This window comes from Lolium rigidum, chromosome 6, assembly GCF_022539505.1.
Source record: "Lolium rigidum isolate FL_2022 chromosome 6, APGP_CSIRO_Lrig_0.1, whole genome shotgun sequence".
In the NCBI taxonomy this organism is placed as follows: domain Eukaryota; kingdom Viridiplantae; phylum Streptophyta; class Magnoliopsida; order Poales; family Poaceae; genus Lolium; species Lolium rigidum.
The window spans coordinates 61,953,976-62,026,064 of NC_061513.1; the positions used below are offsets into that span (position 1 = coordinate 61,953,976).

Genomic DNA, 72,089 nt, shown 5'->3' on the forward strand with positions numbered 1-72,089 from the left:
TTCTCCCAATATGATGAACAAGCCATCTATGATATGAATGGTGCCTGACAAGGCTAGCCTCATCCATCTATGTTTCTACCCACACCAAATATGGTGTGGGAAGCACCTCTATCAGAGTTCATCCTGAATAGGGTTTGTGAGCTAGTAAAGAGGGGGTTGACTGTACACATGACTTGAAACAACATATGCAGAGAGTGTGCAATGATGTTCTTGACTTCATAGGCATTACAGTCACCACTACTGTGGTGTACAACCACATGATGAAGTGGATACTTAGGTGGACAATGGTGTGCAAGGTAAAAAATGTTCCACGAGTGTCATTTTTCAGAGAGATTTGTACCATAATGATTGAGAATGAGAAACTGAAGTCACACCTCATGGTGCGCTTTGCATATCACTTCTTTGTTAAACATGTTTATTTTGTTAATTATGATGAACTCAAATAACGAAATGTCTTCTTATTCTTAGCAATCCCCTAAGCACCAAAATTTGTTGAATACGCCCAACTAAAACTACCAGCACATAATGACAATATTTGATCAACCCTATGTGCGACCTCTTATCTCCGTGCAACCTCATGGCAGCGATCAACTCCCTTGCGGACAACAAGACCGATGGTACCAACTATGCTGACATGATATTACATGTTGCTTTTTTGTTGTGTCTAATGGTGGTCCAGATCTGTTAAGGTCATGCAGATTTGGGGGGCTCGCCTAATATCCATTCCGCTAGCTAGCAACTGATAAAAACTCCATTTCTGGACTGTAATATTTTTTAAGTAACTCCATTTATGGACTGTAATATATACTTGAAAGAACATCTCTCACATTATGTTTTGTGTGTTTGATGTCAATATATGTGATACACTAATGTTTGTTTAAGTGGTACAGGGATTACATAGACATTTATTCATGTGTGTTGGATTTGATCGTCTGTCAAAAGAAATCAGAAAAAGTTGGCCAGGCCGGATAATCCGGGCCGGATATTGTTGAAATATCCGGCCCCCTGTTTTTGGCTAAGTCTCTGAGGAAAAGCAGCGCAGTATAGGGGCCGGATTTTTGCCCGGATATTGTCCCGGTATTGTACCAGGGCCGGAATATCCGGGCCGGATATTTTGGAAATATCCGGGCCCCTCGATTTTGGCTAAGGACTGGAAGAAAAGCAAGTCTGGCATTGGGCCGGACATTTGGCCGGATAAAGTCACAGTTTTGTCCCGAAGGCCGGATTATCCGGGGGGCGGATTATCCGGCCCTTACTTGGGCCGGAATATATACCCCCCTTCTTCTACCTTGGTTGGTTGCTCAATCATTACACAAGAAATCTGCCAAGCCACCTCCATTAGAGCCACCTCAAGAAACTCAAGATTTGCAAGATCTCCTTCCTCCCCCAACCAAAGCTCTTGATCTTTGGAGATTCGAAGGAGAAGACACCGATCTACATCCTCACCGAACTGTTCTTCATTTCCCCCTCTCTTGTTTGAGGGATCTCATGCTAGTGTTCCTATTTGGTTCCCTAGTTGATTTGTTGTTGATGTGTTGTTGTTGATTGTTGTATTGTTACAGATTTGGGAGCCTCCAATTTGGTTGTGGATGTGTGCCCCAAGAACTTTGTAAAGGCCCGGTTTCCGCCTCGGGGAAATCCCTTAGTGGAAGTGGGCTAGGCCTTCGTGGCGTTGCTCACAGGAGATCTGAGTGAAGCCTTCGTGGTTGTTGGTTTGGCTTGCATAGCAACCACACTCCTCCAAACGTAGACGTACCTTCTTGCAAAGGAAGGGAACTACGGGAATCATCTCCGTGTCATCGCGTGCTCCACTCTCGGTTACCTCTATCCCACTCTATCTCCTATTGCGTAGCTATATCTTGCTTAGTTGATATCCTTGTCATATAGGTATATTCACTTAGTTGCATATCTAGAGAATTTACCTTTGTGTCAAGCCTAAGTTGAAAAAGAACTAAAAATTGGTTAGCACCTATTCACCCCCCCTCTAGGTGCGGCATACGATCCTTTCAATTGGTATCAGAGCCTCGGCTCTTATTTCGGGCTTAACCGCCTAAGAGTATGCCGAACGAGGATCCCACGGAAGAGGCCACCAAGACGGTCTCCATGGAAGACTTCAATTCGTTGAAGTCCTCCATGGAAGCCCAAATGGAAAGCATGAAAAAGATGATTGCCGAGCTTTTGGCTCCGGCCCTCCCCAAGGCTCCTAGTGTAGAGGTAAAAGACACGGGTGCGTTAGATGAGGGAGAGGCTTCGGACTTACCCTCATCTACCAAACCCGTGGAAGGTGATAACTTAAACACTATCACATCTCCTAGGGGAACTAGTGGAGGTGAAAGCTACAATCGAGTAGCTCCACCTTTCCTATCTCCCGATATACCGGTTCCCCATCCCCATTTGAACATTCGGGGCGACCCACCTAAGTTTTCTATTGATAATTTCGATACTTGGCAATTTGAGTTCCGCTCTCATGTTTGTAGTGCCTCCAATGAACTATGGAGAATCATCTTGGAGGGCTTCAAGCCATACAACCCCGACAAGTTGACTAGAAGAGAAGCGATTGATAGTCAACTCAACAACACCGCCTTACACATGATTCAAATTAGTGTGGGGACACCAGAATTGCATCGTGTCCGGAACTACACCACCGCCAAGGAAGCTTGGGATGGCTTAGCCGCTAGTTGCATTGGAAGTGAGAGCACAAGGAGGAACAAGTATAATGCTCTTAAGAATAAAGCCGAAGGGTTCATGAGGCTACCGGATGAAGATCATGAAGTCATGTATGGAAGACTTCTCACCGTTGCCGATGCCTTCCGGATTATTGGTGCCACCCACATCAATGACACTTGGATCAAGGAGAAGTACATTGAATGCATGATGCCATTTGTACCCATTGATGTCAAGACTCTTGTGGGAAGGGAATGCTATTCCTCTCTCACCTCTCAACAAGTCGTGCACGAGATGCAAGCTCTCAAGGTGCTTGAGGAAACCTCTCATGATTCTCGCAATCGTGCTCTTGGGATGACAAAAGGTTCCAACCTTGCCTTGGCGGTCAACTCCGTTGAAGAAGTGATTCCTCAAGAATCTTATAGGGCATCTTGGAGTATGTCCTATCCGGAAGATTTACAATGCCACTACCATGATCACATGGCCTTCCATGCAAAATCCTTTTGGGTTGATCCCTCCAAGGCCAAGGAAGACAACATCAAGAGGAACAACAAAAGTGGGTTCACTAGCTTTGGTCCAAAGACAAGATCATGCTACAATTGTGATGACAAGTGTCACTTCATTGCCGAATGCCCCTATGAGAATAGAGAGCTTCATAATGGGAGGCTCACTCCCAAGGACAAGAGCAAAGACACAAAGGGCAAATATTCAAAAGCCCCCAACAAGAAGTTCTACAACAACAAGACCAAGAAGGGCAAGAGGCCCTCAAGAGTTGTGCTAGTAACAAGGGAAGAATATTCATCCGATGAAGTTGAAAGTTCTAGTGGTGATGAAGATGAAGAAAGCTCAAAGGAATTGGCCGCCATCGTCACCACCAACATACCCTCTTCATCTCTCTTTGAATCTCCCAATGAGAACCCTCATATCAAGAATGCACATTGCTTCATGGCAAGGTCCTCCTTGGACACACCTATTGTGCTATCAACTCAAGAAGAGTATACCTCCGGAGATGATGATGTTGATGATGAAGAAGATGCAACCTCTAATGGCTTGGTCGCTCTTGCCTCCCTCTCCACTAACTCTTCATCACCAAGTGAATCCCCCAATGAGGTCATTCTTGTGGAGGAAGAAAGTTGCCTCATGGCTAAATCCTCCGAGGTATCATCTCCTAGCCCCTCTATGCCTAACATATCTAGTGATCTAGGGGTTGATGATGCTAGTCTAAAAGTGAAACAAGAAATGCTAGACTTTGATGATTTCATTCTCAACCTACAAGGTAACACTAAAAAGCATGTTTCAAACCTCATGGTTCGTATAGCTCAACAAAGTGATATGCTTGAGAAAAAGGGTCAAATAGAGAGAGAAGACTCTCTTGAAATCCATGCTCTTAAAAATGCTCTTGAGGAAAGTCAAGAAACTATAGCTTCTCTTGAGGAGAGGCTAGAAACTCTTGAAGAGCCTCAAGATAAAATTAACAAGCTCACAAAAGCTAGAGATCTTGCTAGGGCTAAGTCTAAAGTGCTTAAAAAGGAAAAGGCCCAATTTGAGGTTGATCATGAGAAACTTGTGAAGGATCTAGATGAACTAGACAAAGCTCACAAAGCTTTGAAGAGTGAATTCACTCTCCTATCCAAATCCTACGAGCAACTTCAAATTAGGCTTGCTTCATATGATGTGCCTAGTTCCTCTACTCCTCTATGTGATCATGCAAATATTGTTGAGGAAAATGCTAGGTTGAAGGATGAACTTACTAAGGCCTCCTCTTCCCAAAGTAAACTTTCATTGGATGATCTTTTGAGTAAGCAAAGATCAAACAATGGGAAGGAGGGCCTTGGTTATAATGCCAAGGCAAAGAAGGCAAACAAGCAAAAGGCCAAGCCCGCACAAGAGAAGAAGAAAGACGTGGAAGGTGGGAGCTTGTTGGTTGGCGGGCGTGCCAGAAGCTCGGGTGCTGGCCAGTGTCCACGGCCGTGAGGGCGGCGTGGTGCCGGCGAGCAGCGTGGTGCGGTGGTGGGTTGACCTGCTGGTTGGCCCAATCTGTAGATGGTGGAGGGATTTTGCCGAGGGGAAACCCTTGCCCGCTTGGGCCACGACGGCGACGTCCGCGGACGCCGTGACCTTCCTGAAGGCGTCGATTGGGGCTTCTCTCTATCCATCTACAGGCTCCGGGTGAAAACCCTAGATCCTCGGATCGGGCGGTGGCGGCACTCCGGTGTCGTTCTCTTCTTGAAGACATCGTCTTGGAGTCCACAACACGAGGCTCTCCGATGGTTGTGACGGTGGTGGTTCTCCGGCGATCATCGGCAAGGCTTGCTCCGTGCCCTCCCCTGGTCGAGCCTCCTTGGTGCTACCTCTCGGTCTGTGAGCAATGCGGGTCGGTCCCCGGTGGTGGTCGGCTTCCGGTGGCGCTTCTGCGACGAAGGAGTGTTGTTGAGGCGCGCGTGAAAATGGCTCGCTCTCGGGTGAGCTCCGGCCCGACACTATAGACTCCAGCTCTTCTTCAAGTCCTCGTAGGCGCTTTGGCTGAGCTTCTTGGTCGCGCTTCCGGTTGTAGCCTCTTCGGTAGTTCGTGTGGGTGTGTGGTGTCGTTTTGTAAGCTGGGTTCAGCACTATGTATCTTTCTCGCCGTTGTTGGCTTTGTTAATTCAAAGTCGGGCACTTCAGTGCCTTTTATCTAAAAAACTAATGGTGAAGCCTCCAAGGGCAAAACCATGAATGATGATGATGCGGGAATTGCTAACCCTCACTATGTTTTATTTAAAGATTATTATGGTGATGTTTATGCTAAATATGTTGGCCCATATGATGGTTATGTTGCTTGGTCTATTTGGGTCCCAAAGACCCTTGTTGCTAACAAAAGAGGACCCATTGCGAAATGGGTACCTAAATCCAAGAATTGATCTCATGTAGGACTATGCCGCCGGAGGTTCAAAATGGGTACTTGATAGTGGATGTACAAGTCATATGACCGGCGGCAAGAACCTCGTCAAGGAGTTGAGGCCTAACATTAATGATATCACCGTCTCCTTTGGCGATAATTCTACATCCGAGGTATTGGGTTTTGGCAAGGTTGTGGTTGCACACAACATTACTCTTGTGGATGTCATGCTTGTCAAAACCCTTGGTTACAATTTGCTTTCCGTTTCCGCCCTTGGCAAGATGGGTTTCGCCGTCTTTATTGATAATGATATTGTGGTCCTCTTGTGGAGCAAGACTCTAAAAGTCGCTTTCGTTGGGTATCGCGAACACAACTTGTATGTGGTGGACTTTTCGGGGACCACCACGACAAGTGCGATGTGCCTATTCGGAAAGGCGGACGTGGGTTGGTTGTGGCATCGCCGCCTAGCCCATGTCAACATGAGAACTTTGCAGAGTCTTCACAAGGGGAACCATATTGTGGGACTAATGGAAAATGTGTCTTTTGCCAAAGATCGTGTTTGTAGGGCTTGTGTTGAAGGCAAAATGCATGACTCTCCGCATCCAAGCAAGACCATTATCTCTTCCAAGAGGATCTTGGAGCTCCTTCATGTGGATCTCTTTGGTCCCGTTACTCATGCAAGTCTTGGTGCGAAGAAACATTGCTTGGTGATTGTCGATGACTACTCAAGATACACTTGGGTCTACTTTCTCAAGACGAAAGATGAGACTCAACAAATATTCATTGACTTTGCTACCGAGGTGCAACGCCAACACAACCTCCTCATTATGGCAATAAGAAGTGACAACGGCTCCGAGTTCAAGAACTACACACTCAATGATTTTCTTAGTGATGAGGGGATTCGTCATCAATATTCCGCTGCTTACACCCCTCAACAAAATGGTGTTGCGGAGAGGAAGAACCGGGCTCTTATGGATATGGCAAGGTCTATGATGGCGGAGTATAAATCCCGCTATAACTTTTGGGCCGAAGCCATCTCCACCGCTTGTCACTCCTCCAACCGGCTCTATCTCCGCAAGGGCTTGAACAAGACTCCATATGAAATACTCACCAGGAACAAGCCTAATATTTCATACTTCAAGGTGTTCGGGTGTAAGTGTTTCTACAAAATCAAAGGAGTTCGTTTATCTAAATTCGCTCCTAAAGCTTTGGAGGGTATATTTGTTGGTTACGGTGCCGAGTCTCACACTTATAGAATCTTTGATATAGCCTCCGGGATTATCATTGAATCTTGTAGTGTGAGGTTTGAAGAAAATGATGGCTCCCAAGTGGGGCAAGTTGATGTTTGTGCAGGTGATGAAATACCTCAAGATGCCATAGTAAGAATGGGTGTGGGATTTTTCCGCCCCATTGAGGGACACGGTGTGGCGTCTCGGGAAGAACTATGCTCTACCACGGTGGAGCCCTCATCTTCTCAACATCAACAAACCCTACCTAGTGAAGCAAATGACGCACCAACCCAAGAACAAGAACAAGACCCTCCCTCTTATGTGCAAGATCAAGGACAAGATCAAGGTCAAGATCAACCAATCATTCATAATGGCTCCAATGAGGATCCAATCAACTCTTGCCCTTCTCCGAATAGTGTTCAAGATCAAGCACATGAGATTGAGCAACCCCAAGCAATTGAGGAAGCTCAAGTTCAAGGTCAAGACGGGGACCCAAATGATCAAGTTGATCAAGTGACACCTCCAAGGCCTAGAAAGACCAAGGAGGAGATCGAGGCCCGTCGTCTAGCAAGAAGAGAAAGGAACCTCGAACTTCGTGGACACACTCATGACAAGGTTCTTGGTGATGTAAGGGCAAAGGTTTCCACAAGAAGGCAATTGGCAAACTTTAGCCATCATCATGCTTATATCTCCTTAGTGGAACCCAAGAAAGTATTTGAAGCCCTTCAAGATTCGGATTGGTTGGAAGCTATGCATGAAGAACTCAATAACTTCAAGCGCAACAAAGTATGGACTTTAGTTAAGAAGCCAAAGGAGTGCCGCAATGTTATAGGCACTAAATGGATTTTCAAGAACAAGCAAGATGAGTTTGGAAATGTTGTGAGGAACAAGGCAAGATTGGTGGCTCAAGGGTTCTCTCAAGTTGAGGGAATTGACTTTGGAGAAACCTATGCTCCCGTGGCTCGCCTTGAGTCCATCCGTATCCTTCTTGCTTATGCTTCGCATCATAACTTTAAGTTACAACAAATGGATGCGAAAAGTGCTTTTCTTAATGGTCCTTTGCATGAAGAGGTTTATGTTAAGCAACCCCGGGGTTCGAGGATCTCAACTTTCCTAACCATGTCTACAAGCTTGATAAAGCACTTTATGGTCTCAAACAAGCTCCTAGAGCTTGGTACGAGCACCTTAAGGAATTGTTGGTAGACCGTGGGTTTGATGTTGGGCTAATCGACCCCACTCTTTTTACTAAGAGGGTCAATGGGGAGCTTTTCGTTTGCCAATTATATGTTGATGATATTATATTTGGGTCTACTAACAAAGCTTTCAATGATGAATTCTCAAAGCTTATGACCGATAGGTTTGAGATGTCTATGATGGGAGAGATGAAGTTCTTCCTTGGTTTTGAGATCAAGCAATTGAGGGAAGGAACCTTCATCAACCAAGCAAAATATCTCCAAGACATGCTCAAGAGGTTCAAGATGACCGAGATGAAGGGTGTGGACACTCCTATGGTTACCAAATGTCATCTTGCACTAGATCCCAATGGTAAAGAGGTGGATCAAAAGGTATATCGCTCCATGATTGGATCCTTGCTTTACCTTTGTGCATCTAGACCGGACATAGTGTTGAGTGTTGGTGTGTGTGCAATGTATCAAGCTTCTCCTAAGGAGAGCCACATGATAGCTCTCAAAAGAATCTTTCGATATTTGGTTGATACCCCAAGATATGGTATTTGGTACCCTAAAGGCTCAAGTTTTATTCTCAATGGTTACACCGATGCGGATTGGGCGGGAGACAAGGATGATAGGAAATCAACCTCCGGGGCTTGCCAATTTCTTGGTAGGTCCTTGGTGTGTTGGTCATCTAAGAAGCAAAATTGTATATCTCTCTCCACCGCCGAAGCCGAATATGTTGCCGCCGCAAGTGGATGCACTCAATTGTTATGGATGAGGCAAACTTTAAAGGAATACGGTGTCATTTGTGACAAAGTGCCTCTATTATGTGACAATGAAAGTGCTATCAAGATTGCCTATAATCCGGTGCAACATTCAAGAACGAAGCATATTGAGATCCGGAATCATTTCATTAGGGATCATGTTGCCCGGGGTGATATTGAGCTTATCTATGTTCCTACCAAAGATCAACTTGCCGATATATTCACGAAGCCTCTTGATGAAGCAAGGTTCTCTTATTTGAGGAATGAGCTAAATATCATTGATTCAAGGAGTATAGCTTGACCATCTTGCAAACACACCTTCGTCTCAAAACTTTATTTGGTTTAGATGTGGGCATGGAAATAGGGGGAGTGCGGTTTAAATTATTGAGCTATCCCTCCCCCATAATGCCAACATTAAGAAATCATTCTCTTTATATCATATGTTGATATGTGAGCTTCAATGATGAGTAGTGGCTTGGACCCAAGATATATCTTCGCGGTGCCATGCCACAACACTCATATATGGTGGCCTAGGCCACCACACTCTTCTTTGTGAAGAGTTGGAGTTATTTGGATCTTATCGCCTTTTATTTGACAACTCCATGTTCTTATGGGAAATCACTCTAGTTTGGCCTTATTTGCACATATCTTGCAAACTTGAGTGACCATGTACCATTAACAGTTTGTATCTTCTAAAACCTAAGCCTACTCTCTCCTATAAGCCATTTCCATCTTGCTCATTTGTCATGTTTGGTAAAAACTTGGAGTTTGAGGTGTTTCGGTCGGATGATCTAGGTTGCTCCATCTTATTGGTAAATTTGCACCTTATATGTGACGTGATACATTATTGCATCACATATGGGTCATGCAAATAACCAACGAAAGATGGGCCGGATTCCGGTGATTCTGGAATTTTCCGAACCCGGATAATCCGGCCCCGGAGACACCGGATAATCCGGCCAGGCCGGATTATCCGCCCTAAGCTAGGGCCGGATTATCCGGCCTGGGCAGATCTTGAAAGGGTTGAGGACGAGGCCGCGGGGGGGCAAACGGTTCACACCACCCCCCACGAGCCTCTCTCTCCTCTTTCTCCTCTCAAGTTCGCCGGACCTCCTCCTCCTCGCCGGAGACGCTCCGTCCGCCCCCTCTCGGAGTTCTTGGGTGGATCGGGTGCATCTCCTCCCTAGCTACCTTCTCCTCCAAGCGGTTTCCACAATGGATGTGGGTATGATTCACAATCTCTAACCCTAGATGTTGTGTTTTATATGTGCTATTTTCTTGGTGGAATTGGTGTCTAGTTGTTCCAAATCAATTGTAGTGTACTCCTCTTGCATGCTATGAGGCCGATCTAGTCTTAGACAAGCTTTTGATTGGAAAACTGCAAATTTCGCAGGGCCGGATTATCCGCCCCCCGAGCAGGCCGGATTATCCGGCCTGGAGCTTCATCGCCGCTGCAGTTTTTGCTTCAATCTATCATGTCTAGATTTGTACCGACTTATAGCATGTTTCTCGAGTATATTACTGTATCTTACATGACTTATGAGCATTACCTTTCCTTTGCTACCCGCCTTTGCTTCTCACAGGTGGTGCTTCTCGGGGTGGTCGGAGACGCTCAAGGCATGATCGATCTAGTGACGAGTTTGCACCCAATGCACCTCGCAAGTCCGTCACTTCAAGGCGGAAGAACAAGGAAGTGAGGGAGAACTACAAGACCATGGACCCAGTCTCTTATTCCACTATACGCATGAAGAACTGGTATGAAGATGTCCCAAGGGATGAAGAGATAGAAGGTAGGAGATACTGGTGCATGGAGCAGGAGTTCATCTACAAGGACGTCTATGAGCCCATGAAGAATCTGAGACCCATGCAAGCTATCAATGTGGACATTCTGGCTGAAAACAATCACTTTGAAGATGCAATCTGGGTAGATGGAAGGATGGGCTTGCTTGATATCATGAAGATTCAATGTAACTATAGCTCAGATTTGGTGAAGCAATTCTTTGCCACTTTGGCAATCAAGAAAGATGAGGAACGCACTATGGAATGGATGACTGGCTCCACTCACTGCAGTGCCACTCTGCGCCAATTTGCTGGTATTCTTGGAGTTTCTGTTGATGGGGGTCGTCGCCTTCATGGACCACAACAGACAGATAAAAATGCTCTTGTGCATCTCTATACCTCAGCGGGAAAAATTGGTCTTGCTAAGGGGCTGCTTCCCATATACAGTCAGTTGCTTTGGTTCTTTCGGGCAACCATTTGCCCAAGTGGTGGTAACAATGATGCTCTCCGGGGACCCCTTGTGGACCTTATGCACCTCAGCTATAAGTGTGCTCGTGATGTTACTGAGGAACGGAACTACACTCTTGATGTTATGGACTTTATCTTCCATGAGATCCATGATGCCATGGTCTCCCGGACCACCATACCCTATGCACCCTACATTCAGCTTCTCATCAACAACTCTGTGGCTTTGGATGGTGAAGACTTGAGTGGGTATCCTTTGGTGAAGCACACTGTCAAGAAGGCCTACGAGCTTAAGCCGGTCTCTTCAGCTGTACTCGCTCTCGACACTTTCATGGGTGATGCTCGTTCTAGTGGTTTTGCTCCCGCTCGTCATCCTGATGTCCCGGCTATGAGGAAGCAAGTGAGCCGGCTTAGTTGGTTTCAGCGTCACATCCTTTGCATGAACATTGAGATCCATAAGGAGAACTATGCAGCTAGCCGAGAGCGTTCTGAGATTAAGCATACTCAGGCGGTTATTCTTCACAAGCTCAGTGGTGATCAAGGACCCCCGCCTCAGCCTCCAGCTCACCAGGGTTACAGTGGATGGCACTCTGCACAGGTTCCATGGAGTGATCTTGATGATTGCCTTCAAAGGTCCAACACCTCTCGCCGCTCTCCGGATGCACCTGACACTGATGAGGAAGAAGAGGAAGCGGCATACGAGTCCGATGATGATGATGCCTCCGAGTGATCCCCATGGGGCGAGTAGCATCGCGCTTGTCCCCTTTTTGGCGTCTCGATGCCAAAGGGGGAGAAGCGTTCTATTAGGAACTTTCTCGGGGATTTGCATGGTTTGGGCACAAGCATATGCGTTTATCATTCTTATATTGCTTGTGTTCTCTCTTCTTTGAAGTTCTCTCTTCTTTGAACTATTTGGTTTGTTTGTGTGCCGTTCAAACTATGTGCTATGTGGTGTGAGACATTGTCATGGTATTTCGGATTTCTATTTGTTGAGATCAAGGATATTATATTATGTGTGATGCTATATCTCCGTATTATATATCTACACATGGGTATGATTTCTTACATCCTATCTCAACTGCATATTTGTCGATGTCTATGTGTTAGAGCTCATGTTGGGTACCTCTTGTGTGGAGGCACCTCACTCCTATGTGTTGTGTATTTGTATTCAAATGCAAATTACTTATATGCACACATGTAGGGGGAGTGATTATCTTGCAAATCCGTATATTGTCATCAAACACCAAAAAGGGGAGATTGAAAGAACATCTCTCACATTATGTTTTGTGTGTTTGATGTCAATATATGTGATACACTAATGTTTGTTTAAGTGGTACAGGGATTACATAGATATTTATTCATGTGTGTTGGATTTGATCGTCTGTCAAAAGAAATCAGAAAAAGTTGGCCAGGCCGGATAATCCGGGCCGGATATTTTTGAAATATCCGGCCCCCTGTTTTTGGCTAAGTCTCAGAGGAAAAGCAACGCAGTATAGGGGCCGGATTTTTGCCCGGATATTGTCCCGATATTGTACCAGGGCCGGAATATCCGGGCCGGATATTTTGGAAATATCCGGCCCCCTCGATTTTGGCTAAGGACTGGAAGAAAAGCAAGTCTGGCATTGGGCCGGACATTTGGCCGGATAAAGTCACAGTTTTGTCCCGAAGGCCGGATTATCCGGGGGGGCGGATTATCCGGCCCTTACTTAGGCCGGAATATCCGGGCCCCCGGAAGCTGCAACAGCTCAATTTTGAGGGGAGGTATATATACCCCCCTTCTTCTACCTTGGTTGGTTGCTCAATCATTACACAAGAAATCTGCCAAGCCACCTCCATTAGAGCCACCTCAAGAAACTCAAGATTTGCAAGATCTCCTTCCTCCCCCAACCAAAGCTCTTGATCTTTGGAGATTCGAAGGAGAAGACACCGATCTACATCCTCACCGAAGCGTTCTTCATTTCCCCCTCTCTTGTTTGAGGGATCTCATGCTAGTGTTCCTATTTGGTTCCCTAGTTGATTTGTTGTTGATGTGTTGTTGTTGATTGTTGTATTGTTACAGATTTGGGAGCCTCCAATTTGGTTGTGGATGTGTGCCCCAAGAACTTTGTAAAGGCCCGGTTTCCGCCTCGAGGAAATCCCTTAGTGGAAGTGGGCTAGGCCTTCGTGGCGTTGCTCACGGGAGATCCGAGTGAAGCCTTCGTGGCTGTTGGTTTGGCTTGCATAGCAACCACACTCCTCCAAACGTAGACGTACCTTCTTGCAAAGGAAGGGAACTACGGGAATCATCTCCGTGTCATCGCGTGCTCCACTCTCGGTTACCTCTATCCCACTCTATCTCCTATTGCGTAGCTATATCTTGCTTAGTTGATATCCTTGTCATATAGGTATATTCACTTAGTTGCATATCTAGAGAATTTACCTTTGTGTCAAGCCTAAGTTGAAAAAGAACTAAAAATTGGTTAGCACCTATTCACCCCCCCCCCCCCTTCTAGGTGCGGCATACGATCCTTTCAATACTAACCCCTCCAAATAATAAGCCGGTGATGCATCACAAGCTGTAGTTTTTTTGGTTAGCTCGTGGTGCATCGGTAATTATTTTTTTTCGATAAAGGATGCTTTGTTACTTTAGAAAGCAATTACATTCAGCCTCTGCATAACCACTGCCGTTTTGTTGTCTCAAGTCAAAAAAGATATATAAAGAAAACTAGGCGAGATACATATCGGAACAATGAATCATATGACGCCTAATGTGTAGGTGGGGCTTCTATCCGTAGACTATGCTGCCACCCATGTAGGGAAAAAGTATCCCTTGCCGTATCCTCCAACCGTGTACAGACCTCCGTAAATAGGTCTTGGTTCTCCACTCGCTGAAGAGGTAACCACGAACGGGGAATACATGTACATATGTAGATGACCTGCAACAAAGAGAAATTTTTGTCATTAAAGATCTTGTCATTTCTACATATCCAAAGCGCCCAGATAACTGCTAGCGCCCCCACCCTAAGAAGCAACTTAAACCTTGAATCGATACCATGAAGCCAATTGCCAAAGACATTGGCGACACTAGTCGGAGGATACAGGGTAGACGCTACTTGGATGACTGGCCATATTGATCTCGCAGACTGGCACTAGAAGAATAAATGTTTGATGGTTTCATCCTGATGACAAAAAACATACCGTGTACTTCCGTGCCAATTCCGCTTAACAAGATTGTCTTTGGTGAGAATAACCCCGCGACGAAGATACCATCCAAAAAAATTAATTTTTAATGGTATCTTCATCTTCCAAATCTTCTTATTGTTATCAACTGGTAAATCAGAAGGAAGGATCGCATTGTATAAGGATTTTACAAAAATGTACCATCTACATGAAGATTCCATCTAAATTCGTCTGGTTCCGGCGATAAATGAATATCTCTGAGCCGCTGAATTAGGGTATTCCATGCCACTACTCTTTGTCCAAGTAAAACCCGTCTGAACGTCACATTCGGAGATGAGGTAGCCATTACAGTTGCAATGGTATCACCTTGGCGACGAGCAATCCTATACAAAGGGGGGTACTGTTCACTTAAGGTGCATTGTCTAGCCAAGCATCTTCCCAGAACCGTATATGTGTTCCGTTCTTGATCGAGAAGGACCCATGGCGAAAAAAGACATTTTTTGTCGCCATAAGACCAGCCCAGAAGTGTGAATCCCCAGGTTTCCAAACCACTTGGGATAATGTCTTCGAGCCGATATACTTTCTCCGAAAAATAGTATGCCAAATCCCATCCTCGGTAAGTAGCTTAAACAGCCATTTACCCAGTAGAGCTGAATTCTTGACCTCCAGGTCATGAACTCCAAGCCCTCCTTGATCTTTGAGACTACAAACTATACTCCATTGAACCAGTCGATATTTTTTTTTCTTGCTGTCCCCTTGCCAAAATAATCTGGATCGATAATAATCGAGTTTATGCAGAATTCCTTTCGGTAGAATGAAGAATGATAACATATACAGTACCATATTTGTTAGTACCGAATTAATGAGTACCAATCTTCTTCCCATGTACAACAATTTACCTTTCCAACTACTGAGGATTTTTTGTAATCTTTCTTCCACTAATTTCCATTCTGCGATTGTAAGTCTCCGATAATGAATCGGAATACCGAAATAACGAATAGGAAATTGGCCTTGCCCACAACCAAAATACTCTGTATACAGAGCCGTATCGTTTTGGGCATCACCGAAACAGAACAATTCGCTTTTATGGAAATTGATTTTCAATCCCGACAACTGCTCAAAAGCCGCCAAAATTAATTTCAGATTTTGAGCTTTTTCAAGATCGTGATCCATAAACAGAATTGTATCGTCGGCATATTGAAGGATAGATAAACCACCATCAACCAGATGTGGAATCACCCCTTCAATCTGGCCATCAGACTTGGCCCGCTCTATGAGTATAGCCAACATATCCGCTACAATGTTAAACAACATCGGTGATAACGGATCCCCTTGGCGTAACCCTTTCGTGTTTGGAAATAGTGGCCGGTGTCATCATTAACCCGGATTGCTACACTAGCTTCATACACAAAATCATTTATTAGAGCACGCCACTCTGGAGAAAAACCTTTCATCCTGAGCGTCTGTTGTAGGAAAGACCACTTGCTTTTATCATATGCCTTTTCAAAATCTAGTTTTAAAATAACTACATTTAATTTCTTAGAGTGCATCTCATGTACCGTCTCATGCAAAACCGCCACTCCATCAAGGATGTTCCTTCCTTGCATAAAGGTTGTCTGTGATGGCTGAACAACATGATCTGCAACCGTATTAAGTCTAATGGTGGCCACTTTCGTGAAAATCTTGAAACTTAGATTTAAGAGGCAAATAGGTCTATATTGTTGAATCATTTCTGCCTCATTAACTTTCGGTAACAAGATTACTTCACCAAAATTTAGACGAAATAATTCTAGTTGTACAATGTGTAAGGCACTGAACAAATCTAGAAGGTCAGATTTAATCGTATCCCAGAAAGTTTGATAAAACTCTGCTGGAAAACCATCTGGACCCGGTGATTTGTTGCATTCCATTTGGAAAATTGCCTTCTGAACCTCTGCCTCAGTATAAGGTACGGTTAGTAGGCCATTTTCTTCCATAGAAACTTGGGGTATATCGTCCGTTAAGTCCTCGTTAAGAGAGAAAGTACTTTCCTCCGGAGGACCAAACAGACCTTTATAATAATTAGTAATGTAGGATTTGAGTTGCTCATGGCCTTCAATCAACCCTTCATCTTGAATAAGAAGTGAATACGTTTTTTCCGATGTCTCCCATTGGCTAAGCCATGGAAATATCGTGTATTTGAGTCTCCTTCCAATATGAATTGAGCTTTGGAACGTTGATACCATTTGAGTTCCTCCTCGCGAAGAAGACTCGGTATCTGCGAATTGGATTGATTTTTAAGTTCAATCTCTTGCGTAGACAATGGTCTAACCTCCGCAACAGCCTCAAGCTCATCAATCACATTTGATAAGAGAGTCTTCTCTTTTTTAAGGATACCAGCCGTATGGGCAGCCCAACCAGAGAGATGTTTGCGTATTGTCCGCATCTTATTATTCCATCTCAAAATAGGAGTGCTGCCCCCGACCGGTCTCTCCCAGACCTTCTTAACCATATCATGAAATCCCTCTTGATGTAGCCAGCCAAGTTCAAATTTGAACGGCCGTATACAAACTGGTCGGGGATTCCCAGTAGTGAGGAGGATGGGATCATGGTCAGACAGTTTTTCGATACGTTCTAGTGCATGGACTGACACCATAGGATATTTATTTTCCCATTCGATATACATCAACATGCGATCTAGTTTCTCGTATGTGGGTTCAGGAAAGCTGTTGGCCCAAGTAAACTATCGATCGGACATAAACACCTCTCTTAAATCAAGGCTATCAATGACAGCGTTGAACAAGAAAGGCCAATGTCCATCGAAACGGCCTTTACTTTTCTCATGAGGAAATCTCAACAAATTAAAATCTCCTCCGATTAAAATCGGATAAGGATTATCTTTTGTAAGATTTACCAACTCACGTAAAAATTCAACCTTAAAAGCGTCTTGGGCGGCACCATACACAGCAACCAGACTCCACATGAAACCTTTATTCTGAATATCGAGCTTAATGTGATACTCTCCATCAGAACTAGCCAAGATAGTCATCGTGTCTATGCGGACGTCAAGTAAAATGCCCCCAAATCTACCACGAGACGGGCGAGAAAACCACTGAAAGTTAATCCCGCCTGACAATCGGTCGAGAAAACTTTGTGAGAAATTTCGCCTACCCGTCTCCGATATAGCAATAAAATCTGAATCATAATTTCTACAACCATCGGCAATGTGAGAATGCTTAGCCAAGTCAAGAAGACCTCTGCTATTCCGGAACATGCCATTCATCGAGAAACTATTTTAGATTTAGTGTTCTTGCCATATCTACGACCGAGAGCCACGTTCGGAAGCTTGTAGATCAGAACTAAGCTCCGCGTGTTCTAAATTGACTTCTGAAATATTGCCAATAATAGCCGAGAGAAGCTGACCATCTAGGATGTCATCCTCTTCATCAATGTCTACTATTGTCGTTTCAGGCCCAGTGGAGACATTCGGAATAACCGTTAAACGGTCAAGCTCTGTTTGTCTCAACACATTGGCCGAAACAGAAATCTCCTTAGACCGACTACCCATTGAAACCCCTATCCAACTCAAATTTGAAGAAATACGAGTATCTGAAAAGGAAACAAAAGACTTGGACGGTTGTTTAGTACCTGCCGTGTCGAGGTTCTTCTCTGCCTTGCGTCGCATGGCTCTCTGCATGACATCCTAATCCGTCGCCCCCGCCCCATCCTCCGCAAGAGCGTACCTCCCACTCTGCCTCACCGTCGGCTGAACAACGGGAGGAGGGACCGTGGGTGGAGGCTACTGCAAGGTGGAGACCGGCGATGGAGAAGTCGAGCACGGTGGAGACCCAGCTGGTGAAGGAGAGGCCGTCGATACAGGGGTAGAAGGTGATGCAGCCCCCTGTATCGCCCCAGCCCCAGGCGAGCCCCCCTTCGCAGGGGAAGGCGGCGTCAAAGAAGGAGCGTCCTCCTCCCCATCAGCCTGCCCCTCCGCCCGTGGAGGCGGTACCGCGGGCTCCAAGGGCCTGTCCGACGGACACGGCGAGGCCCTCAAGGTCCGCTTCCCCGCAGTAAGGTGGCGTGGCTGCGCATCGTCTTGCACCTCCTCCAGCACCGTGACACTTCGGCGCCGCTAAGCCTGAGGGGACGCGTGCATCTGGTCCACAACACGGCGCAGATGCGTGTCATCCTCCGAGGTAGGCTGCAGCGATGAAGGTGGCGACGTGGCCGGCTGCTGCAATGCCACAGCCGGCTGTCCCGTGGGCCGCTGCAGCGACACCGTGGCCAGGGTCGCCGTGGCCGGCTGCTGCGTGGCGAGCCGCTCAGGCGGGGGCGACGAGGCCTGCTGAGGCAGCGTAGCAGGCTGCACCACGGCCGACATCAGCGCGCATGGTGGCTCCGCGGCCGGCTGCGGAGGCAGCGTAGTCGGGGCCGAAGCACCTGGCCGCCCGTCCTGACAAGCCGAGGACGAGAGGGGTGGCTGCACCACCGGCATCGGCTGCGGCACCGAGTCCGTCTGAGTCGAAGTAGAAGACGAATCTGGTGGCCCCCGCTGCGATCTCGGTGAAGAGGAAGCCGGACGAGTACGACCTCTAGCACGAGCTACAATCTGACGCCCTCTGTCCGTCATCAGCGAGTGGTTGAAGGGAGTCAAAGCCACCTGTGCATACGGCATGCACCGTCGAAGTGCCAGCAGTATGCGTCGGAGGATGTCCATCAACATCCATACTAGCAGCCTCTGGCGCCGCATCAGCTGTGGCCTCATCATACCGCTCCTCCTCAAAGTCGTGCGAACCATCATCATCCCCTCCATCCTTCGAGAAAAAAGGCCGGAACCGAGGGTCTGGCTGAAACCCCACTGTCTCTCAACTGAAACGAAACCTGTAACCATTAAGCTGTAGCAGTGCAATCACCTCCATGCAACCATTATTTTTCTCCAGAACAGTAGGATCACGCATAGCCACAAGAACACGAATAATCCCCTGATTCCGAAGAGAAAATAAATCAACATCGAGAGTGGTACCAATAAGAGAACCCACTGCCCAGAGACCTAAAAAATGACGAACAGAGTCAGGTACTCCGTCGACGTGCACCCAAACCGGCTCCATAAAAAAAGTGGCTTAACATCCTGATGCACCCATGAAGAGACTAGAGCATGAGCACTAATCTTGGGCACACTCATCTGCATGCCATCAATCCGGGACAAATCTTCAGCTGTAGGAATACCAATAAGAAAAGCATTAGCCCCATGGGGCACCGCCTCCCATTTCCATGCAGGATTCCCTGGACACATGCGGGCCATAAGACTCTGAATATCAGCTGCAGAGATAGCCCCCTCCCCTGACACCCGCACTAAAGCTGTAGGTGCTCCAGAAGTAATCAGCTGAAGCTTATAAACTGAGTCCGGAAGTTGAAGATCAAGCGTGGCATCATTACCGCAACCAACAAAGAAACTCGTAGGTCTAGGCAACTTCAGGATTGTACACCTAATGGTCGGGTGTGCCCCAGAATCACAAACCAAACAATAATGAATAGCCTTACAGTCTTTTGTTGCATGAGTATTTACGGCACATTTCCAGCATCTTCCCGCCTTCTTCTGCTTCCCCACTAGTGCAGCAGGATCAGGAACAGGGACAGCAGGGCTGCATAGGAATCAAAGGAGCATCAGACTTTACCACCAAAGATGGCTGTCCCATGGACCCCGGCACAGTCTGTCCCAAAGGCGGCACTGGCTGCCCCAAAGGCGGCACTTGCTGCCCCACAGAAGACGCCGTCTGACCCACTGTTGCGGCACTCTTCTTCTCCCTTCTCTTCTTCACTTGCCCAGGTTGCGGCGGTGGTTGCTGATGTGCGGGTTGCTGCATATGTGGCTGCACCATACTCTGCTGGCCAGTCACATGATACTGAAAAGGACCTTGATACGGTTGAAACGGTTGTTGTGGCATGTACTGCATCGGTAATTATGGTAGCTGCTATTAGGCATTTCCACCACTGATGATAAATTCCTTATCTTATGACCTAGTTTGTCATCTATATTGTCTGCTATGTGGTGGGTAAGCTCACCTTTCAATGGAATTATCATATCAGTGGGTAGTGTTTGAAACAAAACGACAATAACTAGCTTTAGCTTTCCATAGAATTGTGGATTGCAGCCAACCAAACACTGCAGCTACCGTTCCCTCCATTGTGCAAAAAATTATAGTGTGGGTAACCAAACGAAGTGTAGAAGTTGGCTTTTGGCCCATCTCTATCCATCATGGCCTCTAACGTTTGCCCCCGGGAGCCCCAAAAGGGTTGCGACCTACCAATCACGACCTAGAATGCTAGGAGAACAACCCCCGGTGGCCAACCAAGCCCAGCGTGAGTCCTCGCTCATGTGCTTTGGACCAAAATACATAACCGACTTCACAGTGCACCGACTGCATGGTTCCAGTTAATTTAATACACGATCGGTAGTTATTCTCCTACGACCGAAAATTTTCAAAGACCGAGTAACTGTACCGATTGGTTCGGGGAACCGAAAGCCCGGCCCTACCTATAAACAGATACATGCTGGCGAGTAAGAAAACTACTCCCTTCGGTCGGCTGGAGGGAGTAGTTCTTTTTTTTTGCCCTTTTCGTCTACGTACTAGCTGTGACATATGGCGGTAAAAAATGAAAATAGCAAACCATCTAGGTAATTTCAGAAAAATAAAATAAAATGCAGGCTGTGGGTATCACGAATTGGAGCGAACGATCTAGCCAGCAACATCTCGTGCCTTCGGTGTAAAGTGGCATGCATAATACTACAACAACAGTGCAAGCTGTTTGTACCGCAGAGGAAAAAACATGCAGACGTTTGATTTGAACCCACGGACTCCTCTATCCTCTATGTGAAACTATGAGTGACAACCCAGTTGTCCTTCAGAAAAAAGGGTGAAAAAACAGTTGAGGTATTTATTTTACGGAGTGACTGCAGCAAGAACACGGGAACACTATTCCGCCATCAGCCATGCGTTGAACGTCCCTCCGATGAGAAAACCTGTTACTCGGACTATTTGACGTGTATTCAGAATTGCACATGCAGAAGAATTAATTTTGCACACACATAGAATTTATTGATCCTCCTAGCGTCTGGACTCTGGAATCACGGTAAACAAACCTTACATACTCCAAGTACCTGTGTGTATAAACACACACACACACACAGGGGTCAGATCGACACTCCAAGTACTACTCGCACTCAGCTAGAATTTTGTCGATCCTGCTACGTAGAATTTCACACGTACACGTAGAATTTATTGATTCTGTGTGTTCATATATACACACACAGGGTCAGATCGACACTCCAAGTACTACGCACTCAGCTAAACATAAGATACTACTCACACTAAGCTAAAAAGACATGCATGCGCTAATGCAATACTACTAACAACTATACGTACGCCAGTACAATATAAGCAAACTGCAAACTATATATGCGCAGCTAGCCAAGACCTGATGCACGGTTTATTCCAACAATGGCTTAATTAATTACTGCCTGCAGCGTGACTCGAGCAGGATTCCACCGGGCGGCGGCTGGAGCCACAGCGTGCAGTGCGGGTAGACCTTGAGCGGGAACCGCAGCCACGGGCCGATAAAGAGCCGCGCGCGGAAACGGCCGGCGAGGCGGAGCACCACAGGCCCGCCATTCGCTGTCGCGTTGCGCCACGCCTCGGCGTCCTCCTGCGGCAGCGGAACCTCGCTGGCGACCAAGTGCACGCTCCGGGGCAGCTTGTCTCCGGGTCCCTCCCGCAATGGCGCCGGAAACACCTGCGTCCCGATCATGTGGCCCTTGAAGTGGAGGTCGAGCTGCATATGGTCCAGCTCGACGTCGATCTTCGTGTTGCCGCTGGAGAAGACGACGAGCATGGTGAGGTCGGCGTTCAGCGCCAGGCCGCTGCTGGGACCTCCGGAGACGGTGTGCTCGTCAAGGTAGCCGGCGTTCAGCGAGGCGCTGCTGAGGGAGAGCACAGGCACCTTCGGGTGGTAGGCGAGGACGATGATGATCACGGAGAAGCCAGCGCCGGTGACTGCTGCCCAGAAGACGATGCAGCACAGCAGGATGCTGCACATCAACGGCCGGTTGCGCGTCCGGTGATCCGGCGACAGGATAATCGGCTCCCTTGGCCGTGGATGCTGCTGCGGCGGGCACGCCACCACCGGCAAGGCAACCTCACGGCGGCCCCGGCCACCTTGGCCCTGGCTGCTGCTCATCAAGGTGATGGGGTTGGGTGGGGTGAGAGCAAGAGGGCGAGGTTGAGTTGGTTGTGTGAGCAGCTAGAGAGAAGAGGGTTGGGCGATGCACCTTGGGTGCTCGGCATTCCCTTGGTCACATATTTATACTGCAGGGTCACGTTGTACAAGTGCACAGGACGTCCGTGAGTGGGAGGCGAGGGGCCGTCCTGTGTGTGTTTGTGTGTGCACGGCTAGCTGCTAGGGAGCATGGGGAGTGTGCGTGCCACACAGCTGCAGCGTCCAGTGGCAGGGCGATGCACAAGCTGGACCGAAACTCCTGTAATGCCGCCCTTGGCGCGCGTACCCTTAGTCAAGACATCGGCGAATTGTCGTGGGAACCACAGCTGTGCTCGCGCGACCTTCTCTCGCACAAAATCGAGGTCGAGCTCGATGTGTTTAGCCTGAGTTAGCGATGCGGTTTGTCTCAGGATCTGTTCCATGTTATACTAGAGCATCTCTAGCGGACCCCATCAGAATCCATCCGCATAAGAATCGCTGTTTTCCGGTTTGAGGAAAAAAAAAAGGGACGATTTAGACACCGCATCGGACCCCAATACCAAAAAAAATTCCAGGCTATCATGTTTCGCGCCACGGAAACCCCAACTTTCCGAGTTGGGGAGGCTATGCGAGCGTGAGCCCCATCTTCTTCCCAGCGTTGGCACGTGCGAGTGCGAATCCCATCTTCTTCCCCGCGTTGGCGTGAATGAAGTTTCAGCTCGTTCCTTCCCCGCTTCCGCCCCACCTACCACTCCTGATTCCGCTGCCTCCACTTCTCTTCGGCCACCGCAGCCATGCGACCGCATCGACATGGACGCCATCAACCCACCGCTGTCCGGACCGCGCCGCGCGGACCGGCTCCACCGACCACATCTGGATCTAGCGCCACCGTGGCAGCCGCCACCGATGGCCTCGTCCCTCGTGGGCGACGCGCCTCCCACTGCTGATGCTTTCGGAAAGCGGAAGCAGGTGGGGCAGCATGTCATCCCCGCGCCTCCCGCTGCAGCTGCCCCTCCCTCACCGGCAACTACACCTAATTTGAAGATGTGATCTTGATCGGGGCTTGGGAGGCGGTTTCGCTGGATGCCGTGACCGGCACCGATCAAACCGGCAAGAGGTATTGGCAACGCATCGAGGACAAGTTCTTCCAATTGATGTCGCCTCTCTCTTCTACTCCAACCTGCTCCTACCGCTCATTCCAAGGCCGGTGGGATACCATCAAGACGGCGTGCAGCCGGTGGGCCGGTTGCATTGAGTGCGTGAGGAACGCGCCACCGAGTGGCACCAACACCGGCGATTGGGATGCTATCGCACAAGTAAGGTATCGGGAAATGCCGGGGTTGAAAGTCATGCCGTTTAAATTCCCTCATTGCTATGCCCTTCTTGAGCATAATCCGAAATGGAAGTTGAGGGAGCAAGAGGCGCCACCGCCGAAGAACAAGGAGAAGGAGGCAAAATGGATCACGCTCCGGGAAGATGAAAAGCGCAAGGCCGACATCGACGAGAGGAGAGCACACGCCGAGGAGCACCGGGCCATGGCGGAGCTCATCGCGGCGGAGTGCCACTATGATGATGAACCTGGCTGGCATGGATGAGGCAAGCCTTGAGTGGTGGAAGCTTGCGAAGACGCAGATCTTGGCGCGAAGGAGGAAAGCTGCACGCGCTGCCATGGCTGCCATGATGAATGCCGGAGGTGAAGATGCTACTGCGAGTGGTGGCAACCATGTCGATGCGCCAGCAACCGATGGTGACGCGTGATCACTTCCCTCTTTGATGATGTGATGTTCGATCTTCTTTTGGCGCCGTGTTTCATATATAATAAGTACTTTGAACTATCTATTTTGCATGATTATGTTGCTGCATTGAGAATTAGCGGATGATTTGCATAAACCCTTTGTTTTCGGTTTTTGGTTGGAGGCTGAAATGCGGCCATGTAGCCTAGACACGCCAAACGCGGCCCGCATAACAGCATATTCGGGAATATGCTATTATGCGGGTCGTGTTTGGCGCGTTTAGACTGCACTGCCATTTTTCAGCCCGCAAAACGCTTTTAGGGTGACCTGGATACGCCGATTTGAGGTTTGCTAGAGATGCTCTAACAACAGTTCAGGATATACATCGTGGAGGTTTGCAAGTTGTAGAGAAAGAACGTGAGATGAACCTCAACCTCTATCTTTTCTAAGATTGAGATTGTGGTTGAACTCCTGGAGTTGCCATGTGGGTATGGCTTTGGTGTGTGAGTTTTTCTGTGCGGTGGAAGCGATGGTTTGTCTCGCACCGGTTGCGTGTTTATATAGTTAGCCGAGTAGACCATATTTGATAACACACGATTACAGGGATTGAGTAAATCAAGTGGATTGACTAGATCAGAATATGTTTTATATTCCAGGCATGTTCCGTTATATATATGGAAATCTAACATTCTCTCTTAATCTAAACTCCTCTAAACTTTGGCCCCTTTCAATGCCTTCCATATCTCTCCTCTCTTCCCTCTGGCAGTTAATTACAACGGAAGCATCATGGATGCAAGTGATAATACAAATGTTGTGGACTTAAAACATTATTATAAGCACGATGCCCGGCTTCGACTTATCCCCATTGTCAACTCCACTAACAATGCTCTTAGGGTTGGCAGAATTGTTTCAGAGGCCTACCGGAAAATACCTGCCATTTTCCTGATAGAATTTTTTAAAAAATGAATTTGAATTATTGTTTTACAATAAATAATGTAGGTACCAATTCTAGGATAAGGTAGCGTAGTAGGTTTGATGGTTCGAGATCTTATGACAGTTTGGAGTGTTCCGAGGTTCGAAATTTGTTGGCTGCATTATTTTTATCTTCAAACACCTCTCTCCACACACAAAAAAAGCTAAAGCAGAAGTAAGGGATTCGAACAAGGCCCAACAGAACTTACATGGTTGGTTCAAAAGCCACACAACTTCGTCTTCATTGCAGTATGGTTCAGCAGCCATATTGTCTAAATTAATTCAAACAGATCCGGAATTTTTAAACGGAGCCTCCCCTTCACCTTTGCGCTAACGCTGCCCTTCCTGTCCGCCGAGATCGCTCATGCTTGTGGTGATCAACACGGTGGTGAATTTTCCGATTTGGCAATTGGGCTCATTTTAACAATTGAGTATAATAGAGATATGAAATATCATAAGTTGAATTTGTCCAAAGGGCTGTAACAATCTAGCCATGTCTAAACTTTTAGGTCAGGTAATAAAACCTACTTATCAGAAGGATCATATAATTCAAGCATTGCAATTCAGTCCTCTCAAGTAGTAAATATACGAAGTGAAACATGTTTCCATTATTGCTTCAGGATCACTTAAAAAATAAAAGTACATCCTATGAAGCTTAACTAACAAATACAGACCGACACAAAAAGTAATATGTCTATGTCAACATGAGATCAGGGTACAAAAGGGTGAATTAAAAATCCACATAACTTTTATCATTGTGATCAATCATGCACCGTCAGACCATCTCTTCTTTTTCTTCTTCTTATGAAGTGAGAAAACATGTACGCCAATTTGCAACAGCTCTAGGAATTCGGCAGAGTTTTTGGTGTAAAAAAGATGATACTGGATTGGTTTGATTAATTAAGTTACACCCACAAAGAACTTCCTGAACATTCAGATACAAATTTATCAAGGAAATAAGTTTTGTTATGTAACATAAATATGAGTCTCATATGTGAAGGAATTAGTAAATATAGAACATTAATTAGTAAATATCATTTCAGCAAGGAAACCTGACAGCTAAATTTTATATATATAAGGGGGGTATTAGTTACATTTTAAGTTAAAAGTAAGAAGACGGTGAATGCACATTTCACATATAAGAGTGAGTACTGACTACTGAAGAAAAAAATATAGAAATATCTTATTCAAGTATATTAGCAAAAGTAACAGTGGGTGTGTATTACGGCTTAATATAATCCCAAGAACATAATTGATTAGTCTGCATACTGCTATGACTGAAGCAGATTCACTAAATAACTGCATTTTGCCTCACTTCAGTTGTCTTCTTTCACAAATAGAAATACACATTAAGAAATTAAGCAGTTGCCTAAGTAGCACTGAAATGATGATGTACCAGGTACGCTAATTTACTGAAACAATTACTTAGATTCTTTTAGAAACCTTTCTCGTAATAGTTTTCTCTATTTGAATTGCAAGGACCATGCTACGTACGTAACTTTCTCCAAGATCAGTATTATTTCCTATCAGACCAAGTAGCCATTGAATCAGACAAATATTGCAGACGTGGTATGGTAATAGAGAGTATGATTTACACATCAGTACATTACTAAACCTACAAGGACCATTACGCTATTGACATACGATTATCAGATGACAAAATAACCTTCATACACATACGGAGCATCAGCACAAGTTACGCATACCATATGGATCCACCTCCCAATCAACTGGCATGTTATTAGTTGTTAGGAACGAGAACAGAAATGAATAGAATCTCCCACCAACATGGTGATGAACAATATTGCTTACATTATATTCTACTAGGAAATATGCCCGTGCGTCACCCGGGAGGAATATATTCATGCCCACAAGTCTTCAACAATTTCATGGCGCTGCCACTTCTAGCGAGGACGCATGAAAATAAAGATATAAAGAGTTGCTTTAAGGTGGTTGATGTAGGCACAGGAGAACTACACACGGGGACATGACTCGGCCACAAGAGAGCCTAGAGCTCGAGGGGAGGGTAGGTTTGGGGCTATGCCGGTCCGCGCTCCAATAACACGTTGGCAATGCCTCTCATGGCACATCCTAGAATCTCGCCCAATAGGAGTAAAGCTAGCATGTAATCGATGGTGTCAAATAACACCAATGATATTTTTATTGATCCTCCTAAGAAATTGGAAAATAATCCTAACTATGTGTAATGACACCCAGTGAATATAGATGGCTGGCACCAATGATAAATTTTCCTAGCTTCGCAGTTGTCACCTATTTTATGTGGCACATGTTCTACTGCACCTCTTATGTACGACCCATCAACCAACGACAACCACTCGCCGCGTGCCTCGCGCCGAACAAAGCGATGTGTTTCGTTCTCGTTAGATCGACGACCAACAATGAAGCGTTTTTACTTAAACAGTGGTAGTGTTGTAATTTCGACTAAAAAATACTTGAGCGTTGAAAGTGGAGAAAATATGTGTCGCAAAGATGCACAAAGTAAAATCATGTTAGCTACATGTCAAAAAAAAAATCATGTTAGCCTGCATGGGCGTAGGTTCGTGTAACAATTTATGCATAATCGGTCGTTCCAGAAGCCTCCTTCTGAAAATATATGCATGAAAAAGGAATTAGGGAAAAAAAAGGTAGCCATACCTGTACCTGTTCGGTCCATCGTCGACCGCCCCGGAGCCGCTCTGCCGTCTTCATCCCGCGGCGCTCGTGCTGCTTCTCGTCCACAGTTTTAAATTTCCCAGTTCTCGAACTCCAGGATGGCCAGGGGCACGCCTCTACTCGGTAGCCGGGTAATTTTCTCGACAGTCCAGGTGGCAGATATTTTTCAATCAGCGGCTATTCTTCCCCTTCTGAATTTGGATTACAACACCGTGCAAGCTTTTAGGCAGCGGATTTCAGACCAATCAATGTTGCTACTTTTGATTCACCTTGCTGATATTCCAGGCAAATTCAAACGACCGGTGGAAATAATTGTGAGGGAGCGATGTGGGACTAATTAACCTAGAAGGTAGAATATCGAAGCGAGGATTTTTTTTTTATGAATTGGATCGCTGGTTGCCTGCAAACGATCGGGCTGGCCATCCGTGGCTTTCTTTTTGGGCCCAGTTTGGTGATGAGAACGGCCCAGTTAGGTGATGAGAAGGACGGGTGCGCAGCACGTTCTTTCTTTTCAATCGTTTTCACTTCCCGGTGGTATTGGTGTATAATATGCGATTTGGTGGGAGGGTAAATCCGTTCCAAAAAAGCGTTGACAAAAATTTTGGCAGAAACCTTAAAATTTTGGCAGAAATCTTATCTCCTTTATTATTAGGTACTAGTTGAATGCCCATGAGTTGCTACGGTGTCGCAGGCTTTTGCACATAGAAATAATGTGAAAATTCGAGTGTATAGAAAGGATATCAACATAGCATTTTAAGTACATTGACATTGCACTTTTCTCCCAGTACAAATAATGGACAAACTACTCATCTCTTATTAACTATAAGCTCTACTCCCGTGCAAATGTAACAATTGTTCGTTGTGTAAAACCCAGTGAGTTCTCAACAAGTTTTGATATTCCCTCAAAGTATGTTGTGTAAAACTTGGTGATCTTTTTGTCACTTCCAACAACATTTCCTCGTTGCCAATGCTGGTGTGTTATTTCTGAAAACGTTCATAAAATTAAGCTCCCTCGCATCCATGAACTACAAAATTTAAAAATATATCAAAGTTCATTAAAAGCCTGGCAGCAAAATTTATGGCTGTAAGGGGAAATGATATATGATCATACAAGAATATCAGCAAACTTAAGGTTCACCTGCTTCGCCCATTCACTTTTTTTGCGCTTCACTGGAACATGAAATGCACCAACTCAAGATTTCTGAAAACTGATGAAATTTTCAAAATATATCTATTCACTTGTAAAATTTCTCGATGACACCATGCCGTTAAACCGTAGCTTCTAGTTCACATAAATCCAGCCTGAACTTTATCGGCGAAGTGGATGAAAAAGTTTCTCCTTCCATGTTGCACAATGCATGCAAATATATAGGTGTCAGATACATCATTTTAGTATACCCTGTGGAGGAGCACAATATACCTTTAGAAAACAAATCAAAGGAAAAGCTAATACTATTATATGAAATTACCAACTCTTCCTATATATTTTGGTGCACGCGGTTCGTCTTGTATATGTTTGAACTGAATAGGGTGAATTCATGTAGAGATACATTATAAATGTTCTAAATAATTTTATAAATTCACATAAATAATATGCAAGATTCGATTCTGAAGTGAGATTGTAAAACAACAAGAACAGGCGGCAAAATCATGTAATGGCCCCAGATAAATTCACATGTTTATTTGAAAGATGCAGAACTAAAGGTACAACAAGCAGTAGCTTGACCGTTGCAGCTTGATATGTTCCTAGGTGAATATGTTATCATAGGCACAACAACAAAGACAGACCAAAAACTCAAGCATTTCTCCTTTGACAGATCAAGAGCTTTACAGGGATAGAATCGATTCAGCAATATTTCGGGATAATAAACAAATTTACTAACATTGCTAGAGCTTTAGCGCTATTTGGTTGTGTGTACTATTTACTGCATCGAACCTCCATTCAAGGTACAAATGGTTAAATTATCAATATGTGAAAAAACTACATATACATTGACCGGTTCTAAGCTACTTCTTCCACTGTCATTTATCCAGTCAAAATAGGACTGGACCAGTCTGCTAAATGTATCACAGAAACAAGATGTAAATGTTTTCAATAATAAACTCAAAGCAGCACATATGGTATGCATACCTTGTTGTGTCCATCATCCTTTTTGAGGCAAGTGAATCCACCCATTTTATTTGTGGACAGCTTCATGTTCCCAAATGGAGTATGCACATCGATCTCGCCCTTCGTGATGTACCTGATGCCATTCCCTTGATCATGTCAAAGAATGCATATCCCTTCCTTGTTAAGAAAGTTGTGTATACTCTATAGGTTGGCGTTTAAGATTGATATCTCCTAATGTTTTAGTATAGCTTCTATTCTTTTATAAAGGGAGGGGTAAGCCATTAAGATTAATTAGCTAAATAAACAGAAGCACCAGTTCTTGCAAGCCAGTGTGTGTCACTCTAGAAGAGTAGGATAGAAAAAAGATAAATTCTTACAAACATCTACGTTGTTGATTATTAGGTGAGATTGAACCAGAGGTAACCTGCTGAACATGATTTCATTGATGAAAGAATTCTGGTGAGAGAGGTAAATGACATAAATATGCAGCATCAGATGTAGAGTTGTCTTGTAATATTTGTATTACAGGCATTCGTTCATGCTTATATGATATAGAATCCTAATATATGGTGGTACATACAGATAGAAACTAAGACAATGAGCTCCACGGATCTCCTCAATAGCAGGTCAAAAAGTACTTAAGAGAAATCTTTAACTGACATGGAACAATTGCTGCTGCACCTGCAGCAACGCCAATACCGCCAGGTCTGACAGTCTGGTTCCGCGCACCCCTGCCCGGCATCCTCCTTGCTGATTGCCACCACATGTCCACTTCTGCCTTCGCCAATGCCATAAACATGACCTAGTATGACCTCCCGATGCAGGAAAACCTGCAATATGACAATTATTCAGGATCTGAAAACACAGTGTGCTACAATAGTCAGCAAGTAAATAACAGAGAAGATTTAGTTAATGGTTGTTACATCAGTGCATCCTCCTAACCTCCCAGCTATAAGTAGAATCTCCAAGAAATTGGAGGAAAAATTGAAATAATGTTAGCTGCAATTTGCAAAGAAGGCATCGTAAGACAAATAAATATGAATAAGTATTCTTGCAGACATACATGGATAAAATTCAAGGCAACCCTGCAACCACGAAATTGTAATTCAGATATAATGGTGTTTGTACCTGTGAGAGCATTCCAACGACAATGAAAATCAACAGTAGATTAGCGAACGCCCGCTTCATGCAAGGGCTGCCCGGAGGTCGCGAGCAGGGAGCCGCGAGATGGCCTCTAGGTAGCAGCGTTCGATGAGTGTCAGCAACAGTAGCCTCATGGTGCCCATATCCTCATGTGTCCAGACCTCGTCCTGGTCCTCCTCTGCCATGGACGGTGGGCGGACAGATCTTGGTGTTCATATCCTCGTGTGACCAGACCTCGCTCCTCCTCCGCCATGGACCGTCGTGATTGCTTTCCATGTACTAATGATTCCGGTGATTTGTGTCTGGCTGTATGCTTTCCATCTAGGAAATCCCTTAACTATGGTGATCCTGCGATTAATACTATCCGTCTATAAATAGATGCCAAAGATTTATTTAAATGCGGATGTATCTATACACTAAATCGTGTCTAGATACATTCAAATTTACACAAACTTTTGGCATATATTTATGGACAGAGGTAGTATTTGTTTGCTTCCTTATCTGACACCATAATTTTGATGCTCCTTATGTTGAGTTTGGAAGGTGATCGGCGCTTAGGAGATGCTAGAACGGTGGATTGTACGGATGGTCAGATATAAAGCGGGAGGATGTTTAGTAAGATTGAATGGTTAAGATGTCTACAATCTTTGACATCAAACATTTTTGATGACGTACGAACTCGAATATAATACTCCCTGACGTCGGGAACCTGTTCCGACCAGGTGAAAAGACCACGAAAAGACATCGATACCCCTATCTCGATTCAATATCGCACCCCACTGGAATCGATACTCCACGGCCATCTCCTTCTCCCCCAGCCAGCTACTCAACCCCACTGGAATCGATCCTCCCCGGCCAGCTCCTCCTCCCCTAGGAAGAATCGATCCTCCCCATCCAGGAGGCGCGCGTGGCCTAGCTCGCCAACCGATCCACACGTGTGCGTCCAGCTACGATCGCTCCGATCGATCCACCGGCGCGTCGCCAACTCCAGGTCTGATCGATCCGCCGAGCTCCTTCACCTCCAGGTCGATCACCCAGCAATACTCCAGGTGGAATCCTCACCTCCAGGTCGATCACCCAGATATACTTAGGGGCTGTTTGGTTCAGGGGATAGGTTCAGGGATGAGGGTATCCCCAACCACCCGGTTAGAGGTAGCCATTTTTTTCTGTTTGGTTGTGTAGGATGAGAGGTGGTTAGTGGTAACCAAATTTCTGTTTGGTTGAAAGGATGAAGAGTGGATGAGCAAGTGTGGTGACCTTTTTTATTCAAATGGTGAGATTACCCTAAATTGGTTCAAGTCGGTTTCATCCATCCACTGGTGCGATCCATCCACTGGCTCGTCGCCCAGCAGCACTTCAGCTTCGATCGCCCGATCGGGCATGTCGCCCAGCTGCACTCCGGGTCACCCAGCTCGCCGGCTGCTGCAGTTTCCGGAAGCTGGCCGCCGTCGCCTAGCCAGAAGCTCGTCCGGGGCTTTGTCTGGAGGCGCCAGGGCCAGGAGGTCACCAGGAGGCGCCAAGGCCAGGAGGTCAGAAGGACATCAGTTGCAGGCCAAGCACTACTTCCTCGCTCATCGCCGCGTCCCAAGCCTGAAGAACAATGGTGCTTCCACATCTTAATTTTAATCCACCTGAAGAACAAGAAGAGGATGTCAATCATCCAGGTACTGCACCACTCCACTGGAGTGCAAGAAACAATTACTGAAGCAAATTTGAGTAATGTTTAGTAACAAAAAATTCAGTATAAATTTAAGCAGTTCATATAATCCTTGTGATTAGTTTTGCTCCTGTAATACAGTAATTAAACTATCAAGACCTGATTACTGAAACTAACAAGTGGCATATTGAAGAAGCACACCACTCAATAAGAACGCCTGCCAAATACCAATCAGCATTATTTGCAATAAAAACTGCAGGAGCACAACTGAATATATTGAAGAAGAAAATGGATTTGTATTATGTTTCATATTCAATTAATGGAATCACAAAAATAAAAAGCCCCATTTTGTCTTGCTAGCAACCTTGCAATTGACAGATAAAAACATGTAAAGTAAAGACTTGAGTGGCAAATGTTGAGTGAAGAATTCAGACTTTCATAGTTTCTCTGAATTGGAGTAATTCAAAGAAGAGATAATGAATCATATAATAGGCGCAGCAAGTCAAGAGGGGCTACACCAAGATGGAAGGTAGCAGGAAATACCAAAATACCAAAATATGTGATCTGTGCAATGAGGGAGTAAATTTGTACTCAGTTTACATCCTCAGGGATAGTAGAATGGGGTGGGGATAGTGTAACAGACTAACAGTACAATGTGTACCTCAGGTTGATTGTTTTAAGTTAAAAAAATATTGAGACCATATGCGGGGAACAAACTGCAATGTCATGCATTTAACTAGTCCGGGAAGTGTGGCTGGTTTGATCAAAGGATTGAGACCAAACAATTGAATGACCGCTTAGGTGCAGTGTCAATTATATGGAGTATAATTAAGCTGCCTAGACTAACAAATTCAGAAGCACAAACACTCCAGCACAAGTATCTAGTCCAGCACAAACAAATTCAGAACACAAGCTCAAGTACTCCAACAGTTTATGCTACAGAGAGAGAAGAGAGGATGTACCGAGAAGAGAGGATGTTTGACACCGTCATCTTCTCGTTGATCCTGCACAACCTCTCTGTGCGAAAAACAATTACTGCAGGACACTGAAAAATCGGATGAACTCATTCAAGATTGATCAACAAAATGAGAATATCATCTAAGGGCCTGGCCTGGCCTGAAATAATCAAGAGACGAGATGCATCATGAAGATACAGAGCCACTGGCCTGGTACCCATCCATGATCCCACCGGTCCTGTCAAAATTAACACAAGAATGCAACATACTCCTATGCAAATGACAGTACATCTAAGCACACCTTCAAGGCTTCACCAACCTGGCCGCCAGAGCTCCAGCTCCTCCCGGTAGCCACCGAGGCGCCTCTGACTGCCATGGCTGCCCCAGATGGCTCCGCCGCGGCCGACGATGGGAGGGAGGCACGAGGCAGTGAGGAGGGCCATGCAGGAGAAGGCCACCGCGGCGGTGCTCACCCGCTCGGGGAGGCAGCAGCAGCAGCTCGGGGAGGAGCCCGGGAGGAAGCAGCCGCTCCTCCATGTCTTGCTGTCACGGATCCCGCCGTTGCGCCATCTTGGTAGTCCCCGCCGGCCACAACCATGATTGGCAGTCGTTGGTGCTCGTCCCTGATGTTGGCTCAATAGATTGAGTACCAAGGCCGCCGGAGGATGAAAATATCCCATTTTTACTGCAACCTCCATGTGGCCGATTTGCTGGTGAGCTCGGGATTTTCGACGCGCACGAGGGAGAAGGCGCCGTCGTGGGGCGCGCGGGGGAGAGGGCGCCCTCGTCGCGGGGGAGGAAGAGGGCGCCGCGGTGAGGGAGAGGGAGGGCGTTGTCGCCGCCGCGGTGAGGGAGAGGGAGCGGGTGGACTCGACTGGTGCGTGGACGGAGGGGCAAAATTGGAAACTCAGGAAATTTCGTAGCGTGGAAAAAAGTGACTGTGATTCCCCCAACGTCTTATCTGTACTACTTAAAAAATCTGTATCTGTATCTGTACTACTTATATACTTAAAAAAGACGACAACGTTCCGTCGTCAACCGGTCCGTCGTCCGCTTCGTCAACATCGGGTGTTTTCCGTTTTGTTAAGGCTTATCAACCCGCAGCCCACTCCCACGGGACTGGGATTCAGTAACATTACTACACCAGGGCACGGCGTGCCATGCCCCCTTCCATCCACCTTTCAAATTAAATCTAATGGCTCACACTGGCGAAAGCAAGGAGAGCACACACAGACTTCCCCTCCGTACTTGCCCAGTATTTACCCAATCTTAGTCAAAATTGAAGTTATAAACTCTAACTTACATTATTTTCCCTGAGCATACTTGCCTATCGTAAGAGCAAAACACGCGCTAAATTAACCGCCGAAATAACCTCTATTTCGGCGGTTAATTTAGCGCGTGTTTTGCTCTTACGATAGGCAAGTATGCTCAGGGAAAATAATGTAAGTTAGAGTTTATAACTTCAATTTTGACTAAGATTGGGCAAATACTGGGCAAGTACGGAGGGGAAGTCTGTGTGTGCCTCTCCTTTTGCTTTCGCTTGGTGTGAGCCATTAGATTTAATTTGAAAGGTCGATGGAAGGGGGCATGGCACGCCGTGCCCTGGTGTAGTAATGTTACTGAATCCCAGTCCCTCCCACGAGGTCTGGACCGCCGCCACCCCTCGATCCCCATATCCCCGCCTCCCCCTCCGTCCCATCCCCATCTCCCTCGCCTCTCCCTCCATCCTCAACACCACCACCGCCCCTACCCAATGAAACGCACGCGGACCCTATTTCATGGCCGGAATCGAGTTTCCCTGTTGTATTTCTTTGGAAGCCATCGCGCTGGTCCGGGCATGGGTGGTGTTCTTCGAGTATTGCCGAGGTCATCCTCGGTCTGTGCCCGATGGGCGGTGGGCGACAAGGACGCCGCCGCGGTCTCCTCTGGTTTCCACAGAGTCACCAGGAGGTGTGTTGCCGTGGCCCTGGCGGCATCCCAACCTGGAGATGGTCTCCATCCATACCTTGGTATGCATTCATGTTTATCCCTTTTTCCCCATTGTCCAGCTCGACTGGTGGAGATTGTTACACGAGGTATGTGCTAGAAATTTGTGTTGTCTATAAGTTGAATCTGGATATTGTTGTGAGGTTTCTTCCGTGCACTTATGATCAGCTTTTGGAAACTGCCTCCAGTCCCGTGGACATGTCTTTGTTAAGTTTTCACTTATCATCACGATAAATAGTGACATATAGTAGTGTAGTGGAGATCTCCAATGTTAGCTGTATACATGCAACATTATCTTGCGATTCTAAAGTAGAGTTGTCGTTTTATGTGCTCTGATTGAATATAGATGAATTGGTAAAGGCTTGTCATGCAAATGCAAAAAAAGGTATCTCCTGATGCTTAATCAGTTTCAGCAGTAAGTTATATTGACTTTGAATAATAGATAAACAGTCCTTGGATTGCACGAGGAGGTTCGAGCACAAAACTCAGTGATGTCAAGAAGTTTGATAAAGCTAAAGCTGAACTTGAAGAAATGGGTCGCTCCTACGAGATCCCAAGGTGATCAACTTTTATCAATTAGCTTCAAACTTCATGGAGGTACTTACACTATGTAGTTGTTATTTAGCTATGTGGAACGATTAAAGACTGAATATCATGTCTCATTAGTGTTGCTTTGGGATGATTTTGTGTACTTATCGTGATTACAGACTGAATATCAGTCTCATTAGTGATTTAATTATTACTTAGCCACGTGGAATGAGTACAGACTGAATAGAGTAAACCATGTAGAAGCTTCTCTAAAATTATATGTACCAGAATTAACAAATTTTATTAAAAAATAAAAAATTGTACATTCTTCTGAGTGTATGCCCTTTAATACCAGATTTGTTTTGCAGAGCTAAAAGCAGCCAGAATAAATTTATCTTTTACATTATCATGGAATCTGTCTTGTTTTTAGTTTTTATGCACATGATACAACTTAATGAACTATATTTTGCATGCCCTGTGTTTATTTTACATTAAAGACTGAATATCATGTCTCATTAGTGTTGCTTTGGGATGATTTTGTGTACTTATCGTGATTACAGACTGAATATCAGTCTCATTAGTGATTTAATTATTACTTAGCCACGTGGAATGAGTACAGACTGAATAGAGTAAACCATGTAGAAGCTTCTCTAAAATTATATGTACCAGAATTAACAAATTTTATTAAAAAATAAAAAATTGTACATTCTTCTGAGTGTATGCCCTTTAATACCAGATTTGTTTTGCAGAGCTAAAAGCAGCCAGAATAAATTTATCTTTTACATTATCATGGAATCTGTCTTGTTTTTAGTTTTTATGCACATGATACAACTTAATGAACTATATTTTGCATGCCATGTGTTTATCACTTTGCAAACCGGTTATTATTTTGAAGAACAAAAGTCGGCCGCTCGTTGTGAAAATATGGAATGATTAGGTCTTACGGGTAGCTACTGTTCGTGATCACATAATTTTTTTTAATGTATTTTTACTTCTTGTGAACTGCATGGTGCTTGTGAAAATATGGTTTAGGTTGTGGAGGGATGTCTGTATCATATTAGCGTAGCACATGCACATAAGTAAAGTCGAATAAGATAGATATATATCCAGGAAAGCTCCTGCCTCATAAGTAAAATCAAAAGCTGTTTTAGACAAGACATAATATGTGGTGTTGATAGAATGCAGAGAGTACATATTCCAAATTCCTAGCAAGAACTTTCATAAAGACCTGTACTTCCAATAGAACATTTAGGTTGCATCTAAAGAATTATTTTACTTCCTTTAACACTTATTCTAAAGCACTTCCTTGCATAAGATTGAACCTGAAACTTTTAATTATACTGATACATTCTACATAAGATTGAACGATGACAGTGAGAGTCCATTACATATATGCATGGGGCACTCTTTGCTAAATTCGAAGCTCCAGCGGTATGTGTTTATGATGTACATTTGTATTTATATTGATATGCTGAACTCATATGCACACAAGTTCAGAACATATGATCTAGGTAGGCTCTTTTAAACTAATTTAGGCATATCACTATTACTATCTTAATTGATGCGGCCAGAAAATGAAAATCCGGTTGATGGGAGCGGAGTAGAAACCTCTTATCAAAGAAAAGGTTGGAAGTCCAATATCCTTATCATAGGATTACAAAGGAGATGCATGGAAGTTAATCTATTTTGTGCCTTTTTATTGGTTACTTTTATTACAGTTACAACTAACAGACTAATAGATGCAGTTAAGTAGGTCCCAGGTGGAGGTTGGACCAAGCAGTCATGAGAGAAAAGAAATGGCACTGGAGCATCTATTAAATTGGATGCAGAAGCTCAAGCTCACATTGAGAAGCATAGGTACGCCCCTTTATTTGTAAAATGTTTAAGCCTGAAAATCAGGGACGCCCCTTTATTGATTTTCAGAAAAATCAAAGTGAAAGTTAACAAGCAGTCAAAGAGAAACTCAAGCTCACAATTGAGAAGCATAAGTACGCCCCTTTATTTTTAATCAGCTTAGCAATCAATTCTTTGAATGGTCTCCCTGATTTTCTTGTTATCAAATTGATATGTTGCTTCTCTAGATGTTTAAGACGGAAGCATGAAAAGGTCAAGGTTGTAGAAGATGAACACATGAATATACTTGTTATCCTCTTATTGTGTTGGATCTCCTAACTGCGTAGGAAGCTTCAACAAGATTATCTGGGATGGACAAGCAGATAACTTTAGCATGCTGAAATTGAGGATTACAATTATATATATGGAGTCAAACTTGGAGTGAGAGGATGCAAAATGATTTTCATATATCATATTGTTCATTTGTACCTAGAAGCTCCACTGTTCTGTCATCTGCAAGATTGTAGAGAATTTTAGAGAAGCATTTATGTGGAGAACAATTTTCTGGCAATATTCATGAGTTTTTGTTGCTATTTGCTTTTTGAACAGTCATAATTGTAATATGGACCATTCAGAACGATTCCAAGTTCATCTTTTCCAGGTTACTATAAAGGATCGATGCGGACTCTCCTGGGCCACAATTAATTCATTTGTTATTTTCCTAATTGTCTCGTTCACCTGTTGTACTTTATTTTGTAGTAACATATACTGCAGTACTATTTTCTCTGATCCAGAAATTAACCCGGATGAGGTCTAATTTTATCTCTGAATTAGTTTAGCGTAACATTAGAGGCATAGCCTCTGAGAAATATCTAAACTCCAACTCTTGAATTATCCTAGTATTGTTTTATTTCTACCCTACCTTGCGAATTTTTACCCATTCAAGCCATTTGTTTTTCACTGTAATCCAGTATTTTTTTAAGCGCAAGAACTATTAGATTAGTTTTACTTTTTTCTCAACACAAGCACATATCAAAAAAATTACAAGGTGACACTAGCGGCGTGAACTATTAGATTAGTTTTACTTTTTTCTCAACACAAGCACATATCAAAAAATATTACAAGGTGACATTAGGGGCGTGAGAATGACTAGGCAGGTGGACGGCGAGGCAGCCGATCAAGGAAGCTTGATATATTAGACAAAGACACCCTCTGGTAAGAGGAAAGGAACCATAAGAGAATATGTCAGAGGAAGGCAACAAACATGCGTGACTTACATAGTTGCTTTTTTTTTACAACCCGTAGCAACGCACGAGCATTTAACTAGTATTTCAAAACGAGTGAAATACATGTACGGTCACTCAACTTGTTTCGTATTCTCAGAGAGGTCACTAAAGTTAGGAAAGTGAAAGTTACGATCACTCAATACTCGGTGTTTAATCAGTATGGTCACCGCGGCTGTTTGGCTACGTTTCGTGCTGACGTGGCATACCATTGACTGGATTGATAGGGGCTGGGTGAGACCGCACACTCTCGTCGGGGTTCTTTTGTAAAATCAGGAGAAGATCGTCATACTACGTGGATCTCCTCTCTGGCAATCGATCGCTCGAGCAATCACTTTCGGCGCGAAGCGCTCGTTGAGCGAGTCAATTCCCTTTTTTTCATGTAGTGTTTTAATTGCGTTCACACGTGTTTACACTAACAGCTTCTATTACTACTTTGCAAGTTGCATGCAGCCAATAGCGTTCACACTGCATGCATGCACATGCACAGAGCATCTCATGGATTTCCATTTAATGAGCCAACTTTTCAGCACACTTTCATAAGTTGTTGCATGCATACACATAACATCTCACTCTTTTTCTTCAGCACGAGGCATGATCTCAATTCTCTTTTTGCAATTCCCCTTTGGGTTTTATTTTTGTACTGTAATTCATATTTAATGGGGTCCTTTTGCAATTCCCTTTTTCGGGCCAGTGGTTTTTAAGGGGGAAAATAACGGGTGGGAAGATCCACTTGCAACTCAAATGAACTACCACTTGCTACTCAAATTAAGTACTGTTTTAAGTTGTAAGCTAACAAAAGTTGCTAAAATATTCTAAATAAAATTTACTTTTTAGGGTTGCTAGGTATTTATATTTACCGTTGTAAATAACGGGGCACCGGGTTGATAACTTGTAAACAAAAAAAGAGTCGCTACATATTTTAAATTAAATTAAATTTTTAGGGTTGATATTTATTTATATTTACCATTGATAAATAGCGGGTCACCGGGTTGATAGCTTGTAAACTAAAAGAGAGTCGCTAAAATATTCTAAATGAAATACTTTTTAGGATTATTATTTATTTATATTTACAGTTGATAAATAACGAGGCATCAGGTTGATAGCTAGTAAAATAAAAAAATGTTCGCTAAAATATTCTAAATGAAATACTTTTTAGGATTGGTAGTTATTTATAATTATCATTGATAAATAACGGGGCACCGGATTGATAATTTGTAAACTAAAAAGAGTCGCCAAAATATTCGAAATGAAATAAGATTTTGAGAGTTGGTAGTTATTTATATTTACAGTTGATAAATAACAGGACACCGGGTTGATAGCTTATAAACTAAAAAAAGATTCGCTAAAATGTTTAAAATAAAATTAACTTTGGGGTTGATAATTTTATACATTTTACCGTTGATCACTTGAGTACGGAGGGTTGATTATTCAAACAGAGAGGTTTGATAACTTTTAGCCCGAAAAAAAGTTTCTCGAAACATATCAACATTGGTGCTAGTTTTGAAGATCTCGTCGAGACGAATTTATTGGTGAAAGCGAATCTTAATTTGGAGTTGTCGTTTAAAAGTTAAAACGTTTTGAATTTTTAAATTTTGAAAAAGATTCCGCTGACATCCGCAAAATAATCTATTTGTGCATGTATGCAGAATTTTTCCTCAATAGCCTGCACCAGGTTGATAATTTTATACATTTACGGTTGATCACTCAAGTACGAAGGGGTTGATTATTCAAATAGAGAGGATTGATAACTTTTAGCCAGAAACAAGGTTTGTCAAACATATTAACATGGGTGCTAGTTTTGAAGATCTCGTCGAGACGGATTTATTGGTGAAAGCGAATCTTAATTCAAAGTTGTCGTTTGAAAGTTAAAATGTTTTGAATTTTCAAATTTGGGAAACATTCCGCTGACATCAGCAGATTCGTCTATTTGTGCCTGCATGCAAAACTTTCCCTCAATAGCCTGCACTAGATTGATAATTTTATACATTCACCGTTGATCACTTAAATACGGAGGGGTTGATTATTCAAACAGAGAGGGTTGATAACTTTTAGCCCGAAAAAACATATCAACATGGGTGCTAGTTTTGAAGATCTCGTCGAGACGGATTTATTGGTGAAAGCGAATCTTAATTTGAAATTGTCGTTTGAAAGTTAAAATGTTTTAAATTTTCAAATTTGAAAAAGATTCCGTTGACATCAGCAGTTTCGTCTATTTATGCATGCATGCAGAAGTTTCCCTCAATAGTCTGCACCAGGTTGATAATTTTATACATTTACCGTTGAACACTCAAGTACGGAGGGGTTGATTATTCAAATAGAGAGGGTTGATAACTTTTAGCCAGAAAAAAAGTTTGTCGAAACATATTAACATGGGTGCTAGTTTTGAAGATCTCGTCGAGACGGATTTATTGGTGAAAACAGATCTTAAATCGGAGTTGTCGTTTGTGAGATAAAACGTTTTCTATTTTTAAATTCGGAAAGATTCTAGCTTACGTCATCAAATTCGTCTGTTTCTATATACATGCAAAACTTTCCCTCAATAGCTTCCACTACAGTCCAAAATTTGCCAAAAATAGAAAAAAAATTGGTTAGAAACTGACCGCTCATTCTCTCCCTGGCGCTCGAGCGCTAGCTAGGGCAGCCCCTACTACGACATTTACCCACCGTCCCTCCATAATTCGGATCGTTTTGGGAGTTAGAAGAAGAGACGCGAGGCGGAGTCATCGCGGGGAAGACTTAGAGCATCTCCAGTCGCGTCCCCCAAACCGTCCCCCAAAGCGATTTGGGGCGCGCCGGACAAAAAAAGCGTTCCAGCCGCGTCCCCCAAAGCCCTTTTTTGTCCGGCGCGCCCCCATTCGGTGTCCGGCGCCCGAGCCCGTCCCCGTCCCACGGGGGACGCACCGGGGACGCCGGACACAACGAAAAGCGAGGCGGGCTCCCACATGTCGGCGACTATTTGCATAAACCGTTGGTTCGCGCCTCTTTCTCGTCGCTCCTTCCTTCCCGCGCCTCCCACCCCACCGCCGCTGCCGGATTTCCCGGCCGTTTGGGCGTCCGATCCGTGGCCGCGAGTCAGCACCGTTGTCGCGTGCCGGGGCTCCCGCCGGTCGTGCCGCCGCCGCCGCATCGCCGGCGTCTCCCCGAACGCACCGTCAAATCCGCCCCACCTCCGCGCACGGAAGGTGCTCGACGACTTGCCGGGTAGGCGCGATTGGTCGCCGTTTGTTGCGTCGTCTCGCCTCGGCGCAATTTTAACCATTGATTTTGCTTTAGCCATGGACAGCGACGATGAGATGGTTGCCCTCGCTGCCGGAGGACGAGCAAGCGTTCGACGACGACCTGCGGGAGCATTTGCTGATCATCGCGTCCCTCCAGGACATGCTTGACGCCGAGGCGGAGAAGAGGAAGAGGCCGCGCCGCGGAGGATCAAGGCCGGGAAGAAGGAAGTCGAAGCCCCGGCAGAGGATGGAGGGGCATGCCATGCCGCACAACGACTACTTCGCCGACGGGGCAACACATGCCGACAATTTTCGGCGCCGGTACAGGATGAGCAAGGGCCTGTTCATGAATATCCTCCACGGCGTTCGAGAGTTCGACCCCTACTTCAAGCTCAAGCTCGACGCCGTAGGCGTTCTCGGGTTCTCATCCATTCAGAAGTGCACCGCCGCCATGAGGATGCTTGCATACGGAGCACCTGCCGATACACAGGACGACTACCTTCGCATGAGTGAGTCTACTGCCATTGAGTGCATGTACAAGTTTTGCCGAGCTGTGGTGGGAAAGTTTGGCAAATACTACTTGAGAGGGCCAACCGAGGAAGAGATCGCAAGGATCATGGCACAAAATGCTGCCGGAGGATTTCCTGGAATGCTTGGAAGCATCGATTGCATGCACCGGGCATGGAAGAACTGCCCGTTTGCTTGGCAAGGTATATACAAAGGGCGTCATGGATATTGCGAGTGTGGTGCTTGAAGCTGTGGCAGATTATGACCCGTGGATTTGGCATTCTTTCTTTGGCATGGCGGGATCACACAATGACATCAACGTGTTGCAGCGGTCTCCGGTGTTCGACGAGACTAGTGGAAGGGCATGCTCCACCATGCAACTATGAGATCAATGGCCACCAATATACCAAAGGCTATTATCTAGTCGATGGTATATATCCAAAATGGGCCACTTTTGTCAAAACAATCTCGAATCCATCAGGTCTGAAGAATTCTCACTTTGCTACACGACAGGAGGCTTGCAGGAAGGATGTCGAGCGGGCATTTGGTGTGCTTCAAGCACAATTTGCCATTGTCCGGTACCACTGCTCTAAGCTGGTCTCACGACCAAATGTGGGAGGTGATGCGAGCTTGTGTGATCATGCACAACATGATCATTGAGGATGACCGCAAGAATCATGTTAGGTCACATGTTGGTCCCTATGAGTGTCAAGGACCTCTCGCGGAGGTTGATCATGAGGTGCCCGCAGATTTTGCTGATTTTGTGGTCATGCACGCGAGAGATCCGTGACAGCAATGTGCATGAGCAACTTCAAGCTGATCTCGTTGAGCATTTGTGGAGGATCAAAGGAAATACCGTGGCACCTTGATGTATCATCTAGCCCTTTTTATTATATTTGATTACTTGTTTTATTGTTTGTTGTAATTTAATTTGAAAACAATCCTCGAAAACATTTTTTTTCATATGCTACATTTGATATAAATGGTTTATGTGTTAAAAAAATTATTTTAAATGTTTGGGGGCGGCGTTTGGGGGACGCGGCTGGGGAGCGACGTCCCCCAAACGCGGCACGAACAAAACACGTCCCCCAAACGCTCAATCCGGCGCGCTTTGGGGGACGGTTTGGGGGACGCGACTGGAGATGCTCTTAGGTAGGATCACCTTTTAGATAGGATCTATGAGAATAAATTTTTTAAAGAGATAAAACATGTTCAAATATTATTTAAAAAAATGACAATGCACATCTATGTTACATATGCAAGAACAAAAATTTGCAGGTTCCAATTCGACATATACTTAGAGAACTAAAAAAGACAAATTTAAATATAACACAATTCATAGAGATAGTTGATTCATAGATAGTTCGGCCATACTTGGCCAATATTTGTACAAATTTAAAAACATAGACATAAAAAACCATAAAAATCTAGTAACCGCCGCCGTTGCCATCACGCCCTAGCCCTAGGCGACGCTTCATCGCCGCCGCGTAGTCCTCCTACTCGTCGATGGGATCCTCCATCGGCTTCGGCTGCGGGAGGTAGCTGCAGCCCTGGCCGGTGTCCCGTGCCTCTTGCGCGGCTTGCTGGACTGGTCAGCGTCGTCGTCGCTGTCCAGGTTGATGACGAGGCCGAGGCGACGACGGCGCTCACCGCGCTCCACGCCTTGGCGAACTCGTCCATCACGGCGAAGGACTAGATTTGGGCTTTGCGTAGCCCCGGGAACTCCTCCGGTTCGTCCTCCGCCTTGAAGATGGACGCCGCCTCCTTGTACTTCAGCGGTGGCGTCCACTCACGCTGGCGCGGCGGAGATGGTTGACACCGCCGCCTCCATGGCGCCACATGCGAGAAGGAGCCTCCTCCGGCTCGTCCTTCACCGTCACCAAGAAGCGCAGCGACGACGTGTTGTACGGAGAGTACCTCGCCGAGGACCCACGCGAGGAGACGAAGCGAGAGGAGGAGGAGGCCTGGCGCCGCGCCGCCCACTGGCCGTTGCCGCGCGGGGGCGCCAGCTGCAACTGTTGTGGCGGCATTTGCAGCGGCGGGTCGTTCCCGTCAACGATGTAGCCGAGGACCCACACGAAGGTCCTCCCAGGCGCGCTCCACCACTGTCGCGTCTGCTGGCGTTGTTGTTCGCCTGTGGATCGCCGCTGGCGTCATCATCCGCGACGATTTGAACCCACCGGCGGCCGAGGCCGTTGGCGGGAGCGCCTTCTTGCTCTTGGCGGTCCATGGCGAAGGTGTTGGAGAAGGTTTGGAGGAGATGGCGAGGGCTGGAATGTGCGGCGAGAGAGCGTGTGCGGGGGTTTATATGGCGCTGAGGGGGCGTTGACGAGCATTAACGTCGGCGCTGAAGACGAGCAGCATTAACGCCGACGCGAAAGGCGAGCAGGCGCGGAAGGCGAGCCCTTTGACAGGCGCGGAAGGTGGGGAGGAAGACGACTCCGCCGACACTGATGAGGTGGGTCCACAGCCACGAAGAAGGCGTCCACATCTCCCTTGACAAAGAGCGATGCGGCCCATTCGCCGGCCGGACGTACGGTGACCCTCCGCCTTACATATGGTTAAAACTCTAAAGGTTTCCTATATTTTCATCTGTGAATGCAAGCCGATTTAGTTCGTTCGTTGAATCTTTAGGAATATTGTATGACAATGGTGAAGTGAACATGTCGCATGTTTGTTTGAATTTCGTTTTGGGAGACTGAAAGTTCGGAGACTGAAACTTTACTCCTTTGGTTTCAAGATTTTCAACTGAATAAAAATCGTGATGTGGGTATGTAGGATTACAGTGACTCATATCATCCGGGAGCGGTGTTTTGGAACATGGGTGCATATGCACCCTATATTTTGAAAAGCATCTTACATATATTTTAAATTTTAAAAAAATTGAAACTAAAAGTTCGTACTTACATCTTCACGTGCTACGTGCTCACAAAGTCGTTTCATAAAAAATCGACTTCTCATGTGACGTGTGTAAAAAAGACAAAATTCAGTGCTAAAAATAATGCTTTTCACAAGATAAACTTTCTCTTTTTTATATAGACCACACAAAATATTGGTTTTTCGTGAAACTTGACGAACGCACGTATATTATGGAGATGTACATGTAGAATTTTTTATCCAAATTTTTCGACATTTCGAAATATGATTTTTTGGTAGAGGGAGCATACGCACCCGGGAGCCGAATTGAATTTCCGAATATCATCCCAATTTCTTATCTAGGTTCAGATAGCGCAAAGTTCTATGTTAAGTTGAATCATGGCGGTTACTTTCTGGATACGGCAGAGAACAGGGCATATGTTGGCAGCGGCGTAGAGCAGGGCGGGAGGTGGCGGCGTAGAGCAGGGCGTGAGGCGGCAGCGCAGCGAAAGGGATGGGAGGCGGCGCCGCAGCGAAACTGCGAACGCAAATTCTATCTCTTAGTCGACTTCGTTCTGGTCCTACGCCGAGGTCACGCGTCCGCGCCGTTGGATGAGATCGGACGATCGCGCGCCGTCCCGCGCGGGGGGCCACCACCTGGTCGTAACGTCCGCCGTTTTTCTTTTGGTGCGCGTAGTAAATTCCCAGGCGGTTCAAATTTCGGGACTCGTGCCGTCGGCTTCATCCATTTCGCCTCCGCTCTTCGCCCAAATCTCTCCCGGAGCCTCGCCAAATCGCCGGCCAAATCGCCGCCGCTCCCCCGCGATTCTCGCCGTAGAGTAGGAGATCCTGGCCGCGGCGGGTGTACACCATGTCGGCTTGCGGGTGATTTCGTCGTCGGATCTGCATTTCCGTCCGCTCGGCGGGGGGGAAGGTCTTCATCGCTCGTCGACGGTTAGGTATGGTTTGCGCCCTCTCCTCCCTCGAGCACAGCACCCCGCATCTGGGTTTGTCTCTGTGGTTACATCCTTCGTATGATCTGGCAGGGATTCGGGGGGATTTTTCGGCTTTGCTCTGTTTTGCTGCTACATCTACTTTGGCGCCCGAGCTGTTTCCTGGTAAGTTGATGGTGATTTTCGTTCAGCATATGTTAGGATCTGTTGAAGCATTCACGGATCTAAGTTATTTTTCGAGGATCTCGCCTCCGCAACTGCTGATTTTAGTTGTAGCAACATATCCATGGTCAAGCTCATAGCTGATGTGTGTGGATCCTTTTTTTTATGCAAACAGTGTTACATCCTAATTTGTATTGATATTTGTTCCTATGTAGTGGTTATATGCACCCATGTTTTTTGCATGCAGTGCTATGTATGTGGGAATGAAAATGTAACAGTGTAGCACATGGTTATCAAAATCAAATGCTAAGTCTAGTTTTAGTCCCTGAAAAAATGGTTATCAGTTGTTTTCAGGTGGCATAAAGCATGTAGCACATGGTCCACAAACCATGTAACTAGGTCACACAAACCATGATATAAGTATCTGCATTACTGCATGTCACATGATAGCTATACCTGGGGGGCATGTAACTGGAAAATGATATTGTTTGTGTTCGTTGCCAGCAGCTGTAGCTCTGTAAGTGCTTGTAACATATTTTTTTGCTAAGATGCATGTAACTGAATCTGGTCAGTATATTACTGAATCATGTACAGCAGCTACAGATATGGGGGAAAGGGATTTTTTCTATATTTTTTTTTTGCTAGGTGCATGTAACTGAATCTGTGTACAACTTCCTGATGTAACTATAGATTTTTATCATCTTTTACATGCAGTGTTTATTGCATCACGTCGACCTTGTAGCTCCGACTCTCTACCATCTCTTTTTCTACGCTTGAGTTTTTTGGTGCATGTAACATCATAATGTGTAGGACACAAAATGGAACATGCAGCTTACATATATGCTATATGCAATAATAGATTTTGAGCTATCTTTTTTTCCTTCGTATATTCAGATTAGTTGTTTTTTGTTTTTTCACGATAAAACTAACTAATTTTCTTAGACAGAAAATAGAGCTATGGACAACAACGAAGAATCTAGGAACCCCATGGTTTCTCGTTTAGTTATGGATTACCTTAGTCTGCAGCCTGGCCCAGTAATTGATGTCCTCTTGGTTTGTGTCCGTTTCTCTTCATCACCTGAGGCAATTTTCCATGCACTCCACACAGTCAAAGCTTTGACTACTGCTCCTATCAATTATGTCGTAAACAGCACACGGCATGCTCAACTGATTGTTAGGTGCACAAACCCAGTTGATGCACTAAACCTAGATTACACAAGGGGCACCTTGAAGTTTAATGACACGTTGATCAAATGCATCAACCTCGAAACCATCAGCATGTTACCTTATGATGAAGACGATGTTTACTCATGCACTCGTTGAGCATTTCCTTGCATGCCATGAAGGCAATTCTATTATGCACTACCCTAGAGGGTTTGGGACTCCAATCGAAGACATGGACTTGCATTACTACCCCACGTTATCCGCCACCACAATGGACATCCTTGGTGTACAAGAAGGCCCTTCAGATTCTCTGCTCGCAGTGGAAATCAAGTATTTCGGACGCCCTAGGGATTTCCTGTATGCCATACGAGTTGCCAACCTCCCAAACCACAAGTTTGCTGTTGACCAAGATGGAACAATGTACATGAAGTATAGGACCACATTTGAAGCTCATTACACATCTATCCATCACTTCTACGTGGGTGGACACATGATGATCAAGTTCTATCGAGTAGCATATGTCAACAAAAGGATTGCTGCCCTTGACGCGTCTTTCATGCCAATATATTTCAGGGCTTCAATTGATGATGCATGGGAACGTGTTGTCTAGTCCATCTAGGGAAGGAAATACGATCAGGCTGTACCGGGGGGGGAGAGGCTTCGAGTGATTGTTTTTTTTTTTTGGAATTTCATAACTAGATTTTTGGGAGGATGTTCCCAAATCTATGTTTGTCACATTTCCACCTGTGTTTTTTTACCTATGTTGCAATGTACTTCTGAACATGGAAATGTAATAAGTACTTTTTAATTATGTTGAACCTTCATTCTCATTTTTGTATTAGTTCCTATGAACGACATTTATGGTCTGTAATTTTTAATATATATGTGTGGATTGTTCGTTTCTTTTTAGAGAGAGTATATAACTCTTTTCTGTAATGTATTCCATCTCAATTTCTATTACTCTGAAATTTTAAGGGTTCACTTTTTTCATGGGGAAATGTCTTATGCAGGTTACATTTTTCAAATAAATTGTAACTTCTTCTTTTAATGCAGATTTTTTGTTACAGTGTACAATGACAAGATCTAGTAGTAACAAAAAAAACAAGTCTCGTCGAAGATATTCAAAGTACAACCAGATGCGCCATAAGCTTACACTCGAAGCATTCCATGTCACCAGATCCAATTCCATGTCAAGCAAGAGGAAAATGTGCATGAAGCTAGACCAGGCATTCAATGTGTAAAACAAGAATCTCCAGGGGCTGGTAATGAACAGCACCAAGATAATATGGTTAGTCACTTTTTGTAACATCCTAGTCTAGTGCTTTTTTTGCTCTTTTTTCATTTGTATTTTTCTGTAACTGTCATAGTGAAAAATACATCCTCTGATTGTTTTCAACTACTTCTTTTGCTTTGTTATGTAGACAAAAAGTAAGAAATTGTTTCGGAGGGCTTCACCTATGAGGATGGTCAGGTTATACCCAAACATTACAGAGGAACAACAGCTGTTGATAAGGAGCAATGACTATGGCGGTCTGCTGGATATTAAGTGTTCTAAGTTGCATCCCGATCTGTGCCAGTTTCTAATGGGAAGCTTTGATCCAACTGCCTTGCACATTAGTGTTCCCGGACGTGGCGCAATACCGATGACGTAAGAGTCTCGTTCAACAAGTTATCGGTGTTCCATTTGGAGATATTGATGTCATTTTTGCTCGAGATCGAGACGCAACCGCTTTCATGAAGGAGCAACTATCGCTATCGGGAGGAAACAGCCGACCCTTACCGCATTAGAAACAAAGCTCACCGCAATGAGACCCGCTAACGAAGAATTTCGAGGCTTTTCATAACTTTTGCAATGTGCTCTGTTCGGCTCCAACTACCGGAATCCGCGTCAGCCCGAGAGTATATCCTTCATTGGTAAATATTAAAGAAGCAAAGCGGCTCAACATGTGCAAGTTTGTTATAATGATCCTTTGTAAATCATTGAGTGTAGATGCGGACAAGGAACAAGTCAGTCCATGCATGCTGTACCTCATGGTACCTCTTCCTTCTCCAATTTATTCATATGTTTTTTAAATATAACTTTTACCCATGGCATCGTCTCTTCTCAACATGATTCTACATATGAAACGCTTTTTTTACTTACATCCATGGTCTTCTTTTTCTTCTCTTTTTTTTATGACAGGTAAAATATCTCGACTCATTACAGTTGCGGGATTTGGATGTAAACCCTGAAGGTACTAGAGTGTCAGTATGGACAAATGAAATGGTTAGAAAAGCTATAAAGCAAGACATGAAAGAAAATGGCTCATTCGGTGCATTACCGGTGAGTTTTTTCCCTCTTCAATTTTAGGTGCTTTTGGTGTTTGCTTTTTCATAAACTCCATTACTCTGAAATGTTACATTGCATTTCACACTCATGTCTTTTTTAGAAACAACCTTATTTTTATATCCTTATGTTTTTTCTCAATATAATTGCAGCTAAAGCAAGAATTCTCAGAAGTACAAGATGCATCGGATGACAGGACAATAACAGATGGAAGTGATAATGAGAATGTGAATGTTGCATCCGATCCAGAGATGAATGAAAGCTGTGGTAATGATGGTTCCATGTCGGATTCTGAAGTTGCAAAAAGCATAACAAGCGGCCCATCCGATGCACCAGCTGCAGGGGTATGAAAACAACAATACCGCTAATGACAATGGGCAATCGAAGAAGATGAATATGTTCAGATGTCACAAAGCATTCTATTCTCAGACCCTCGCAAAATAACCAAGTTCATTGAAAAGAATGCTCCACAAAACGTTACACAGGAAGTAAGTCGTGCAATCGTTTTTGTTTCTATGCTTTTGCACATTTTAAATGCTGACCACTATCATTACATCCTTTTTTTGGAAAAACAATTTTAATTTTTCTTTCTCCTACACTACATCTCATTTCTTTCCAATTATCTTCTTTTTGTAGGACAAAAGGAGATTTACAGAAGCAGTTGAGTATGCGTGCCATGGTTTTGAAGCTTCCTTGCAGATGCTAGTTAGGAACCTAGCCACGAGTCGAACTGACCCAACGACATCAAGGAACCACAATTCTATGCCACAGAAATCAATATTACCCAGTCCAAAAAAAAGCAAGAGAGCTGCTCCAAGGAAACCAAAGGTACACAAAGACACAGAGTTGCAAGGTCCTAATCATGAGGATGTTGGTACGATTCATTCTCAAGTGGAAACCAAGGATTCAAGTAAAATAACGGCAGATGTAGCTGAAGCAAGACCAAGCAATACTACCAGTAAAGAGAATGTACAAGGAGAATCAAAGTTGGATGGTAACACGCATGCCGCCCAACATCCTTCAGCTGGTGCAGTCATAGTGATTCCAGAGTCAGAGAAGAAAGAGTCTAATCTCGCTCCCGCAAGCTCATGTTGCCGAAACCAAAATGCTTGTCGTTGAACACGCGAGCTTGGAAAAAGAAGATGAAACTTCAGCTGATACGAAGAATCTTCAAAAGGATGAGGAGCATGTAGTTATGGTCAACACGAAATATCAAGCACAAAAGAATGCAAGTGTTGCCCACGAGAGGACCAACACACCACGAAACATGCTCTTCCCACTGAAAAAAGTACTGCCCCATTTGATAATCAGCTCAGTGATCATGGAAAACTTGAAGAACAAGCTGAAGTTACAGTAGTGGAGAAGGAATGTGGAAATGTTATTCCACTCGTTGGTGACAAAGAAAATAAAGTTCTTGAAGATGCAGAGGTTACATTGGCAGATACTGATAATGTCACAACCAACACCCTCAAGTTTACTCACATTGACAGTACAAAAACTGAGCACATAGCGGCTTTGATGAGGGATCTGAAGAGGAAAAGATGTAACAAGAGCGAGAGGATGATATTGACCAACTTGAAAACAATGAAGAAGAAGTTGAACCGTGAAACTACATGCATCAATTTTGTCGCCAACGATCGCAACGCAAACATGACCTCATCACGAAGGAACATGTGGTACGTACAACAAACAAGTTAGCAGATGACAAGCAGCTTGCAGTGAAGAATCGAATCCAAACTAGAAGAAAATAGGAGGATGGAGTTCTTGAAGTATGTTGGCACCGAGATACACAAAGAGCCTGAATTTCCTTTGTTCGAAGAACCCGAGTTCATTGATATCGGCACACCTATTCTAGATAGGGTTCAGTTAATGAAGAACATACCACGAATGGAACCTTCAATGGATGGGCTGGAAACTGTGCATGATGCTATTCTCGAGGCCCGAGTGCCAAGAAATTCTTGCTCAAATGGAGCCTAAAATCATACCAAAGAAAAGGAAAGATGTAAGGTTTGTTGACAAAAAAGACAAGAGAACCAAAGTTGAGGAAACCAATGTAACATCACCGAGCAGGTACCGAACTAGGTCCGCCGTGCGCCAAGAGCTCAAAAACAGATCCTATGAAGGATGGAATAGGAACAACACCAAGGAAAAATGCAACCGAATCGGGAGGCAGCCCAAGCAAGTAGCAATTCGCGCGAGCGGACTAGGTCACAAGTTGCCGCAGCTATCAAATCGGAGAAGGAAAATTCAGGACCAAGGACACCGACGACGGATGTGCCCCAATCCGCCGCACATGATCCTATGAATAGAAAGCTTGACTTCGAAAGCTCGAATCGAAAAAAAGGGAAGAAGCAATCGGACGGGCTGCGGATCCTCCACTATTTGATCTCGACACTCCTCCGGATGTCAATGACCTAGGCGAAGGAACCGCAAATGAACGAACAATCTTGATGGAACCGAAGCTAGGAAGGAAGAGGTAGCTCAAGATCGCATGAATCCAAAATCGAAACAACCAAGCATCTAGCATTACACCAGTGGCTCATGAGTATGAAAAGAGGATTTCCAAGCCGGACAAGTATGCGAAATCGCCTTTTGTCAACTCACAAGCTAGTAGAACATTTTATGTCAACAAGTCTGTTGACGAGGTGTACAGCATGGTCTGCCAGCATGGATGGAAACATGCACCAAGGGACCCTTTCAACAAGGAAATAGTTATAGACCTGGATGATATATATGTTAGTCTCGGTGACCTTGCTGAATCTGTTAGGCCAAGGAACAAGTTGTACAACACTCGTTGCGTAAATTGGAATCAACATCATCAAAAGGGAAAATCAAAACCCCAAAAAGGTCATTATGCCTCTGCGTATAGCTGTAAGTTATGTCCAATTTGTTCTCTTTCTTTTCTTTTTGGATAATCAGATAGAACTTGAAATTAGTGGAACACATGTGCATCTAATTGTTCTTTCTGTTTTTTGTCAAGTCAATAGTAATTGGTTTTTACTTTTTATCTGTTCAAAACAGTCATACCTTATTGAGGGACGTGATAATCTCAAGGAAGTAACCCGATGTTTCGAAAACGATCCATCAAACAGATTGGATCACAAAGACATTGTAAGTGCTAACCTGATTTTTTAATTACTAATCATTTTCCTGATCAAACATTTTTTATTACTAGAATGTTTTTCTATCTTTTCTGATTCCTCATCACAATTCCACATCTATATTTTTGTTACATTACAGGTTTGTTTCCCTACACTTCAAGCTTTTCCTGGAACACCAAAGGATGCATCAGGCCATTACTGGCTTGTTAACCTGAACATCAAAGCTCAGAGGTTCGAGATATATGATTCACTAGGAAACAATTCCGAGCCGTAAACATGCACGCTTGCCACTTGCTAATTGCTCGGCATAAAGACTAACTGGACCAGACAGTACTCCAACTCAAAGATAAAGATCATGGACTGGCCTATAGAGATAATTGATAGCCCGCGCCAAAACAATGGGTAAGCTTCATAAATCTCTTTAAATTCAAGTGTATAACGCATTTTTTTTTTTGGAACAATGTAACTTCACTTTTTACTATAGGTTTTTCATTTCTGCTGTTTTTTCTAACAGTCTGACTGAACAATGTAACTTCACTTTTTAACTTCACACTATCTGTGTTTCATCTCCCGTGTATGACCGTGGTTTTTTCACACCGAAGAATCTCGAAGCATGCCCAAGCAGGACCCCAACCAACGTACTCGCAGAAAGACATTCCAAACATCAGGAAGTTGTACACAGATAAATGGTTACGTTTCACGAAGAAAGCAAATTGGCAGTTATTTGTCTAGCAAATTTGTCAAGTGGTAATTCATATCTCTAACCATGCTCTTCTTCTTTTTTTCATTTTTTAAATGTTACATATGTTTCAATACTGACTTTACATAGTTACTTTATTATTACTATATCGAAAAGAATTCAGCAAATGCAATAAAGTATAAGTTGTCAATCATAAGATACATTTTTTCGCATCAGAAAACATACTGTCTCAAAAATCATTTAAATATTCGCAAAAAGGTCTCGTACAAATTTGTTCGACAAGGTAACATGAGCCACATAATTTTTAAATCAAACACAATGTCCTTCACTTCTTATATTTTTTCCTTCTTTTTTTTTTTTCAAATCAATGAAAAAGGCCCAACAAACCGTACTTCTCCGGGTTTGCTAGTCGCACCTCGCACGTACGAGCATCGTGACCTGGTTGCTTGCACACACCACAGAGACCTTGTTTTGGTTTCAGTAATCGTAGACCACCTTTCTTTCTTTTTGAACCCGGGCGCCCTTTTGTCGCCGACATTGGTGGGTTCCTAGCTTTCCGATTCTCCACAAGTAGCAGCATCTTCTTCCATAGGTACACTTTCCCGTGAATCATTAGCAGATGTTGGTGTTTACTCGCTTGCTTGGCGCTCTTCCTTTTTTTGAGTGCATCAAGCATTTGCCTTTTTCAAATCTGCCATCTCTTTCTCCATTGCTCTCATGTGCCGTTCAGCTATTTCATTAGTTTTCTCCGAGGCCGCTAAACCAACAAAGCAAGCTTAGCAAAATCACTCGCAGAGGTTACCATATCTAAGCAATCTCATATCTTTTCTAGATAGCTTCGGCCAACAGGCTTTTCTTGCCTCTCATCCGCGGTGCAACTATGTCGGAGGGGGTAGACACCACCCGGGTAGGATGTAGTGCTCGGGTATTTTGTAACCATCCCTAGATGTGACATAACTTTCATTGCATGGCAGCACAGGATACCATCCTCGTTAATTTTGCAACATTCACAATTGTAGATTCCATTAGCTACATCAGCATCGACACGATAACTCCTCCTACCGTACCCGCGCACGGATCCTTGTATTGGGAAAACCTCATGAATGCTCCCTTGTTCAGTAACACCAATGTCACGAACATTGTAGGATGTAATCTTGCGAAGCTCAAGCTGAAAGCGGTGGTAGATGGGCAGGGTGTATGTCTGAAGGATCCGCTTCTCCATGGGAAAGTCCCCCCAAAGCCCGACTCGTCTTCTCATCACCATCAAACTCATGAGCATCTTCTCGTTACATCAATTCTTTCCTGTAGTTTCATGTAATGCTTGAAGAAACGAACAAGGCTATCATGTGGATGAACATACTCGCTTAAGAACAAGCATTAAACCCTTCACTTCTAGATGTAGTTTGAAGGAACGGGAAAACCGGTGGCGGAAATATGCTGGCACAAAACACTCTCGCAAATCATAGAGGTCAAGAAAATGTGTGTTATCTCGCAACCCCATGCGTTTCCACCATATTTGCCCACCGCTGTTCAAACTCTTCCGGTGTCATGCTCGTAGTCAATCACATCATTGAACTCTAAACGCAAGTCTTCTCTCGAGCAACAAAAGTACCAAGTTTTTCCTGTACTTTTTGCATTATATGCCACCTGCGTAACCCGTGTATGATGCCAATGAACACCATGAGGATAGCAGTTCTCGATACCCGCATCTTGATCTCGTAATGATGTTCAATGGATGTAGTCCATCCATTGCCTCTAAAAACCGCTCAAACAACCACACAAAGTTCACGGAAGATTCATTCCTCACAAAACCACAACCAAGCTGGATGGATTGACCATATCTATTTATTCCAATGAAAGGAGCACATGGCATGCTGTACTGGTTTGTCATGAATGTTGTATCAAAAGAAATACAATCATTGTACAGGGGGTACACATCTCTTGCTTTGCTATCCACCCAGAACAGGTTCTCCACTTTATTTTCTCGCATCTAGCTTGAACTCCGTAGAAAAATCTGGGATCATCTTTCTTGATTTCTTCAAAGTACTCTAGCAGCTCCGGGATATCTTTAATCCCGTCATAGTTCCCTAGTTTTGCAGGTGTAGTTACTAACTCGTTTTGCCGTTGTATGGGACATTCTCGCTTGCTCGCCATATAGCTCCCCCATGATTTCCATGATTCTTCCCGAAGAAAGGTTGACTTCATGCAACAAGTCAATGAACTTTTTCTCTTCCGTAGGGATCTTGTTGTGTGATCTCAAGTACTTCTTAAGCGCAAACTTGTCAATCACCTCATGTGTATGAACCTCGACAAACCGAGTAACTTTCCATCTAGCACCATCGCGTTTTACTCGAAGCTTTGCTTTGCGATCGGTCGACACAGCTTAGCTTACGGTTTCTCCGCTTAACTGGACTCGCTTCTTCTTCTCTAGGCTTCCCAGCATTTGTTGCGGACATAAACATACTTATCTAGCTGACCATCTTTAGCACATCTCCTAGATGATTCTATCTTCACTCGAAAACCAATGTGGTGAGCATATCCGTTGTAGTGCTCGCAAAGCTAGTTCGTGTGTGTCAAACATCATGCCAACAAATGGAACCTTTGGAACATATCCTTCGAGCGTTGACTCAACCTCAGCCTTCACCATCGCTTTCCTCACCGGAAAGTGTAACACCAGTCCGTGCACGCGAATCAGCTTGCCGATCATTGTTTGAAGGACCTCGCTTCATCTCCTTGGGGATCGACACGATGGCCTCCGACTTCGGCGGCTGCCCAAGCATGTTGATCGCTTGATGTACTAGCTTCAGGAGTTGCATTGAGATCAATGCCACCAAACCAAGTATTCAAATCCGCGAGCCCTTGGCATTCTTCTTCAAAAACAAATATCTGCATGGAATCAATGACATGAATCATTAAGATTTCTTGGTTGCACAACATTTTTTCTAAAGTAATTTTACATCTGTTTTATACAATCTTCAGTTAAATAACATTCTCCCTTTTTGTTTTTTACAGGTGCAAGTTGTAAATATCTTCCGCGTGAAACCCAAGGCAAAACCAGGGGGAAAGATCATGTGACTGTCATGGCAACCAGTATGGCCAAATGAGATGCAGTACTACCTTTACTAATGGGAAACCAGTATGAACTGATAACCAGTATTAGCATGTAGAGGTGCAGTGTAGTGTTCTCTCATGTAGCTCTGCCCTAACTTTGTGTCTACCAGTTACATGCTTTTTCTTTTGTGTGTTCTACATGGTTTGTCCTACCCTTTTGTGTGTTCTACATGCTATCTACATGCTATCTACTTTTGTGTGTTCCATCTTTTTCTCGTGTGTTATATCCTGTGTTCTAACATGCTATCTTTTTTGTGTCCTATGCTTTTTTTTCTTTAAAACTTGTTACTTTTTGTTTGTCCTATAGTTACATTAGTGGCACATGTAAACATAGCAGTAATTTATTTTTTTCTGGCACATGAAACGTGGGGCATGTAACTATAGTTACATTAGTGGCAACTACTTTTGTCTGAAGGCAGTAGATAGGTCAGCTACCAAGTGCATGTAACATACATTAGTGGCAGCTATAGCTGTTTAAAGACTTGATGATGCCATATTTTTCACTAGATGTAGTAAAGGGAAAGGTTCATGTAACAGAATCACTAGATGTAGCTGTTCCTATGAACCTGTTGACTGCCAAAACCCACCGGCGGGCAGCGGCCTTGTCAACACTGTAGAGCCGGGGGGAGCCTAGAGCTGCGGCTGGCTGAGACCCCTCCGAGCGACGGCCCGCAATGCTCTTCTGGTCACACGCGGCGTTGCGAAGTGCAAGGGCGTGCCACCTGACCTATACCTGGTCGTGAAGGTGATGAGATTGCCTCGCTTAGTTTCTCGCGGGCATACATGTAAACGTTAAATACGAGCCTCGATCGGCTCTCAGGTTATCTCGTGAATCGGCTCAAAGAGCCGATCCACCCATGATCCGTACGGGGTGTACGAATACTTGGTGGTCCTCGCTTGATCAAGATGAAGCTAATGAGATCTACGACGATTTAGGGTTTTCACCACATAATCGGATCATCCTACTCCAGGTTGGGCCGGATGGCCACGCACGGTGCTCGTAAGCCGATCCTAAACAAGGCCGGAAAACCAACATGAAGTTGATCCTAGGAACATCCCGTTTAGGACTTGCGAACGCCACCCTACGTGCCACAGGATCCTCCCCCTTTGTAAGGCCAAACTATTGCAGATATTAAACTAATCCTTGTAGAACAAGGAGCAATCGTAACGGATCAGATCTACTAAATAATGATCAAGCGGGTGCCGCCCCCACACCCGGGATAGGCGTGAGGACGGCTAGATATGCAAGGGTTGCACTACGTAAGCATGCTTAAACGAAGAACAATGCTAACCCTAACACATCTAATGATAACTACGTTGCTCGCCATCAAAAGCGCTTCAAGCACGAGCAACGCATGAACAACGTGGGCTTAGGCTGCCTAGATCGCAAGATGCGATCTAGGCAGCATGTCGCTACCCGATAGAAACCCTCGAGACGAAGGAGTTGGCGATGCGCCGAGATTGGTTTGTTTTTGGGGTTGAACGTGAGTTGTTGTTTATTCCATAAACCCTAGGTACATATTTATAGTCCCAGGGACTTTCTAATGAGGGCGTGCACTAAACCGTGCACGAGTAAGATTCTATCTCTAAAATAATAAACTACTAAATAAAGATACACGGGCAATTCAGCCCAAAACCTTTCGTGCCAGTGCCGCTTTAGAAATCTTCCATGTAATCTTCCAAGCCCGGCCCACCTCTCGGATTTGTTTAAAATCTGGTGATAACACATGCCCCCTCGGTTTTGGAAATAACATTTCCAAAATCATTATGCTTTCCCTCGAAGGGTCATGTCGTGGCGAGCATAGCCGTTACAAGCATCCGTCATCATTATGCCCTGTCTTCTCAGCCTTCTCTAAAAACTCGACAACTGTAGCATCAATCCCTTGGAAGCCGTAATGGCATCAAACCTTCACCAGATTTCTCATTATTTAACCCCGCCGACCGGTTAGCTCTCTTTATCCTCTATTCCATCCCAGCCATCGGCACCAAAAACCCCCTCCTCCTCGTAGCAATGTCTTCCTCTTCCTCTTCCTTCTCAAAGCTCTTCCCCCAATCTTCGCCGAAGAAGAAGAACGAGGACAGCCTCCACCCCGCAGTTGAATCCCTTCTCCTCCGACAAGGAGGAGAAAGAAGGAGAAGCAGCGAAGGCCAAAACCTCCTCCTCCGCCAAGCTCCCGCCGAAGAAGCGCTCCCGCATGTGGGCGGACAGCGAGGACGACGATGACGACGAGGAAGAAGACGAGGAGGAGGAAGACGATTCCTCCGCCTCCATTGGGTATCCTCCAACGAAACGCTTCCGCGGCTGGGCGGATAGCGAGGACGATGATGATGATGAGGAGGAGGAGGAGGCTCCGGCGGGCGGCTGGGGCGATGACGACGAGGAGCTCCTCGGGAGCGGCGCCGACGACCTTGACGACGGCGACGATGAGGACAGACGACGACTAGTAGAATAGGACTAGTAGTAGCAAGTGCACTAGGCACCGGATCCCTCTTTTGAGAGCCATCGGCTCTTCTTGTAAAGCTGCTCCTTTGAATTAATGAGAACTGTTCTTCCAATTTCTCCTTTCATTAATCCAATCTCCATCCCTCCGCTCGCCACACCAAGACCGATACTGACGAATCGGGTCATTATTGATTTTCTCAATCGCGGCGTTTTGCAGCCCCGCAGCCGATGACCACTCATCGGCTAATTTGAGGAACTAATCCCCCCTCTTTTTCTCGCAGCACCAAGCACGGTCCAAACCACGTACCAGACGACGGCTTTTCCTTCCCAGTTTCTCCCTAAGACGATCATGCCAAAATAACAACCGAAGCAACTCCCATCGGCTTTCAAGGACGAGGCATTCATAGGCCTGTTGCCCCCCGAGTCTCAGCCAAGGCAAAAACAGAGACGAGGATACGCCAAATAGCTGCCTGGACCTGGTCTTGATCATGTCTGAGGGAGCTTCTTACGCAGAGCCAGCCGATTCGAACACAAATCGGCTTCTCAAAGCAGAGAGCCTCCAAGGCGAGCTGCCCCCCGAGCTTCCTTAGTTCTTGCAGGCCAGATAGGCTCCTTCCCTATGGTGGACCTGATGCAATCCACCCTTGACCTGATCCGCACGCCCATGCTGCTCCCGACATTATTCCTGAAGAGAGGACCTCAAGATGAAGGTGTTTCCTCTTGAGTCGATGGTCATGCATCGGCTTTCATGTCCTTAAGTCGATGCCTGCTGCATCGGCTATTTTCGAAAATTTTCGAAAAATTTTTTTTTTATTACGGCCGACCTGTGCATCGGCCCCCATATTTCAATACCCGTCAACAAAAGATGACGCTTCTGTTGTATACCCTCATATTTCTATATACCTGGGGTCCCCCGAGCCGATTCTGTCAAGAAAATTGATGGTATCGGCTCTGTTGGATAACATGTTGAACCCAGGCAGAGAGGTAGGTGAGGATAATTTTGGCCGATTGCTGGAATCGGCCTCCACGTTGCTTGTTCGTTGCAGGTTTTGTAAGTTCCCTTCGTAAATTTTTGGGGCCGATCACAAGGATCAGCCTCTACTGGTTTGCCCATTGGTTTGGTCTTGCTACTTGGTCAAGCTGGATGAAACCAACCCAACCTCTGACTTGATGCGCCCGCCGTCGCCCACCTTGTGTGCTCCGTAGAGTCGTGGAGCGCTACGCTCCGTCGGCAAGACGAGTACCATGTTTGTGCCAGCCGATGTCTCATCATCGGCTTTCCTCTCGTTTAGGGCGCCACTCCATTTTCCGTGGACGACCCTCTTCATCCAGGGTTCGCTGAACCTTTGCAGCCGCATCGGGCCGTGCCTTTCTTAGCGTATGCAGGTACAACCTTTCGGCTTCCTCCGGGCCGCGCAATCGCTGAACCCCGCGCTTCTCGGGAACGGCTGAGTCCGTCGGGGCACCACCTTGGCCGGTGGTACCTGTCTTCTTCCACTTCTCCCTCGTCTTCCGAATCTTCAAGATCTGCCCAACGAGGTGACTCAGCGCGTTTGCTTTGTGGTGGGAGAGGCCCTAAGCGCTCGAACACGTACACGTTGGCTGCCTCCTTCTTTTTCTCGATTGCATTCGGGCAATTGCCGATTGTGGGCAATCGGCTCATTCCCGAATCCCAGCAGTAGTACCGAAGAAGGGGCAGTCCCAATGCCCGGCGTTGTCGTCTTGCTCCCTTGATGCTTCCGTGGCATAGCGCTCATGCTCCTCCTCATCGTGATCCCGCCGACGATATCTTCCGGCTTCTCTAGCCGAACGATCTTCTCCGTAATAGGGTTGCCGGCGTTGACCATATTGATTAACATATTTGTTGAGGAGGTGATCGAGAGGGGTCGCCGATATCTTATATTCTTCACCTCTCCCTCCGTGACATAGCGCTTGCCATCATGACGGAGCCGATCGCATGGAGCGGCCTCATCCGTATCCTTGCCGTGAGAGCAGCCGCCCTCATCTCCATCTTTGCCGAGTGGTTTCCAGGCCCTACCATATTGATGCCGAACGAGGGGCCTGGCCGGCAACCTTCGTGGTAGGTGATTCCTACCATGTTAACGGCGGGGAAGGGTTGGGTGTCGACCTTCATGGCGTACCGGTTGAAAATTAGTCGCCCTTCTCTATCGCCGCTTGGATGTGCCGACGCCACACCCGTAGCCGTTGGTGGCATGGGAAAGCGAGTTGTGGAATTTGCAAGTACGGCTTTCCGTTTAGCTCTTTCGCCGTGGGGAACTTGAGACCTTCAGGAACCGTCAACTCGTTTCTCCTTGAGCAGGAGGTCGAAGATTTGTTCGGCCTTGGTCACGTCAAAATCAAATCCCCCGGGCGGCCCCGGCGGCTTTACCCATTTGCAGGCCACGGGGTTCCTCCCCGCGTCCACTCAGCCATCGCTATCTCTTGGCCTCCCGCAGCACTTCATCCTCCTCCGTATCGACCATGACTACCGCACGTTTGAACTTGTCTTGGTACAGGTCGGGGTGGCGCTGTTCATATGCCGATAGTTTCGAACCATGTGCGCCGTGAGGGATAATCTGCTTGGGAGGCCATGTCCTTGAGCCGTGTTGCAAGTCCCGCTACCGCCAACTCGATCGCTTCCTTTTCAGTTATACGAACCGAATAACATCGGTTCCTAAGATTCCTCGAAGCGCTGGATGTATTCTCGTCACCGTTTCCCCGCGCTTCGACGTAGTTGTGCTAGATCGGCAATGCCGTACTCGGAAGCTTCGTATGGTATTGCATATGGAACTGTTCTTCCAATTGCTTCCAAGACTCGGATGGAGTTCGCTGGTAGAGAGGTGTACCATCCAAAAGCCGATCCCGTGAGGGACCGTGAAAAGAGCCTCACGCGTAGCTGATCCGACACCGAAGCCGGTCCTAGTTGAGCCAAATATCGGCCGACGTGCTCGATGGAGCCGGAGCCATCCGATCCACCGAATTTGGAGAAGTCGTGGAGCCGATATTTTGGTGGCAGCGGGATCATCTCGTAATCGTCCGGCACGGCTTGGAATAGCCGACCGCCCTTCTTTTCGGCATCATGCCGAACCGGTCTCTCGCATGGTACCGATCTGATCCGCCGTGCTGGCCGTAGGAGTTGCACTCCGAAGATTCGCCGGGTGGCGTACTTGGCCTGCCACGTTTGCTTTTCCAGCTCCGAGCCGCCTGCAGGAGCTGGGCTTGGGGGTTTCGTCGGTGTGGCGTATTTAGTCAGCCCACGTCTCGCTCTCGCCGCCGACGTTCCTCCCGTCTTCGCCGGAGTCCCCGACGTTGTGGCCTGGTTTGTGAGTGCCCGACCACCACAATCCGGCACATACATGCATGCGTACCCATGAGGGATCTCCTTAGGGCGCCTCCATTAAGAACCGGTAGTCACCGGGGTCGCCACCAATCTCGTAGACGAGGAATGCCGGTGTAGTCGGCACTTCAGCGAGGTGCTGCCAACGCAAATGGCAGCGGTGGACCGGACCGGAATGGCAATTCTCCTTGATGCGTCCCGAGAGCTGGTCCCGACGGCGAGTACCGGTGGCTCATGATCTCCGGATCACGCGCGAGCGACACGCTCCAGCACGTTAACCAAGTTCTCGCAGTGGCGGTGTAGCGAGTGAGCCACCGTGTAGTTGATCTCCTCGCCGCGCACCCTCGGGTGCGTTCCTCCGACGGGGAAGAAAGGTCTATCCCATCGAGTGCACCTTCGGTGAGAACCCCTTCCATCCGATGCCACCGTAACGGGTTCTTCGAAAAGAGCCGATGAGGTCGGCTTCGAGGGTAGCCTTGATCTCATTGTATTGCTTCTTGAGGTCGTCAGCAGATCCTCGTAGGTGACCGGCGTGCCGTCCGCCATCTCGGATGTAGATGGCGATGTGGTTGATGTAGACGATTGTCCCACCGGGCGTGCCGTGAATGTGTTGATCGCCAAAACCCACCGGCGGGCAGCCGGCCTTGTCAACACCGTAGAGCCGGGGGAGCCTAGAGCCGCGGCTGGCCGAGACCCCTCCGAGCGACGGCCCGCAATGCTCTTCTCGGTCACACGCGGCGTTGCGAAGTGCAAGGGCGTGCCACCCGACCTATACCCGGTCGTGAAGGTGATGAGATTGCCTCGCTTAGTTTCCCCGCAGGGCATACATGTAAACGTTAAATACGAGCCTCGATCGGCTCTCAGGTTATCCCGTGAATCGGCTCAAAGAGCCGATCCACCCATGATCCGTACGGGGTGTACGAATACTTGGTGGTCCTCGCTTGATCAAGATGAAGCTAATGAGATCTACGACGATTTAGGGTTTTCACCACATAATCGGATCATCCTACTCCGAGTTGGGCCGATGGCCACGCACGGTGCTCGTAAGCCGATCCTAAACAAGGCCGTAAAACCAACATGAAGTTGATCCTAGGAACATCCCGTTTAGGACTTGCGAACGCCACCCTACGTGCCACAGGATCCTCCCCCTTTGTAAGGCCAAACTATTGCAGATATTAAACTAATCCTTGTAGAACAAGGAGCAATCGTAACGGATCAGATCTACTAAATAATGATCAAGCGGGTGCCGCCCCCACACCCGGGATAGGCGTGAGGACGGCTAGATATGCAAGGGTTGCACTACGTAAGCATGCTTAAACGAAGAACAATGCTAACCCTAACACATCTAATGATAACTACGTTGCTCGCCATCAAAAGCGCTTCAAGACGAGCAACGCATGAACAACGTGGCTTGTGCTGCCTAGATCGCAAGATGCGATCTAGGCAGCATGTCGCTACCCGATAGAAACCCTCGAGACGAAGGAGTTGGCGATGCGCCGAGATTGGTTTGTTTTTGGGGTTGAACGTGAGTTGTTGTTTATTCCATAAACCCTAGGTACATATTTATAGTCCCATGGACTTTCTAATGAGGGCGTGCACTAAACCGTGCACGAGTAAGATTCTATCTCTAAAATAATAAACTACTAAATAAAGATACACGGGCAATTCAGCCCAAAACCTTTCGTGCCAGGCCGCTTTAGAAATCTTCCATGTAATCTTCCAAGCCCGGCCCACCTCTGGATTTGTTTAAAATCTGGTGATAACAGAACCACAAGGGGCAACTATATTTTTCACTAGATGTAGCAAAGGGAAAGGTTCATGTAACAGAATCTGGTTAAGATAGTACCTCCAGTCAACTGAATTTTTGCAGAGGGATGGACGATGTAGCAGGGGGGGGGGGAGGGGGTGCTGGAGGTGATTCCCCTGGACCTGCAAGTCGTCAGATGTAGCAGATCCCTCCCTCAATGTAGCAGATTTTTCTCCCTATATGTATGTACCAGATCTGAAACTAGCAGGTCTGAAACTATGTGTATGTAGCAGATCTGTTCCTCAATGTAGCAGATCTCACAGTCAAGCTGATTGAATCGATGTAGCAGATTGACTGCGGCGTGAACTGGACGAGAGGAGAGGAGTTTTTTTCTCAAGAATCTGGATGTGACTGTTCAACCCTGGTTCATCCCTGTTCTTGGCGTGGTGAAGAAGAAGATGGGGATCCAACGCACATGTAGCAGGGAAGAAGATGGGATCCGATGTAGCTTTATGGTGCGGTCCCCAAAAAAAAGTGGCGTTCACGTGGGAGTTGCGGGGGGGGGGGATGCTCGTATGCTGCCGGGGGTCCCCACGGTGGGCCAAAAAAAGGAAAGTGCGTGGTCCCCACGCTGGTCCAGAAAAGGAAAGTCCACCTGGTCGGACTGACCTCGTTTTACCAGGAATCGAGGTCGACCTCGATGTAGCACAGCCCTGCGAAAGGCCGTGAGGTGGGCGCAGCGAAGGGGAAGGACATGTCGGACGGATTTGGGGACATAGAGGAAACCTGTCCCGCGTGTGTAGGAGGCCACCACGATCTTTTGCTCATTTTGCAAAAGGCACCATCGCGAGCTGCCTGGTCTCACACGGGTCCAGATCAATCGAGTCAATCGTAGCCAAATGGCCGCAGTGACCGTATGGAGCGAGGGGAGAGTATTTACCGTAGGTCGGTTTTCAGGTCTTGTAGCAGCCCAGAACGGCGCCCCTGCTGTTTGGTTGCAACCCATAATCCGGTTCTGGTAACATCTTCCCTTCAGTGGTGAGGTTACCAGCGATCAACAACACAAGTAAGAACACAATTATAGACGACAGACAAGCAGTGATCCTAAACGACACAAGTTCACGGCACAACATTTTACAGACACGATCATAGTTCTGGACACGACAGACAGGATCATAGTTCAACACACTAGACACGACATGGTACCAGGTTAGCTTTAGACATGGTGCTCGGAGATGACGCACCTGGTGTCATCTCCATGGTACGGGCACCTGCTCACCACCTCAGTGCAGGTGTGGTCGAAGATGACCACATTGTACTCCAAGGAGGATACCCTTCTAAAGGTGACGAACTAGCCTACCTTGAGCTGATGGGCGACGGCGAAGGCCGTCCATCCCTGGTCGATGAATGCGTCATCGCCTTCTCTCCTCGTAGTCATCCTCCAGTTGCATCCGGTTTTGATGGTGACGATGATGTTGGAAGATATTTCTCCGAACCACTTGACGAAAGCTTTAGGGATCATGAGCCGGTCGAAGGTGGGCTTGAAGATGATTTTGAGGAAGTGGTCCGGCACTGGCTCGTCGTGGAAGTGGCCGACCTTAGCCGGCCTTCCACGACGCTTCTTCGCGGGTCCCTCGCTGGGAACCTCAGCAGGTGACCCAAGCATGATCTTCTCAGTCTGCCAGAAGAACACAAGCAATTAGAGGCGAGCCTTCTCACAAGTAGTGTAGATAAAAACGGATATTGATAACATTAGTAAGACCTCATACATTTGCTCACACGGCAGGAATAGGGAGTGGCCACAAACTAAGTGTAGTTTGCAACACATGACTAAGTTTGAGGCCACCACCTAGCCTTCCATTGTGCCTTTGTTGAATCATTGGCCAATGCACCAAGTATACGAAATCGAGTCCTCATATGTAGGATCACATTGCAGGCAAAGGGATTGTCCCCAAACTAAGTCTAGTGTGCCAGTAATAGGGCACACATGACTAAGTTTGAGGGCAGCACCATGCCTGCCGTTGTGCCATAGTTGAATCATTGGCCAATGCAATACTGAAGAAGCGGTATCATGCAAAGCAGGGTATCAGATGCCTCATACAATGAGGACATATGTAGGAGATGTTTGAACAGACTCAATGGTATGGTCATGTTAAGTCATGCCATAGGTTCTGATCAATCATCTCCTCACTATGATCCCAGGTTATAATCATTGGCCTAGTTCAATCAAGAAACAACACAATTAGCACTTTAAATTGAGTACATTATGAGTGGTACTTAGGGTACATTACAAATTGTACCTAGACCACATTACAATTACAAATTGTAGTTAGGCCACATCTACATCACATTCACCACTCGTCATAAGTAGCCCTGATCCTCTTGAGCTTGTCCTTGATTGCAAAGTTCACTTGAAGCAGATCGTATATGTCATACTCTAGCTTTCTCTTCTCAGCCTCCAAAGCCTGTTTTCTGCCTCCCATTCCTGTTTCTTAGCCCTCATCACTTGTGCTTGTGTTCTCTGCATATTCTTGAGCATTGCAACTTCCTTCTTCATGTCCTCCCAGTCCTCTTGCGTCTGATGAAACTAGCGTGACTCAGTTCAACCTTTCGCACAACAATGACAACATGGTAAACACAAACACAAAAAAAACCTTCGCCTATATGCATGCACAGTAAGATCTGCCAGTTCCAGCAATCCAAAGCCCGGTCTAGGAAGGATCTACCAAAATCCGACACTATAGTAACAGATCTAAGAAAATCGAGACCGTGAAATGCAAGAACTGGACAAGAACAACAAGAAATGGGGACGAACACCTTGCAAAATGTCAATCCGACCGCTATCCTAATGGAAACCCTAGCAGATCTAATGTGCATGTCGTCGGAAATGCCCGAGAATGTCAAGTTCTGCTTGAACGAGTACGAAGGTGAGAAGGAGAGGTCGTTACCGCCATTGTTCCGGCCGAGGAAGAGCTCGAGGTCGCGGGCGAAGTCGAGATATCAATGAAGACTGCGCAGCAGATTGCGGCTGATATCGTGGTGCTGCTCGCCGATGTCTCCTCCTCCGGTAGCGGCCTCTGTGCGTCGGTGCGGCGAATTGGTCGGTGGGACGGGAACCGTCGGGTGATGTGACAGTTTGGGGGAGGTGAGAGTGCGGTCGCAAGTGAGAGGAAGGAGAGGAGAGCGGTGAGGCTAATTATGGCGCGTGTTCCTGAAGGGACGCGGCGTCTCCGCCTCCCTTCCCCACACGTGCAACCTTCTAGCCGCAACGGCCCTGGCCCCGGAGAAACTGCCATTCCGGGCGTTCCTCCAGGGCCTGTCCCAGGGGTGCTTTGAGAACCGGTTAATAAAACGCGGCTCGGTCCAAGCATCCAAACGGGCCAAAAATTGCTCGTCCCATGCGAGCCAAAGGGGATGCAGGCTACCAAACGCGCCCTAAGTAACTGAAACTGCTCTCCTGCTGGGCCATTAACCATGCTATTCAATAGTGGCGGCGCCACATGGCCTTTCCCCTGCCGCCGCTCCACATTCCCGAGAATGGGGAAAGCCCTGCTCTTCGCCTAGACGATGCCAGCTACACTGAAGTGGGCTAATTGGCTGGAATGTGGAGACCAACTCTCAGCCCAGTTAGGCCTTGTTTGGTACTTGTGTTTTAGTGGGATAATACTATAGTATTAGGGATATAGTATTAGGGACTTGTGTTGGTACTTGTGTTTGGTGAATCTCTGCTGTCATCCAATCCACTAGCTAGGGATATAGTATTAGGGACTGAAAAACACTAAAATTTGGGAAAAAGTGGGGATAAATGGAGATTAAACTCGCTCATTTATAATAAGTGGAGATTAAAATTGAAGCGGATTATCCCCGTTAATCCCCACTAAAATAACTCTAGTACCAAATAAGGCCTTAAGGAGAAAACGCACAGATCCACTTGCGGAGTGGCGGCCCTTATGATTTTTCGGCAGATTGGACTAATCTCTTGACGCGAATTGACGGAGCACTCGGTTCCAACGACGTTCGGCTCGATAGGGAGATCATAGCTGTTAATGTGTGACATCGAACGGGTTAGGATAACAAATCGCTGTGGGAGGGTCCTGATGGTTCCATTTTACTCTAATTTAATATCCACAATGCATTTCGAGGTAGAACTTTAATAATAATTTAACTAACATAATGTGAGTTATATGTCATACAAAATGTACCTTATATAACTTATCTTTTATGGATTAAACAGTTAGTTAAAGTTTTAGCACAAAATACTTAGTGGTCTGGTATATATAAAAATAGGGATAGAGTACCCTTTTGGGAGCGGCAAAACGGAGCACTATATGGAGAGACTGCAAGACGTTTAGGGACTTTGTTGGAACATGGTTTTTTGACCGTTTTTGGGGAGCGGTACCAGTTTTGGAGGATTAGGAGGCATTTTACTTCTCCCGTTGGAGATGCTTTTAGTAGGATGCTGAGAAATAGTTAGCAATTCTGTGCAATAGAAAAGCATGGGGTGTGAATTTTGTGCAGTAGAAAAGTATGGGGTCTGCCCCTATGGGAGATTTTGGATCCAGATGAGTTTGTTTCTCTAAATCATCTTTAACACAAACATGCAAAAACAATACACAATACATAATTTATTGGCCCTGGCAACGCATAGGTATTAAGCTAGTATCATCAATATATCATTTTTTATTATAGTGAATGTACCATGCTATGTGTACAAGCTAGTATCAGTTTCTTTGATGTTGTTCGGGGTGCATATAGTGCACTTGCATCCTTCGGGAATGCACTCGCCGGACCAAGTGCAGTCAGAGCATACCCCAAGGGCAGTACCACGACAAACGTGGAGGCAACTCGGAGTATCACATGGTACAGGCGTTTGTTTGAGCACCCCTGAACAATTTTCGATTCCCGTAACTTTTGATGCCTTCACTGCAACCTCTGCAAAAAAATGTAAAAGATAAAGGATGATACGTGAAGGCGATAGAGATAAATTGTTGGTTAACGTGACCGGGAGGTGCATATCATGGAAATAGTACCTGCTGATAGCACGAGGAGTATGAGAGCGAAGAGCAGCATATGTGTTGTCTTCATCTTAGCTGAATGTGGTGCTGATAATGATAGGGAGCCTGCAGAGAGTTGAAAAGAAAATAACATATGTCATGCCTTTTTATAGTGGCCACGAGATCAATACAAATTAATACAAATTAAGACAGTAACATATATCATGCTTATTTTAACCTGGAATTGAATCAATACAAATTAATAGCAATCAAGAGTGTTAATATGCAGATATACTACCATGCGTATTCTATGAGTAGTATAATGTTTCCATAAATGCAAAATTCTTAAATATTTGGTGGTGAAGCCTTCAAGCACTACTACTAGAAATCTGCACATCCGGTTTAAAAACAAAATCTGCACATCCGTGATAACTCAACTTGATGGGTTGCAATTTTTGTCATTTATGTGAGCACATATATATATGAAAAAATCATTCCTTTCGTCATGGAGGTGCATGGCACGCCCGTCACACCTCACTTCTATGATAAATTTTGATTGAACATCATAGGTGCCCATTATTAGAGATAGAGATAGATTCGGTTTACATGTTATGTAGTAGTTGATACAAACACCTCATGTAACATTCTATATATACAAGATATGAGGGCCTCGGATAATCAACCGAGTAGACCCGTTGCAATCTACCTATTCTCTACTTTTACATGGTATCAGGCCGCCTTCTTCGCCGCCTCCACTAGTCGCCGATCAGAAGCCGAGATCGATCTGTCCCCATCGCCTGCCGCACCACCGCTGCCATGCGTCTCCCTCATCCGTTCATCCGCAATACCATCTGGGCGCCCCGCCCTCTGACAAGCTCACCCGCAACAACTACCCAGGATGGCGTGCACAAGTCCTCCCGCCGATCCGTGGCGCTCGCCTCGTCGGTCTGCTCACTGGAACCGACGCCGAGCCGCGAGAAGTGCTGGAAACCAAACCAGCTGACAAGGACGCCGACAAACCGGCGGAAACAGCACCTAGCCCGGCATATGACAACTGGATCGCTCGTGATCAGATCGTCCTCGAGTATCTCCTCCAATCCCTCTCCTCTGAAGTCCTACCGCATGTTCAGAGGATTGAGTACTCCGCCGGAGTCTGGCAGGCCATCGAGGAGATGTTCGCCTCTCAAAGCGAGTCCAAGATCACGAATCTACGGATCGCACTGGAGAATACATAGAAAAACAATGATTCTACTGCGACGTTTCTCACCAAGATGCAGGTGATCGTCGATGAGCTTGCCTCTGCAGACTGTCCGGTGCCCACACGCGAGCATGTATCCTTCATCCTCGCCGGTCTCGGACCAAGTTACAACTCGTTGGTTGCTGCCCTCGTTGTCGTTACAACACCGATATCCCTTGCAAACCTCTATGCCCAGCTCCAAGCATATGATGAGCGCCAGGCTATGCTAGCTGGTCCGTCCGAGATGACCTTCGAGACCAGCTCAAATCTTGCATCTCGCCAGCAGCGCCAATACGGACAACAGTCCAACAACCGCACCCGCGGTGACCGCGGTGATCGCCGTTCTGAGCGTCGGGATGATCGACGTGCATACAACAACTACTCTGACGACCGGTCACAGCAGCCTGGACGTGGTGGTGGTGGTGCGCAAGGAGGAGGCCGTGGCCGTGGTCGTGGTCGTCGCCGCACCACGCCGTGGGTCGATGTCACGTGCCAAATCTGCGGACGTGATGGACATCCTACCAAGGACTGCTGGTACCGATGGACTGATGGTGATGACGACTCTTTCGAAAGAAAAGGAGCTCATGTTGCTTCCTATGGCATAGACACAAATTGGTATTCCGACACCGCTGCAACACATCATATCACTAGCGAGCTCAACAATTTGATCGTTCGAGACAACTACTAGGGCTCTGACAAGGTCAATACTGCAGACGGGCAAGGTAAGAAAATTTCCCATGTTGGTCATTCTATTTTTTACCACCCTGCTCGAAATTTCCATATTCGCAACATCCTTCATGTTCCCACCACCTCTAAAAATCTACTATCTGTACATCGTTTCACCTTTGATAATGGTGTCTTCATCGAGTTTCATCCGTTTTTGTTTTTGATCAAGGATCAGGTCACCAAAGCAATTCTTTATAGAGGCCAATGTGTTGGTGGAATCTACCCCTTTATTTCCTCCCTGGTCTCCCCTCAAGATTCAAAGCATGCCTTCGTCGTCGTCAAGCCCCC

General features: G+C 45.8%; 1 long non-coding RNA gene across 9 annotated transcripts; it reads right to left on the reverse strand.

Moving 5' to 3' along the window:
• Positions 1-28,428: 28,428 nt before the first annotated feature.
• Positions 28,429-34,367, reverse strand: LOC124661287. 9 transcript variants are annotated; one of them, XR_006990135.1, is made up of 7 exons: positions 33,906-34,367; positions 30,959-32,604; positions 30,754-30,829; positions 30,491-30,660; positions 29,852-29,963; positions 28,859-29,119; positions 28,429-28,745 (listed from the first exon to the last, which is right to left on the reverse strand). It is a non-coding gene; the product is annotated as an uncharacterized LOC124661287 (long non-coding RNA). The 9 variants fall into 9 exon arrangements; XR_006990131.1 differs by having other exon boundaries at positions 30,959-33,675; XR_006990134.1 differs by having other exon boundaries at positions 33,888-34,367.
• Positions 34,368-72,089: the final 37,722 nt, after the last annotated feature.